The 72,089-nt window shown below is 36.1% G+C and overlaps 1 protein-coding gene across 1 annotated transcript; it reads right to left on the bottom strand.

Annotated features, from left to right (window-relative positions):
• Window positions 1-16,917: 16,917 nt before the first annotated feature.
• l(2)37Cd (general transcription factor IIIC subunit l(2)37Cd) lies at window positions 16,918-65,349 on the bottom strand. Its single transcript, XM_090370494.1, has 8 exons — window positions 65,171-65,349; window positions 53,340-53,562; window positions 49,519-49,782; window positions 45,838-45,974; window positions 27,290-27,497; window positions 24,281-24,450; window positions 18,752-18,977; window positions 16,918-17,138 (listed from the first exon to the last, which is right to left on the bottom strand). Exons 1-8 carry the CDS (start codon window positions 65,291-65,293, stop codon window positions 17,026-17,028), a joined length of 1,464 nt encoding a protein of 487 aa, XP_090226620.1. The 5' UTR covers window positions 65,294-65,349; the 3' UTR covers window positions 16,918-17,025.
• Window positions 65,350-72,089: the final 6,740 nt, after the last annotated feature.

Here is a 72,089-nt window from a genome sequence, read left to right as displayed (position 1 = left end):
TTAATTTCACTAAGCAAATGGTGGCTTTCTTAAAGAATCTTTATGGTCTCCATCTTCTGAACAAAATACAAAACGAATAGCCAACGTTTATTTCCCTGTCTCACTACAGAGAATGATTTACACCATAAATGACTGATAAACCCAATCTTTTCAAGGTAATTAGGGGAAAGTTATCTTGGATGGAAAGCTACGAGTATGGCATGAGACAACATTCCATTTATGCCACAGTTTTTTGCTGACTTGATGAAATCGCCAATGTTCAGTCTGAAAACAGACTCTTGTCGTGTAAACACAGCTGGTTACCAGAAGAAAGGACAGAATATAACAAATCGAAAACATACGGTTGAGACATAAATAAATTACTATGGAGCCACGTTTTATGTTTTCTCTGTCTCTTCCGGGTTGTCCTGAAATAGTGAGGGAAATCTCCAAGTAATGAATCTGTCTGAAAGGAGGGAGAAGAAAAGATTCATAGGAGGAGAAAGTTGACCTGAAATTGAGGGATGTAGTCGAGGTTTTTTGTCAATAATAAAATTAAATAAATTTTAATAATTACCATCTTTATTATAATCACAATACAAATAATACGTTTATTTGAAAGGCGGTTTAATCTTAAATATCATCTCATTACTATTTAAATAAATATTTTGTTTATAGACTGTTTTTTTAAGTTTATCTGATACTTGATATATGTTAAAAATTACATTTTAACTGTTTTGTTTTAAAAAATATTATTAAAGTAAATAAAGGTGTTTTTAACAGTCCTATTTTAAATTTCATACACATTTGCTACCAAAGTATTAAGACATTAACGAATAAGTAAATTTTATGTGGGGGTGCAAATGAAGATTCTCATGAGTAGCACAATGGGTAAGATCGCCGTCCTCCCTATACCGAATGGAAGATACCCGAGTTAGAATCCCATCGATGACGGGAGGAATTTTTGTCTTTTTCACAACGTGGCTGAGGCAGTCGGGCGAGGGTAGAATGGTTTCTTCTCCCGAAAACTCCAGTTTTTCGTGCAGCAAACAGAAATCGACCTCAGAGCACATGCAATTTACAGCCAATATATACACAGAGCAACATGGCCTTAGTCGCCTATGTTCCTAAAACCCAATAACAACCAACCGATAAATGTGATGAAGTAGAAAAAAGCCTGGGTTCGATTTCTACAAAAACAAGTCGAATTTTTATGAGTTCTTTAACATCGCTGCTGTCAACTCAAAAAACGTTTTGTAAATCATTGCCCTCACAAATAAATAACAGTAATGGTTTTGGCCTGTTTTTCATAAAATGGAGTTAGAGCGTTGTTATTTTGCAGAAGAAGCCATACTCTGACATCCTCGACAACTATTTTTCCAATACTGAGAAATTTATAGTGCAGGACCTTAGGTGTTCAGTCTATACGACAACGCTCCCTGCTGAAAATCTGAGTGCTGATAAACTAGCTCGATTCGACCTAAGTATACTGTAATCTTGTTTCACTCCTGTGAGGCTACAGATAGTTCTCTGTTTGAACTAAAACGTATTCTTGTGGCTCTCAATTCTTCTTTAACAAGCATCCTAAAAGTGTCTAGTTAAATTCAGATCTGGGCTGGAAATGGCAAATTGGATACGTCATCAACCTCCAGGCACTGTTATATCGATTCTGCTTTTCGAATGAAGCATGTCGTAATTATATAAATAGACCATCCTCGAAGAATTTCCACAGTGAAAGTAAGGCAGAATTGAACAGAATGTTACAACAGACATTTAGGATTTGATTAATGATAAATATTAGTTGGACTATTGATAATATTCGAACTCAGGTCTTTTCCATACGCCGTGGGAGGACTGTGATTATAATCGCGTGCTACATTACAGTGACTTTTTTAACTACTTTTTTGAATATGTCATTAGAATATATTATTAATGACCAAATGTATAGACAAGAAATAGCTTTTCTTTCTTTTTATACGGATTTCAATTTTTTGCGCTCTCTTTATTTTGTAACTTGCAGGTAATGAATTCAGCACACAAAGCATGCGCATATGCATAATGCTGCATACACATGATCTGTCAACAAGAAATTGTATTTTTATCTTCAGTAGGTCTGCGTTCCATCGACTTTACTTCCGTTGATCTTAAACACTCTTCCGAATAAATCAAAAATAAGTCACAAAAAAGAAAATGAAGGTTTCCCAACGGAACATACACACCCGCCTAGAAGTTGGGAATCACGTTCTATTTTTCTTAATTTTCCAAGTTGTTATTAAAGTCGAACCAACTTTTTTACCAATTTTTATTAAAATATTTTCTATTATATATAAATGTCAAAATACTGAAATAATATTTAAGAAATTTCTAGAATATTCGATAATATTTCAGAAAGACGTGAAAGACTCCTGAATGTGGTTGAACTTGTAGGTGATTCTAGAATATTTCGGAAAGCGAGAGTATTTTTTCAATATTATAGAAGATTGTGGATGATTCTAAATTATTTTTCAATAACATAAATTGAGGAGTAAGAGCTGTAACTTATAAAATCGAACACCTGTCATTCAGAAAGTGTTTGGTGCAAGTTTTCTGTGTTTCGTGATAAACATGGCAAGAAATTAGGAACTAATTGTTGAAAAAAGAAGTGTTCTGTATAAAGAAAGTTATTCCATGAGAAATACTGGCAAAAAACGAGATGTTTCATTTAAAGGAGTACCAATTACCATTCGACGATTCAAGGAGACTGGCAGTTTTAAAGGACAAACCACGATTAAAACGACTGCGAGTAACAAAAGAAGTACAATATAAGACCATAACACTGATTTCTAAACACAATCGACGACTTACTGCACCTGAAATCAAAGCTGAATTCAATAGGAACAGAGAAACTCTCATGTCTACATCCTCTACAAAACTTCGTCTTAAACATGCAGGACTTCATGGTCGTGTAGCAGTCCGAAAACCCTTATTAAAACTGTAAAATTGAAAGAAACGGTTTGTTGGGCTTAGACCCATCAATATTGAAAAATTGAAGAGTGGAAGAATGCATTTTGGACGGAGGAATACAAATTTGAATTTCTTTTGTAGAGTTCATGTGAGACAAACTCTACAAAAGAAATTCAAACGTAAAGTTTAGGTGAGACAATTAACTGAATAAAAAATGGTGCCATATTGTTCAGTGCCAACAGTCAACCACAGTGATTCCATCATGATCTGAGGTTGCCTCTGTTATTCTGGAGTGGATGACATCGTCAGAATTGAAAGAGTTTTAAGAAAGGAAAGCTGTTCTTGAACATAATGCATTTTATTGAATTATGTGCAATAAAAGCTGTGCAGGGACGTCCTAACAACTAAACAACAGGAGGGAGTATTGCAAATTATGGTATGGCCACCCCAATCACCTAACTTAAACTCAATCCGTTAAATTTGCCCAAATTCCCAAAATTTTGAGAAACCTTGCAAAAACCCAGAAAATTGCTTAGAATAATGAATTGTTAAGACACTATTCTAAAATTAATCGCCAGAATGCTATGTCTGTGTAAGACAGTGATAAAATCTAGTGGAGGATATTTTGATGAAAAATCAATATAGTTGTTAATATTAATTATTTTAATATTTTTTGATGTAAATAATTTTTCAATTCTTAATAAAACTCTAAAAAAATCTTTTTAGCGTGTTGTTTTTCATAATAACAGTTAAGAAAACTTACATTTTCATAACTAATTTCAAAAAAAAAAAAAAAAAAAGACAGAACTGTTGTCATACGCTGATTCCAAATTTTCAAACATCTAGAGCAACTTCAGCAGAATCTCATAAATCTGGCATCTTCAGAGGTACAGTACGTACCAGATTTCTGAAAAAATTACAATTTCTTTGAAGGTTATGCACATAAATAGTCAGGGGTAATTGGTTATTGTTATTAGATAATGCAATGGCTCTGATCCTTATAATCTCAATAGAACAATGGTCGCTAGGATTAAGCCAAAATATTAACCTGTACTGCCGGATTGGTCCAGTTGTTGAAAGGTTTTAGGCGCATCAGCCTAAAACCTTTCAACATTATAATTAGACAAATCAAAGACTATGTATAGTATGTCTCCAAGGCTATTATAAAAAATAAACGGTAATTACCATGAAACAAATTTGTGCATTTATAAATTTGGTAATTACCAGACTGGTATAAAGCGATTTCACATGTGAAGCCTGTTTAAGTTAAAGGAAAGTATAAGATGGTATTGGAATTCTCCATACACATATAATCTGGGATACAAGATTACTAATTAATTATAATTAATTACTAACCAGATTACCAATTAAATAATTATTTAATTGGTATCACAAGAAATTAATTGAATAATTCATTTCTTGTGTACCTTAAAATATTAATTATTTTTAGGTACACAAGAGTCTCCTCTCAAGCACCAGTCTGGACATCCGATTGATCCCTAAGGGCCTAGCCAGAGAAATTGTGTGCTGGAACAGAGGAAGTTGGAGTTTCATAAAATTTAGCAAAGCCAGAACTTAGAAGCAATAAGGGTTTAATAGCTTAAGGAAACTTTTACGTTTAGATTTTTAATGTAATTTTTAAAAACAACTCGCCCAATTAGATAAATAATAACTGCTAACACTAACTCGTTGGATCCAAAAATGCTGATGATCGTTTCAGTAGCGCTCTTTCAGTCATACGTTTATTTTTAGCAGTTTTCATTCAAAAAACCTGAAACGTGTCATGATTGCTGGCTTTGGTAACAGTTAAAGAGATGAATGAGGTGTATGGTAATGATAGGACGACCATATTCCGGTGTGATCGAACTTTTCGATGTGAAGTGGTTTCTCCAATACTGTTAATATTGTGCAGGCAGTGATCACTGCCACAAGTGCCGAGGTTCTGCCACATCCCCCTTATTTATCGGACTTAGACCCGCGTGATTCTTCCTATTTCCGCGTCTGAAGAAAGCTCTGAAAGGCAAGCGTTGACAACGATGCTCGCAGAGCCACAACGCAAGCACTTCGCAATCTTTCGAAAAGTGGCTTACAAGAAGCATTTAATGCGTGGGTAGGACGGTGGGGAATGTGTGTCAAGTTCAAGGGAGAGTATTTCGAGAAGGAGAAATCCACAGAAGATTAAGATAAGATCTTGCACCAGTCTGCGAATTAAATGATCACTCCTCGTATTTGGTAAAGTTTAAACTGAATTTTTTTTAAATACAAAGAGAAAGTTATTTTAAGAAAAAAAAAATACATCGAAAATAGCGCAGAACGGTGACTGAAAAGTAATGGATCCTTACTGTGTTGAGCATGAATGGTTTATTATCTTAAAATAATCAATACCAGTGAATATAGGAAGAAACTTATGCAACGTACCAAGAATCAGGTGATGGTAATCTTGATAAATAGCGTATTGATCAATGAAATTATTATTCTCTGAAATAGTTGACCACACTAAAAATTGATAAATTACAGGAAATGATGAATGGTTCATGCCCCTTACCAGATAATAACGGGCAGTGTGCTCATAACTATGTCACAGCTATGGGAGACAAAATAGATTTCAGTTCGTTACGCAAGTTCATGTAAAAGAGTAAAGCACCCGTACCTTATCACGTCAAAAACAAGGGTGTGACACGAAAATCAATTTTCTCTATTGATAATCAAAGGAATGTCTTCTTTGCCCTTGGTTGGAAGCATAAAGGGCACAGACACTTTAGCTACTGACAGAGCATGAAATATACGATTTCAATATCACAAGAAACAGTTTAGATAATTGATTTAAATTTAGCTTCATTGAAAGACAGTTCGGATATCTTTGTGGCGAGAGAATTTTCAGTTGCGATAATTGATTTCAATTTAGTTTCATGGAAAGACCGTTCGGATATCTAAGGAAAACCAGGAATTTTCAGTTTCTTCACTGACAAAAAGTTGTTGCGTTCTAATAGTGTTTTTTTTTTTTTTTTTGTTTGTTATAAATCATGGCAAAGGAACTAAGAGTAACTGAGAGTAAAGTGAAGGAGAAATTGTTGAAATTAAACATAAGAAAAGCACATGGGGTGAATGGATCTATCCAGTTATATTAAAGGAGGCGGCAAAGGAAGTAAGCAAACCCTTAGCAATAATTATGAGAGCTTCTTTGGACTCAGGGGAAGTCCCCACGGACTGGAGATGTGCAAATGTGTTCCGATTCACAAAGGGGGATCGAAGGGTGACACGGGTAATTATAGACCTGTTAGTTGAACTTCTGCTCTGGGTAAAATAATGGAGTCACTGGTTAAAGATGCATTGCAGGATCATCTAGACAAGACTGCAGCAATAATTCACACACAGCATGGGTTTATTAAGGGAAAATCTTGTCTGACAAATTTGATAGGATATTATGATGTGGTTACAAAAGAACTGGATGCAAAAAATAATTCTGATATCATATATTTGGATTTCAGGAAAGCTTTTGACACTGTTGCGCTTGGAAAACTATTGTACAAATTGGAGCAGAATGGTATTAAGGGTAAGTTGCTACAATGGATAAAAGAATGGTTGAGTGGGAGAAAACAGAGGGTAGTAATCAATGGACGCTGCTCTTCGTGGAGCAATGTTATTAGTGTGGAGTCCCACAGAGTTCGGGGTTGGGTCCTCTGTTGTTTTGTATATTTATCAATGATATTGATGGAGGTATATCAGGCTTAGTGTAGAAGTTTGCAGATGATACAAAGGTTGGCAGGGTTGTTAATGACAGTAATGGCAGTGTGCTACTACAAAAGGATCTTGAAAATTTGGGCAGATGGGCTGAGAAGTGGCAACTGAAGTTTAACATTGACAAATGCAAAGTACTGCATATGGGTAGAAGTAACCCCAGAGAAACGTACCAACTGTGTGGTACTACATTTAAGGTGGTAGAAAATGAAAAAGAGCTCGGAGTGATGTGCAGTCAGATATGAAGTTTTATGAGCAATGCAGACTGGCTGCCAGAGCAGGTCATGGGTATTGTCAACGATATATAGGAATTTTGCTAGCAGAGACAAGGAGGTGATTCTCCCTTTGTATAAGGCAGTGGTCAGGCCACACCTTGAGTACTGCGTACAGGTCTGGAGGTATCATTTTAGCAAGGATATAGTTTCTCGAACGAGTACAGAGAAGGGCAACAAGATTCGTGAGAGGAACAAAGGGGTGCTCTTACCAAGAGAGGCTTAAATCTGCAAGTTGCAGCATCTGGAGACTAGACACAGCGAGGTGATCTCATTGAAGTGTATAAGTCTTTGAATGGGTTGAGCACGGTGAATTCTCATGGGATTCTTCCGCTTGCTCAGATTACGAACCTGAGGGGCATAAATTCAAATTGAGGAAAGACAGTTGTAGAATAGATGTGCGGAAATTTGCCTTTAGCCAGCGGGTGGTTAATTTCTGGAACGAACTTGCATCTGTCGTTGTGGAAGTTGATATCTTAAATAAATTCAAGGAGGAACTGGACAAACTTTCGGTGGGAATGGTTGCGTGAATTTTTTTTTTTTCGGCTGATGCTACATAAGCTTATACCCTTGCTTTCTTGCTTTACTATTACTAACCATGAAAGGCCACCTGAAATGTAACGTACTGCGTTCATTAACTAACTTCTTTCATTTGCGAATAAATCAAATGTAAGGTAGTTGTGACAAATGACGCCTAATTACAGTTTGACAGTTGTGGAATTTTATTTGTCCAGCCGAGAAACTTGCAGTAACGTTTAGATATCGTCCAACAGTAAGAATCTAAATTTGCAATAGTTAAGTTGTGGTTTACAGTTTTCTCGAAGTAGTCGGATGGCATTTTAGGATTAAATGCCCATATAATGCCCACGGTGCCTTTGCCATAAAAGTGCTAGGTCTTTAAATTTTTTTTTATTTTTAATTTCTAATCAATTTCAGTTCGGATTTGAAATTGATTAGAAATTAAAATTTTGCGGTCGCACTTTAGAGCAGTGGTTCCCAACCGGTGTGCCCCGGCGCATTCATATGCCGAGACCCTTTTCAAGTATCCCGCGAGATTAGGAAAAATTCCATTGAGTTCGATTGCAATTACTACTTCGGTGTGCCGTTAATATTCCTCTTTTAACTTAAAATGTGACTTGAGTGAAAAAGATTGGGAACCGCTGCTTTAGAGTCTTAAGAGCAACTGCTATGCTGTCGTCTTCATTACCATACCATAATTTAATGGTTGCCATTGAATTTCCGAGTCATTCGGTTGATTGGCTGTTTCTCTTTTTCGCTTATTTATTTCCATGTAAAGAAAACAAAACTCGCTTTATTCGTATTTGAATAATGTGAGAAAATACACCAAAGAACTCTGTACAATATCTTTTCGACTAACAAATATAAATTTTCATAAAATGTATATTTGACTCTTTTAGACAGATTTGATGAGCTGTTCTAATATATTTTTTTTAAACTAGCACCAATTGTGGTCTGATTTTAATGAAAGTCAGATTAAAATTTCAATAAAAATCGTGTGATTATTTCTTTGTCTGCCCGCATCCAATAACTCGATTCTCAGTAAATGGATTTTCATATTTTATATTTGGCTCTTTCAGAACTTGTCGAGTCTTCCCAAATTTCATTAAAACAAGACCAAATTCGGCAATGATTTCTCATTTTTAGATTACATTGGCTATCCATGTACTGTATATTGCAGCTGAAGCACTGTAAATTGTTTTTGTTGCGTGCGCTGATTGGTGAAATGAATGTGCAATATGGCACATGAAAAGTGTTGCTTTTTGATCGTTATATATATATATATGTGTGTATAATGAATTATTACTATTTACTAAAGCACCCGAAGTTAAATGCACTGCATGCATTAACTAACTTGCTAAACTCATAACTTATAGAATATGTATCGATTACTTATAGATTACTTACCTTTTACCAAATATGAACAAAAATCATACTTGGCTGAAACGTTCTGATATGTGCATAAAATAAACTGACTCTTGCACTGAAACAGCAGAAGCTTACAGCATATGTGCTAATAACTATGTAATATTAAATCATCAGTTGCCAAAGTAGGCGATACTGCCTTTGTTGGGAGTTGGGATTACATAGGGGTTATAAGAGGCAAGGGGGCTGGAGGAAGTGGGCTCCTTCGAGCGCGTTGATCGCTAATTTATGATTTCCCAGCCTAGGGCGAATCGCCTTCCTCGTTTCTACTTAAAATTTTACTGTTCTTATCAAGTTCGAAGCCATTTCCTTTGGTCACTTTGTCTGATTTACAATTCGGAGGGGTTAAAAGATAGCCAATTATTGGTCATAACTATTGATTTTCTTAGGAATTAATAACCGTACATCTGTGGTAGCGAGGGATTGTGCATGTTTGGTAAGTAGTTATATACACTGAGTGATCATTGAATTATGACCACCCCTATGAAAACTGAATACGACCGGTTGACCACGGGAGGTGTGTGAGTGCGGAGTTAGTCGATCTACGTAGCATAGATAAGGTGTCAGTGGTTCAGTAGGTATTCAAATTTCGAGCGTGATGGGTAAAAGGAAGGATTTATCGGACTTTGATAAAGGACAGTGTGGGTGCTCGACGAGCTGATGCTTCGATTTCCCAAACAGCGGAACTGGTGGGGTGTTCGAGAGCCGCCGTAGTTAAAGTGTACCAAGACTGACGTCAAAATGGTCAAACAACGACCCGACGGCAAAACTGCTTTCGCGCAAAGGTGAGCGAAAGGTTGATGTTAGATGTGGGCGCCGGGTCCGACAATACGTACAAGGCGAACAGACGCAGCACAGTTGAAGAGTTGATTACCCAATACAACATGGGCCAACCCGGAACAATATCTGGCATGACCATGCGTCGCACGTATGGGCTATACCAGCAGATGACCCCTACGGCATCCTCTCCTAACCAAGGTTAATCGGCATAAAAGACTCGCCTGGTGCAAAGAGCATGCAAGTTGGACGTTAGAAGACTGGAAGGCGGTGTGCTGGTCGGATGAGTCACGTTATTTACTCTACACTGTGGATGATCATGTACAGACTTAGCGTCAACAACAGGAGGCTCTTGATCCATCATGCATGGTATTAGTATTAACAATGGCCACATGGTGCAAGGAAGCCTATGGATTATGCTGCACAAGCCAAAAATAAAAAAAAATAAATAAAATAACAATAATAATAAAACAACAAAAAATAAAATGAAATAAAATAATAATAAGAAGAAAAAAATTTAAAAATTAATAATACTAATTAATAATTAAGAGAAAAGGAAATGGACAACCTAAAGGTTTCACTCCTCCCGTAGGTAATTTATCCAGCTGACCTTCGAATTTCCTCCAATTGTCAGCCTCTACAACACATGTAGATAAATTATTCCAGTAACTCGCTGGCTCAAATAAAACTTCCTGCAATCCAGTCTAGTGTATAATCATGCTACCTATACTCTGCCAGATAGTGACTGGAGGGAGTCCGAGTACTGTGTATGCAGGGGGCATTCTTGAGGCCATGTTATGTCAAGGATCTGGGCATATTCTTACCATGTGTACGCCATATCGAAAAATTTCATTACTTCATACAGCATGTCCCACCCACTCTTTTTCTTACTATTGAATACACCGCAAATTATCAAATCTCAATTCTAATCTCAACGATGTCCATTTCTACTTGCAGTCTACCAAACCCCATGTACTTTTTCTGACAGAATCTCAGTTGTCGGTTGATTCAACTACTGCTCATCTCAGTTGCCCAAATTATCGCTGTATGATTCCTTTCGCCTTGAAGATGGTACTTGTGCATATGTCTATTCCGATATTCCGTCGGAGACTTGGTAATTTTGAATCTCCTCTTTTCGATCTTCTCTGGCTTAAAATCTCTTTACCTCATTGTGCCAAATTCATCTGTTGTCTGTACCGTTCTCCCAACTGCACCCATCACTTGGTGTTCTTGGACTTCCTCTCTTTGCAACTTGACTTTCTCCAGTCCAACTTTCCTAACATAGAGGTAATTTTCGTCGGTGATTTTAATGTTCACAACTCCAGTTGGCTTCCGTTTGCTAGTCATACAGACCCAGCTGGTCAGATGCTGAGGTTTTTGCAATTACTAATGACCTTGCACGGATTGTTCATTTACCTACAAGAATACCAGACAATCCTAACCATACAGCCAACACGCTTGATCTTTTTCTCACAAACAATAATTCTAAGTACACGGTTGAAGTGAGAGGTCTTTTAGGCACCTCAAATTACAACTTGGTGATTGTCTCTTCTCCAATGGATCCTTTATCTCATGGCTATTCCCAATCTCATATTGTTTAGCATTACAAGAACGCAAAATGGGATGACCTGTGAGATTTCTTTTCCTTGGTCGGATTACTGTTTCGAAACTTATGTCAATGTTTGCTCAGAACGTGTCAGTGAAATTATTCTTGCAGGAATGGAATCCTTTATCCCACACTCCACTTTAAAATCTCGTCCTTTATCTAAACCTTGGTTTTCCAATAAATGTGCTAAGGCTGTTCAAGAGAAGAACGTTGCATATCGTAATTGGCTTGTTTCTAATTCTTCAGTGTCATTTTCTGCCTACACCAAAGCTCACAACAATTGTAAAGCAGTTATTAATCAGTCCAAACTAGAGTTTGAACAGGCTAAGAGTAGAAAACTTGCTTCTTGCCCTAATGGTGCCGAGCATTCTGGTCTCTTGCCAAAGCTATTGGCCGCAACTTTTGTCCATCTCTGCTCCCACCTCTGTCCAAACCAGATGGTCTGTTGTCACTTCAGCCAAGGATAAAGCTGACCTGCTAGCATCCCATCTTTCTTCAAACTCATGTATTAGTGATCTTGGTAAAACACCTCCCACCTTTCCCAACACGCTCCATTCAATGCCTCCTGTGGTCTTCCGTCAAAAGGATGTCTGAAGGATTTTGACGAATCTTGGTGCTAAGAAAGCTTCAGGTCCCGATGGTATTTCTCCACTTGTTCTCAAAACCTGTGCTCCTGAACTTACACCTGTTCTTTACCCCCTTTTTTTCACTTTCCTATTCCAAAGGTGTTTTTCCTTCTGCTTGGAAATTTGCTCATATCCAGCCAGTTCCTAAAAAGGGTGACAAATCCCTCCCATCCGATTATCGTCCAATTGCGATTACTTTTACTCTTTCTAAACTAATGGAGAAATCATTTAACCGGCAAATCTTAAACTACCTAGAAACCTTCCGTCTAATCAACAATCACCAGTATGGATTGGATTCTGTCAGTGTCGATCTACTGGTGATATTCTGGCTTATGTTACCCATTTATGGACAAATTCAATGGAAAAGTTTGGTGAAACGCAAGCAGTTGCTCTTGACATCTCAAAGGCTTTTGATCATGTTTGGCATAAAGGTCTTCTAAACAAGTTTCCATCTTATGGTTTGCCAACTGTTTTTTGTAATTGATTATCCAGTTTTCTCTCTGATTGCTCACTGAGGGTGATGGTAGATTGCTCTGTCTTCTAACTTCTCCACTAATGCTGGTGTCCCCCAAGGTTCAGTTCTTTCCCCCACTCTTTTCCTCTTGTATATTAATAACCTTCTTCCATTGACTGGAAATCCTATCCATAGTTTTGCCAATGATAGCACATTGCATTCCACTTTCCATTTTGAGAAACCTTGTCCTGCTAAATCAGCCTCAACTTCTCGAATATCTGCTACCAATTCCTTAAATGCCGATCTCCAGGTAATTCTTCAGTGGGGCAAAGACAACTTGGTTGATTTCCATCCTTCAAAAACTCAGTCTTGTCTTATATCTCGCAAAAAGGATTCTTCTGCTGAGAGTGATGGGGATTACCATCACCCTCATCTCTTTTGGGGATTACCGACTCCTAATCTCTCTTGGCACAAGCACATTACAAATATTGCTTCCTCTGCATCTAAAAAAAACTTGGTTTACTCTTCTGCTCTCATCGTTACTTTTATTCCAAACAGCTGTTCACTCTGTACAAATCGCAAATCTGCCCTACCATGGAATATTGTTCCAATATCTGGGGTGATGCCCCCAAAACCTCTCTCAGGCTTCTTGATTCCATTCAGAAGAGGGCAGTTAGGTTAATTAATGATTCATCTCTAACAGAGTCTCTCCACTCACTGCCTCATAGACATACTGTTTCTGCTGCATGCCTCTTCTACCTGGTCTTGGCGCATTATAGCCTTAGTAGCTAATGCGCCAATAAAATCAAAACCAAACCAAACCTCTTCTACAGATATTTCCATGGGCACTGTTCTTTTGAATTGGCTTCTTTAATTCCCGCTCTCTCTTTCAAAACAGTCCGAGCACATGCCGCCACCAGCCAACATCCATTTACTGTCCAACTTCAAACTCGCAGAACCAACTTTTCATTTTCCAAACCGTTTTCTGGAACAACCTTCCTTCATACGTATTTCCTGAAAATTAGTCTACAAAAGTTCAAATCCGATGTCAACAAATATCTTCTTTCTTCTTCTCAACCTCCAACCCAAGTACGGCACTAAGTACTATAGGTTCTAATACCTCTCGTGTTTGGGGTTTACATAAAAAAAAAAAAAAAAAATCTTCCCTGTTTTGATCTTGAGGTGCTTCTTTAGGAGTATTCACAGATGTAGTTGGGAATTCGTTCCATCTTCATCTTGATGCTTTGGGGAATATTTTTTTATCATCAATTGTTGCTTCATCCATGATGAAACTAAATTCAGACCCAATTCTTGAAGGAACTCAAACCTATTTTGCGTGTTATATCTTTTGACTTTGCTTCACCTATTGGACCGGGAAGAATATTGTGGATATTTCTAGGTGGAGTTATATTTGACAGGAAATTCACTAAACCATTTTGTATTTGGATTCTTTCCCTTATCAAGGAGACCTTTTTTGCAAGGAATCAAAATATGCTGATCACAAATATCATAATCTGGAACTAATGTTTTTCACTCTGCTTCCTTGGCCTAATGTTTCTAGTTTTCTTGCCTTTTGGTGCAAACACAGTTGGAGCAGAATCTTTCTGACGAACTTACTTCTTCAGGAACATACTCATCACTGCTCATGGGATTTTTTTCAGGATCAGGAATGTTGCTACTCTCCACTGTAGGAATGTCGTAATTTTCTCCATCGACATCACATCCTTGCAAATCATTCTCTACTTTGTCGACCTTGCACAAATCTTCAGTTTCTGAACCTTCAGAGTCAAATGCAATTTTTTCCAAACTTCTTTTGAAGTCAGTCACTAACTCTGAGAACTCCTCTTCACTTATTACCTGACCTTCATAAATATAAATTGTCAACGTAGTGCAATTAGAAGAAAGATGCAACATAAAAATCAGAACACTATGTGTAAAAATCTAAAGACGTAATAGATATACTAACACTAATACTATCATGGGTGAATTTTAGGGGATATAACTGAGTAATTAAGGGATATAACTTTGTGATGATTGGACAATTTTAGTATTAAATTAAGTGTTTCATTTGAAAAAGATGCAGAGAGAAACCCAGTAAAATTTTTGAATGAGATATTATGAAATGCTTTTTAATTTGTAAAATGTGTAAAATTGTGTTAATTATAGATGTTCTGTTGATCATTACTGGTGTCTCGTAATTGCTCATAAGCTATTGATATATACATTTTGTCCCAAAAAAATAATAGTAAATGACAGAACCCAAAGATCTTGGACTTTCTGACTGTACAAAGCAGTCAGGTAGCTTGTGGGCTGTGATAAGAGGATTATAAAAAATTATAACTAATAATAAACAAAGATAGAATAAAATAAAATAAAATTAAACTTAAAGAATTGCGACGAAAGAAACCACATCTCCCACAATTCTTCATAATTAGTTTACTATCTTATAGTAAAAAGGTAAAGGTAAACTGCAACTATTATCAATCCATTGAAGGATGAAAACCTCTTAACAACATGTGGAAGGAAATGGAATGGAATGTAAGCTGCTACACTAGTCCAGTGTGTGTTGGCAGATCAACTGTATTTAGCAGTCAGTGGCTTGAACCCTGATCTACTCAAAGAGCGTGTGTTACTGCACTCCCGTTCCTGACTATATCGTGTTAAATATGTTTTCCATACTAAATTTTTTTTTCATTCTCAAAGATTATTTTTATGTATGGGTACTTAATAATTTTACATTATTACACAACATTGCTTATAAAAATGTAATACTGGAAATATTTTATAATAAAAATTCAGAACGATTTCAGAGAATACAGGCTTAGTGGTTCGTGATAAAAATATTATGTTGAAAGGGATTTGAGAGTGAAAAAAAGGTTGGGAACTGCTGCATTAGAGCAATGTTACTCAGTTGCTTATATTCATCTTTTATTTTTGATGAAGCAGGAGTTAAATTTTATTTTATGATCCAGTTTACTTTTAAAGGTTTACTGAGTTTGCAGTTAAGACCATTAAAATAGGTAATTATTATTAGATAATAAGGTTATATCTTGTATTGTATATAAGAATCACCCTATATATATAGGGTGATTCAGGAGGAATAGTAAATATTTTGGGAGGTTATAGTATCGATTATTCTAAGTAAAAAAGTTTATATAAACATATGTCCAATTCTCAATGGATACAGAGATAGGTGTTTGAAACTGGTGCACACAGCTCCCTGAATCAGATGCGACCAAGAAGCAGTTATAACCTGACGCTGTTTGGTGCGAGAAGTATTGTTAAGAATACTGCGCATCTTCACGCATGCTGAATATGCCGATATAGTGTTTGTCTATGTTTTTTGTGATGGAAGTGCTACTGCTGCTTGTAGAGAATACTGTCAACGGTTTCCTAAACGCAGAATATTGGATTCAAGAGCGTTTACTAGTGTGAGTGTTATGGGGGTTTAGTGGCGCATAAACTGCTGGGGCTATAGTGTGCCTGTTTACACCAAACTGTATGAGACTGATACAGTTCCTAGCACTCATATTTCTTATGAATGTGCAAATGAACAAAATGTAGATAAAATAGAACACATTCTTCAGTGAGTAGAACGTAGTCCTACTATTAGCACATGAAGAATTTCTACACATATTGGTGTTCCACAGACAAGGACATGGTAGACATTATGAGCATGGCTTGTATTCTTTTCACATATAGCGGGTGCAACACCTTTAACCAGGAGATGACGCCCAGTGATTGGAATTTTGTCAGCGGGTAAATGCTAATTGCCAATTAATTCCATTAATACTGTTCAGCGATGAAGCTGCTTTCACCCATGACAGTATCAACAACACCTGTAACTCTCATAGGTAGTCAGAAGAAAATCCACATGCCACTGTAAACACAAATTTTCAACATTGCTTCTCTGTAAACGTGTGGTGCAGTATCATTGACAATCAGTTGATTAGGCCTGTCAGTAAACAGCAAAAACATTAGAAATGTTAACAAGATTCATCCCTCCACTTAGTTCTATGGAGTGGCGCCATTCTAAATGCCATTTCATATCGAGTGATATTGGGTTTATGTACAGCCACTGAATCCAACACTACATAACTCCCTACAGATGTACATTCTACAGACATGTGCAAGGAGTGAACTATTCTCTTTATGGTTAAATGAATACAATTTATGAGTTAGTGAGGCCATATAGATGACTTTTTTTTCCCTTCTCCTTGGTGTCACCTATGGCCTGTCATCTTTGAATTGCATATGCCATAGTGCAGTTCAGGATGTTGAGATGCTGCAATTCTGTTTAGCTAACCTCATACCCTTCAGTAACATTCCCTTGAAAGGATGGGAGCTTCAGATGCCTTGTCACAACAATTAATTTCAATATATATTAACATAAAATAAAAGCCTCCATTGCTATCTTTATCATGGTCATATGGTTCAATTTATAATTTACCCAATCTGGTCAGCTTAGTCCCATACTGATAGCTCATCAGTGTTTTGTAGGATTTGGAAGTCCAAATTTATTCAGGCTTAGTAGTGGTATCAATCATGGATATACATAAATAGGAGGATTAACTCAACTAACAAAAAATGTATTTTATTGATGAACAGCAAGTAACAAAGAAATAATTTCTGAAAAAAAATTTTTCTACACAGCATTTAATTATGAAAGAAGGCTCACAGCACATTTCATTCCATTTCTTCATAATCCAAGTCATCCATTTCTTGATTTTGAAAGTTTTCAAATTCTTCATACTGTCTATCCTGACTGCTCCCTGGCTGGGATTCAGATTCCATGTTTCCTAATCAAATAAAAAATTAATGCAATTCTGCATTTTTAGTGGTGTGTGTATATATATATATATATATATATATATATTGCATATGATATATCAATAAAAAGCAGAGGTTTCCTGGCAAATAAAATCTATAAAGGAAAATTAATTTCATAATGGCAGCTGTGATATTGCAGAAAATTCTCTTGGACAAATCTCTTTATATAGAGATATTTGTCCCTTCCTTTAGTTTGCAAGAAGACCTATGCTTTAATGAGTCAACAGTTCTAGTAATAATCTATATTTGATCAGGTGTCTACTAAATGAAACTTTAAAAGATACAATATGGTTTTCAGAAAAAGTCCAATGCACAAATCCTTCTTGGATTATATTTAAATTTATTGCTACCAAAAATTATAAGAAAACAGAATGCCAATTAAAAAAAAATAAAAACAAATGAAGATAAGCATAACAAATACCCTTACCAAGAAGAAATTACTAGAAAGCAGAGCTATAGTAATATTTTTTTGAAAATGTTTGTGATGATTTTGGCTGCAAAGTTTATTACTTTGTGGGTTGCATTTCATAAGTAATTTAGCATTCTTTTTTATTGTTTTTTTTTGCCTATTACATCTCACAATCAATTTATTCTACAACTTTGGAGGGTTGGGGGGAGAATAATGAACAATTACATGTTCAATATAGTCAAGGCACATACAACCTTCGCCACCAATGGAAATGATGAATACTTCGCCAAGAATATATGTTTTCTGTTGATAATGAAGACGCATTATGCATGTAATTGGTTTCTTAAAAATTATCATCATGCACATTAAGACAATGTGTTTCATTTATTTAAGACACTAGCCATCTTAAAAGTAATCACAATGAATATTATGACTAAATTTGCTTTAGGTTTTTTCTAATGCTTCGGCCTTTCTTTGCCCGATACTGATCTGCAAGTTATTTTAATTCAAGTTTCTTGATTTCTTCAAAAGCCATTTATTTTTCTTTTATAATTTGCATCTTCTTCAATAGATTTATCTTTTCTCCTGAGCTTCACATCTCCTTGCTCATGAATTCCACATGAAAGGATCATTATTTTGAAATGTTCAAAGAATGACCCCTAGCCATAGAAACAGAATGCAAGTTATTCATTATCTAATCAGGCTATTTCATTGTAAGTTTTTAACCATGCTGTTTACTGATTTTGATGAAACGTATCAGTTCCTGAGATGCATTTTTCTTTGAGATGTCCATTAGAAAGTGATCCAACTGGCCATTTTATTCAAAGAAATTTTTTTTAAATGCTCAGTCCAAGTAGTCTCTTTTCAGTGCTTCCTCCAATGCTTGTGCTTACCTGCATGGCAGGTCAGTTTTCCTAGTTATGTGTATAAATAAATATGTCCTGCTGCACTACTTGCATTTCATTTTTGTAATGGGATGGGGGTAACAAGACATCTGGAATACCTTGTATTTTGAATACTTTCCATCTCTTGAAACAATGTGAAAGCCACCTGTATATAATTTAGATCAGTGCACCCTATATTAACAAAATACTATTACAGAGGGAACAACTTAAGTTTTTTTATTAAAAAAGGCAATAAAACCTTAACAGTGGTTATTAATATGCTACTCACCTCTTTGTTTTTTATTAACTGTGTCATTGAAAGCAGAAACCATGATTTCTCTACAGTGGCCTAAAGTTTCAGGTGTACACCAGCCGTGCTTCTCGTGACAAGTTTTCTCTTTACCATCATTTTTGTGAACAAGTTTCTGGACTTTATCAATATGAATATCACACAACTGATAGAATATTTGACTGTGAACTGGCATGCAACCAGGTTCAAATATATATGTCCACCTCTGAAAGTAGATTTAAAAATTAACAATTCATCAAATTCCAAAAAAAGTACCACTACAGAATTTGTCATTATAAATATTAATAAATACCTCTTTTGTATCAATGCAGCAACAGTTACCACATAATGAAAATATGTTCCTGTGTTGAGAATGGAAAAATAGCAGTAAGACCCCGCCTACATGTAGAAAGACATACATAGTAATATCAGTGACTAAGGCCATACTGCTCTGTGTATAATGTCTATAAACTGCATGTGTTCTGTGGTCAATTTTCTGTTTGCTGGACGAAAAACTTGAGTTTCAGGAAGAAAAACCATGCTACCATAGTCTGAGACTGACTAATTCAGCCACATTGTGAAAAGGGGGCATAAAAATGCCTCACGTCATAAATAGGACTCAAACTCAGGTCAAATAAATAACAAAAACAAGAAACTGTTTTGAATCAATAATCAAGGCAAAAACATAATTTCAAATAATTAAACATAAGATAAACAGTATATGATTTCTGTAGCAGATATCTCAGCTAGGTCATGTCAATTAGCAAGAAACATTGTTTATGTTATGTTGAAATTGAAACCAACAATTAGTGTACCTTAGTTATTTTTGAGAGAGCCTTGTCAGGTCCTGCATTAGCCCTGCCAGGTTAATAATCAAGTGTGGTTATGCCCACTCTACCAGGATAGAGGTCACTGAGAGTACATCCTTAAGAATTTATCAAAGCCTGGCCCTACAAAACAAAATTCTACACATTAAGCAGTAGTTACCGGCAGAATGAATTCACAAAACCATACTGAGGACACTCCTGAAGTTTCACAAGGGAAAACATCAAAGACAGTCAACCAATTGGCACATTAACATTCTTTACATTTCTGAGTTACCCAAATCAGCTGAGCAACTCATAAAACACAATGACAAAGAGGGCCAATATACTGACTGCACTGTAGCTGCAATGCTGTCTATATTGGGAAGTCTTACCAGAAGGTCAACAATAGAATCCATGTTGTTATGCTGAGCATTCTAAGACTGTTCAATATAATAATTATTTTATCTACAGATCCATATTATCATATAAAATTTTTAAAGAATAATTCTTTAACAGGTATTTTTCATCTACTGTATCAATAGAATGCTGGTATTGAACTGCAATCGAAAATACTTCAATGTATTGAAGAACAGAATATTTTCAGAATTAAAAATTTCAAGAAGCATAACCTACAGTAACAAAAGGAAGGCACCAACTACAGCTTATTTTTTTATAAGAAAATCATCAGTTTCAAAACATCATATCTGCCCAGGAATGGCCTCCAGATATCCACACTCCAAACCAGGAAGCTGCATACAATTATAACTAAAAAAGCAGATCTCAAATATTACCTATTCCACAACCAATACCCAGGAGTCATTACAGCCAAGGCAAATTTCAGTTATTGGTCATCTGCTCATGTTATTCAGGTATAACACTATTCTGAGTGTGAGATTAAATATATTTATAATTCTAGGTACCTAATTTATATTATTAGCATACTAATTGCAACAGTGGTCAGGAGCGGGAGTGCAGTAGCACACGCTCTTTGAGTAGACGGGGGTTCAAGCCCCTGACTGCTGAATACGGTCGATCTGCCAACCCACACTAGACCAGCGTGGCAGATCATGGTCCGTTTATCTCAGCATGAATTGTTGAGGAGGCTTCCATCCTGCAGTGGGTTGATAATGGCTGTACTTTACTTTAAGGAGTTGCAATTATTTATCAAAAGATAACTGCAATCACTCTATAACATTTAATTTCACTATCAGAAAATAATAGGAACTTTTAAATTAATTTTAATTAACTGCAAGTAAGCAAAATCATTTACTATTAATAATTTATTACTAATTAGCTATAAATTGTTAAAAGTAATTTTTTGTACGTGACAATGCAATTTTTAACCAAAATGGGTAAAGTAATGCTATTTTACATAGTACTGAATCAGTATAAATTCTAGAATGACACACTTGTATTAAATTGTATGTTTCAGTACAGAAACCCTTATGGGAGGATGACCACAAAGTTCCGAATTATTAATATTAGTAGTGGCAAGTCATATGTAGGATAATCCTTGTAATGATATTAATTATAACTTCGAACTTGGGCTATTATTCTAACTTACTCCGTAGGCCTAATAATAATAAACAGTGACTTCTCAAATTGTCAAAATGTTTAGGTGTTTCTAATGAGGTACATTCAAGTTAACTACAATAGTTTCAATAAAACAACTTAATCTTTCACATGGTGTATTAGTGTCGCTTACTTAAGTAATTTCCATAAAATATTTTTCGTTAATTTCTCAAAAACTAAGATGGCAAAAATATTTGATGGGAAATAAAAATGGCAAATAAATATGGTATTTGCAATACACATTCAAACATATAAACGTTACATAAAAAAGAAACATGCAATGATATTTGTCTTGAAGGGATTTTAAAATTAAAAGGAACCGAAAAAGGAGGGATGAAAAAATTAAACTACACTTCTTTCAACTAAAGATCCTTTCCTTTAAAGATCATACTCATGGGGTCATGTCAATAATATATAGGAATTTTGCTAGCAGATATAGGGAGGTGTTTATCCCCTTGTATAAGCCAATGGTCAGACCACACCTTGAGTACTGCAGAGAGGTCTGGAGGCCTCATTTTAGGAGGAGGGCAATGAGATTAGTGAGTAGGACAAAGGGTTGCTGTTACGAAGAAAGGCTTGAGTTCTGCAAAATGCAGTCTGGAGATGAGGGACCTGCAAGATGATCTGATTAAGGTGTATAAGGCCTTGAATGGTTTGAGCAAGCTGAACGCTGATGGGATTCTTCCTCTTGCTCTGATTCCACACCTGAGGGGGCATAAATTCAAATTGAGGAAAGACAGTTGTAAAATAGATATGTGCAGAAATTTGCCTTTAGCCAGAGGGTTTTGTTCCAGATTGCTGGAACAAACTTCCATCTGTTGCTGTGAAAGTTGACAGCTTAAATAAATTCAAGGCTGAACTAGGCAAACTTTTGGAGTGAATGGATGGGTGAAACAGGGAATTTTTTTTTTTTTTTTTTTTTGGCCGATGCTATATAAGCTTGCTTTCTTGCATCATATGCCTCTACTAATGCTAACTGAATCATATTATAAGAAACCTTACAAGATCATGTGAGAATCTGTCCTATACAAAACAATGAGGGAGAAAGTACCGGTTATACATAAACACTTCAACAGGAACATAGAGAGGACGTTGATGGCCCCTCAACTGTCTAATGGAAAGGCATGTTAAAGCAGGCTATTACTACTCAGAGTCTACACTCTACTTCCTGTGCTCTTCTCACCACTTGAACTGGATGGTATCTTATAACTCCGCTAGATCAGTGTCATGCAACCTTTTCCCCTTTTTTGGACTCCTTGTTATCTGTACTTCACTGGTGGATCAAAATAAAAGAAAATTTTCTTGAATTTGATAAATACAGTTGGTCGTCGACTTACGACCGACTTCGGTTCTGACTGACAGGTCGTAAGTCGATCTGGTCGTATGTCGGCCATATATTTATTAACAGTATTTTTTAACCTTTCTAATATTTTTATCATCTTTATAATTTATTTTTATAATCTTTTAAATTTTTATCATCTTTTATTTTTCATTTTAAATACAGTAATGCTTTTATCTTTTACTTCGTTTCTACGCCTAGGCTATCTCTCTCTAGGAGGTTAAATTCAAACGTTCTGTACATTTTAATTGGTTTATTATTCATACTGTTTATAAAAATACAAAACTACGATCTATAATTACATATACAGTATTGTACATAATTTGAAAAATAATACTGTACACATAAAAATACAATCTAAAATTAATGTAAAAATTAATACAAATGAAATTTACAAAAATCAAATTTTTAATCTTCGCTTGCACTGTGTGAAGGCTCATGGGTGTATTTTTTTGTATTAAATCTTCCATCCATATAAACAACAATTTCTCCATTTCATGGATGGGTCCCTGTCGTTGTTTGGTTAAAATTGTAGACTTAATAGGTGCAGAACCTTTCACAGCTTCCCGAATTCTTTCTTTGTCCTTAAGTATCGTCGATACGGTGGAATGTGATAACTTCAAGTCACGGGCTATCGTATTCACTTTCTTTCCACCTTCATACTGCTGGATAACTTTCATTTTACACTCTAAATCAATAGTTTTCCTTAACTTCTTAGCTGGCGTATATGTAGATGAAGGCATTTTCCTTTTACTAAACATTTTATGGGTACAGTATTTCGATAGAATTTGAATTGATGCTTGAAAGCGACTGAGTGTATGTGACAGAGGAGTCTAAGAAATTTTATTGCTCGCAATTTAACGCCAGCAATTAATCGCTAGCAGTTTACCGCCGCGTCAGTTTATCGCATAAACAATTTATTGCCTACAAATATCGCCAGGCAGTACTGTACATATAAAATTTATTTTTAACTTAAGTAGCATAGCATGTTTTAGGAGAGTGGGGGTAGGGCGTGTCGATTAGGGAGGTACTTATATGTAATTAATTATCCCAACGTGACTGATTCTGAAGGTTGCATAAACATTTATTTTGAATTTTTGCAGTGTACTATGACATACATAATGTTATAATTAGTTTAGTTTAAAATTAATCAATTGTTATATTGTTTAAATAATGGATTTTTTACTATTTTTGTGATACATGTAACTATGATTTATTATTAATTTATTATTTATTTATTTATTTATTTTTTTTATTGTGGTCGTAAGTGCGGCCGGTCGTAAGTCGCATAGGTCGTAAGTCGACGACCAAGTGTATAGCAATTTTCAAACAAAAATAAAATAAACAAAAACAGAATTAAAAAAGTATCCTGTCTGTGGGTATTCAGTATACTGAATACATAATTGCTCATACCTCAACTGCCAGAAATACTAAACAAGGCTCTCTAGCAACCTACCTCTCTTAACTAGGTAGCAGGTAAGCTTATACTTTTATAATAGTCTACCATTTTGTGGACTCCCATGGGCTTGTCTTTAAACCCCACAGGGTCCATGAACTGCAGTTTGCATGCCTCTGCCCCTACATAATGGTTTACTCAGAATTAGAGCTTATTTTGGCTGGATAATGCATCCTTCATTATCACAGATGGAACTCTCACAATAAAAGATGGAAAGGTTTATCTTTAGTTGAATGAGGTATAATGCACAGAATTTTTTTCAAATATATAAACAAATTTAACTACAATTAAATTCAGTTCTACATGATTAATTGGTTTGCTAAACAAATGCAACATTGATCTTTTAAAGTGTTTACCAGTTTATTCTCATCTTTGATATTCTTCTCACTAACTGGAATTTCAGGCTGGGCAAGACCTTCTCTCTGAATAACTGAAATGCGTGGTTGATGCTGGCTAATTTTGGTTGGCAGAGAATACAACTGTTGTGTACGTTTGGAAAAGTGAAGTCTTTTGTCTCGAACAATACCTTTGAAAGAAAGAAATAAGGAAAAATTACCTTTTATATATTAATTGTTATTTTGAAAGTTAAAATAAGATTAAAAATATACTACACTATGAACTATCTCATGTTCAGTTGGAATTCTGAGAGATGAAAAAAAAAAAAAAAAAAAAATGGTAAATAATTCATTTGAATGTTACCTTAGGTGCAATATTGTATGAACATGATAAAAGGTGCTTTATTAAACTAACTTCATAATATTACTAATGTTACTTTTAATTATAAAAAAAAATTAAAATTAATAATAATACTATTATTATTACTTAATTCAGTAATATAACTAGTTAGTATACCCCTAGTTTGTGCAGTTTATGCAATTTTCTCTACTGAGAATTACAAGCTTAACTTCTAAAATTTTTCTTGGCATATGTATGAATAGTCAGAACTAACATCATTCTGTATTAATTAGGAAAAAAAAACTCTAAATTTCTGTCATCCATGTTTTTCTTGTTCTAAGTGGCTGATAACTGTAAAAATCAAGTCCACCCTACAATGGCATACTGTTCACAAAAATCTCCAATTTTTTACCAGTTAATAGGATTTTCAATATATAAAGTTTAACTGTAATAAAATTGGGAATATTATGTTATGCCAAAATATATAATTAAGCAAACACCTTGCATAATACTGAGTACATTTCTTTAGAATGCCATTAAACAGTGTCTATAGTGACAACTACTGGCACATCAAATATGAACTACAAAAACAAAACTGCAACAAGAACTAGTCTCAGGAAAATCAGGTTTTAGGGTTAGCTAATTGTATAAACAAGCACTCAGATCAGTTATGATCATACATATAAAGATTAAAGAGCATATTGATGCAGGGATTTACCCTGAGCCTATTTTTTAACTTTGGGATTCCCTGGTCAGATCTTCTACCCACTCACACTTGAGGAGCAGTACACCATACAAAATGCAATTATAACCAGTCATTTTTTCTGAACACAATCATACTAAAAGTTAACTCAAAATGGCTAGAAGAGAGAGAGAGAGAGAGAGAGAGACTAGGTTGGTAAACACATCTTCACCAATGTGACATTTCATATCATCAACGAACGCCTCATTCTCCATACAATATTAGAAAAAGACTGACCTATAAATAATTTATATACAAGTAGAACTTATATAAATACATCAACAGGAACATAGAGGGCAACAATCTCCCCTCCTTGATGGGTAAGCATGTTAAAGCTGACTATCACTAGGTTGTTGTTATTTTTAGCACAAGTGCTGCTCAGGCCATATTGCACCTATCCATGATTCAGTGATGTGGAAATTACCCATGATGACTGTTATGGGAACAGTCAGGACTATCACTAAGTGCCCAGATCCGCATCCTTCCTCAAGCTGCTTTCTCTCCCTACCACTCCAACTGAACAGTATCTTTTGATTGCCCAAAATCTTATTTCATCTACAAAGCACCCCCCTTTTGGAATTCAACAAAAGCAGTATCAACAAGCCCAATAACATCTAATGTGTTCCAGCAACCCAGACTCCCAGCAACTCTACAAATGCTAGGTGAGGATTACCTCACTTAGCATTAGCGAGGACTAAAACTATCCTCACACCCGATGGCTGAAGAACCCCAGCTACTGACCACTGGCTAACACTTCCCACATCACAAAACCAAGTATTGGCCATTAGGCATAAATTCATAATTATATGTAAAAATGCTATATTAACTTTAAAAAATATTGTAACACAAAAGGGAATCAGAGAGCTCTGATTAATCTCTCTATACATGAAAAAAGTTTTCCTCCTAGTGATATTTATTCTAGCCAATGGAAGAAGAGGGTGAGGCAATTACATCCCTTATTCGAGCCATAACTGCCTCCATAATGTTCACCAACCTTCTGCACAGGGTTCACTGTCTAATACATGACCACACCCGGCATCATTTGAGGTTCCATTGTAATGATGGCTGATGAAGGGCCCTGATATAGTTTGTATATTTGAAAAATAGTTTAGTATTTTGTAAATATTTTAAATATTTGTATAGTTTGTAAATATTTCAGTCCTGCTTTTTTGGATGCAATAATATTGCTCATGCATTACATAAGTCATTTCCTGATTAGATATCGATCAGTGCGTTTCGACAGGTGTGTCTGGAATCCGTGATGTTTGACTTGCTAATTATGTGTACTTTTTTTTTTTTTTTTTGTTAGTTGTTGGCGCATTGGCTTCTGTGGCCATAATGCACCCATGCACCTCCCAAAGTTTTTGCATTTACTCTGATCCAAGCCTGAGGCGGGATTCGAACCCGCGACCTTTGTGTTGTCAGGCAGGCACTTTACCCACCCAGCTAGCCTGGTCGGCATTATTATATGTACTAACATAGTAGCCTTTTCACCATCAAAACTTCAACTTAATGTAATAAAAATAAACATCACCTGCATCAGGATCAGGAACAATTTCTGTGAAGTAAACAACTACACCATAAATAATTCCTAGAAATTAATCTGTATAATCCTTTACCCAAAACCAAAATTAAGAGGGTCATATCCAGGCTTATTCCTTCTTGGCATCTTAAAAAATAAAGCAACGAAAGTGGAAGTGTCTTAAATGGACTTGCTATAGACATAAAAAAAATGCACTACATTTCAGATATAAAGTTGGGCAGCCCTGAAAAAAAGAGCATTAAAAGTGGGTGTTATAAAGTGAGTTTATTGGGTGTGTGTATGTGTGTGTGTGTGTGTATATTTACACACAATGTTTATGAAAATTGGTTATTTATAATTTTATTCTAAATGGTCAAAAATCATTTATCTTTTAAACATGGTAAAAGTAGCAAAAATGTTACTTACTGTGCCGCACCCTGAAGTCCAACGTCTGATACTGCTTGGCAGATGGATCCTTACGTGGATCGTATCCAAATCGAACCCACATGTTACGCCAGGGGCCTGTTATAAAGAAGTAAGCCACTGTGGGAAGAATATACTTTGTGCGAGCTCTGTCACATTCCATGGTTGCACACAAAGCTGATGCTGACCATATGGGTCTGTCTTCAAAACACTATTGTTTAAAAAAAAATAAATAACTATAAAACATATCACCTGTATTACCACTAAATGAAATACAGCTAACAATTCATTCTCTGTATCAAGAGTTGGCTCAGTAACAATGTTGATTTGATGTTCATCACTCTTAAAAACCACAGAATTTACATCTGATCATATACACTGGTATTCAAAGAAAGTGCATCACCCCTTAAAATTGTAATTGTTGTCCGAATAACATAAGTATATGGCAATATTTCTTACAGATTGCATCAGATAAGATTGACCCACGTAGGTGATGATTTAATATTGCATCAGCTGTTACTTTCAGCTATATAAGCAGGTTCTGCAAGAGTTGCAGTCATTCCTTGCTTGTCCTTGCTAGGATGGCGAGTTACGTGTAGTTGATGTCACGAAGAAAGAGTGCTACTGTTGTTTTGCACGAGGAAGGATGTTCTTCACGTCATATTGCTTATAGAGTGTCTTGTAATCAGTCGACAGTGAGTAGATTTCTTTCCAAACTTAAGAATACTGGTTCTGCTCATAGGAAAAAAGGAACCGGAGGCAAATGAGTCTCTACGCCAAAACAGGACTGCGTTTTGAAGCGCTTATGCCTTAAAAACCATAAAACTTCTTCGTCTGAGCTGAAAAGAGAATGGGAAGAACATACAGGAGTGGTAGCAAGTGCAGTAACAGTCAGAAGATGCCTCTTCAAAAATGGACTTGTAGCCCATCATCCTAAGAAGAAACCCCTCCTTACACAAAAAAATGAAAAAGGCCCGATTAATTTGGCATAAGGAGCGTGTCAAATGGACCCCCTAAGCAGTAGAAGTCAGTTATTTCCTCTGATGAGAAGTTGAACCTGCATGGCTCTGATGGGAGACAAATGATTTGCCGCAGACGTGGTGAAGGATACCATCCAGACTGTATGGTGTCTACAGTGAAATATGATATGAGGGTGCATTTCATATCACAGAGTAGGTCACCTGCAGTTTATAAAAGATTCCGTAAATGCCAATGGATACCTGGCTATATTGGAAGGCAAATTGCTATCAACCATTAGAGACCATTTCAACCTGCCAAGTAACTGCATCTTTCAGGACAACTCTGTTCCTTGTCATCGGGCAAAAAATATAAGTAGGCACTTCTGCAGTTACAATAGCTTCATTTCTACATTAGAAGTTCGACAGTAATGTGTTTACCAGGTGAAAAAATGGTTGGAAGAAAGGTCCATTACAGAACTTTTAACTGGCCTGGAAACAGCCCAGACCTGAATTCTATAGAGAACTGTTGGCATCGTGTGGAATCTGCAGTTGCTAGAAAGAAACCAAAGACCCTTCATGAACTTCAGGAAGCCATAATTCGTGTTTGGAACCACAAACTATCAGTTGATTATCTTCAGAAATTGATCTTGTCAATGCCTCAACAGTGTGCTGCTGTCATCAGGACCAGAGGCGGTTCAACTAAATATTAGTTTGCACCTGGTGAACTTTTCATTTTGTTTTCCATTTAAAATGATATACTGAAGCAAACTGAGGGCTTCTAATAACATTTCAGTCATAATTGTTGTGTTTACCAAATCTATTGTATAAAGGTTGCAAATGCTCATTTTGGAAAATTTTGAGAGTACCTGTCAAATATTACTTATCTTTGCCTTAACTATTAATATCTTTTGTTTATATTTCTATTTGTAATGCTAGTCATTAATGTAACATACAATCAGAAAAAGGGGTTAGAAATGAGAAATTCCTAGATAATGCACTTTCTTTGAACACTAGTGTAGAAGTAATCAATGTCAGCAAGTACCAAATTACATGTTTTTGACTCTGCCATTGCCTACTTAGCCATACCAATTATTTCATTTGTTGATATCTAATCTCCTTGTTCCCAAAAAATAGATATGTCATGATTCCAGGTCATTTAAATCTTCCCCACTTGACCGATCTGATTTCTCATACAAATTAGTAGATGAATACATTCCTGGTTACCTCAACTGGCATTTTAAAAATCTATAAATTACTGACCTGTCAAGTTATCTATCATCTCCTCTCAATCTGACCATTTACCTTTTGCTTTCCTAGTTAATCTTACAATTAAAAGTGAGTTAAGACCTTCCAACTAGCAATATCAGTGGGGAGAGGAGATATCCATGGGAGATACTCATCTCCTGATATTGATACCTTTTTCTTTCACATTCCCTAGACTGGTTGATATGCTGGCTGCACTCAATTTTGTTTCTACGAAGGCCAAGGAATGTTAACTAAAAGGCATCAACAATCTGTTGGGATGACAGTCATTCTATTCTCTAAAAACAGGTTGAATGCAAATTCCATAAAAATATCAATCCTAGGCATCTTTTGCAATGCTCATAAATGACCACGATGTGAGAATATCAAATTTCATTATCACAAATGCCCAAAAAGGAAGAATTTTCACTAATGACTCCCAATGCATTCAACTGCTTGAACTCTTCCTCTCAGGCTGATCACATTACATATTTCTCATCAGTAAACAACAATATCTGATCCCTTCCTTTCACATAGATTCCCTTAGACCACCCCTTATACCTCTTAGTTCAACTAAAAGACTTCACACATAACGTCAACAATCACTCCGTTTATGACACTTTTACTGCTAACCAAGTTTCTAGTGCCCAAGCTGCCAGTTACGATGCCTTAAACACATTAATTTGGTTAATCAAATTATTATCAAGTTATATTCACCCAGATTGGCTAATTTTCATCTCATCCATTAGCATCCCATTCTATCCAACTCATTTCACTGTCGTTCTCTCCTATCCAACTTATCCTATCCCTACTATAGTTAAAATTAACAAAACACCTCGTCTCAAAACACTTACCCCTTCAAATAATGGAATCAGTTCACCTTTATTTGCTACCACATCAGTGTTCAATCAACTTTCATGTGCCTAAATACCTGATTTACCAGGTCTGTGAATCAAACAGGAATGTACAAAGAAATGACAAAAAAAAAAAAAAAAAAAAAAAACCCAAACAAGCTATAAAGAGTGGAGAGGTATCTAACAAATAATGGCATACTTAATACTAGAACCAAACTCAGCATTTCTTGACATCTGTGAAGGTCTAAATTAGACTTCTGCAACATCACCTTTGTATATAGGAAGGGCTTGTAAAAATAGGTGTGTATAAGACCAGATTTACATAAGGGCACACTGACATGTGTCCCCGGTCTCTAGATTTTAGGGACCACATCATTTAGGAAAATTTTAAATAAAAATAAATGTGTAAAACTGAATCACCTTTGAGACAGGTGAAGCTAAAGTAATGTGTGGTTGAAGTGAGCACATGAGCAGAGCTATAAAGGGTGTCTACTGTGATGTCACATGACTGGTTATATGCTATGATATTATATGTTTACCTAAGAATTAATTTTACACAATATCTAGGCATAACAAAATTTCCACAACTTTAATGGCTCTTAAGGCATTATTTACCAGAAGTTAGTACATAATTCATATTAGCCTAATTTTTATAACATTTATATATTATTACTTATAAAATATATTTATTTTTCATTCCAGTCATCATTGTGTGCAATCTATCATGGGAAATGAGAAATAAAGCAGGGCAAGTGTAGTGCCTTTACTACACCTGGGAAGACCTGTTGGGCAGTGTACAATGTCACTATCAACATCTCAGGGATACAGTGCACCTTCTGATGTATTTAGCTGTTGAGATGAATGAGGCTGACTGATATCTGTCAATGGTAATAGTATCTGTGGGCCAAAAAAAAAAAATCTCAGGATCACTTCTTTAAAAATGGATAATGTCTAAATATACTAATGGAGGGGGGGGGGGGAGGCAGTTGCTTGTTTTTTTTTTTTTTTTTGTATTCACTCTCTCCCCCCCCTCCCCTGGATTGGTTGCTATTCATGAAGAGAATCAGCACTCCTTTAAGACTGCTGTATTCAGAATCTGTTTAAAAATGTATAGGCAGTATTGTCACTTTCCCCTGTTCATAATTGGGTGGCCTGATGTCCACCAAAAGCGTGCATGTCAGTTGGTTTTTCTGTTCCATGGAACCCTATGACTAAAACGTTCCTGTGTAGCAGTGTCACTCAAAGTGTGGTATGAGGATCAGTGCCTGTCCGTGAACTGTTTGTTAGCGGTCCATGACGAATTGGAAATTTGTTGCAGATGTTACCAGCTGGTGATGATTCATCTGCCAGTCTGTGGCGATTTGTATTTTACAAAAGTATCAGTCCGTGACAGATCGGAAATTTAAGATAAACACCCAGGTCTGTTGTGTGGGAGTTTATGTAATACTTTTTGTATAATAAAAGTCATTTAAACAAAAAGATTCAATTAGAGTTATTCAAATTTAATTATTTTTTTAATTTTGAACAGCACATTATGTCCTCCTCTATTCATAACACTGATCCACATGTTAATGGATTAAGAAATATTCAAGATTTAAAACTGTCTAGAGCAGCAGTTTTCAAAGTGTGCTCTCCACAGCTATGTAGTTCTGCAAATTTCTGCTCCTTTTTTATCACTGATTTTTTAATTTAATTTTTCCTTGTGTATCACTGTTTTTAAAAGATATCATTCTGCAGAAGATTCTGATTTGCAAAAGTGGTTCTGTTGAAGGTGCAGACCTTCAAAATAGTTTGAGAACAAAAAAAAAAAAAAAAAAACTTGAAGCCCGGCTCTAGAGATATTTACAATCAGCCAATGAATCAAAACAGAAAATTTCCACCAGAGAAAGGACAACTAACTAAAGACATCATAGCTCTAATTGACCTTTCAGCAAGCTAAACATACTTTACCTTCTAAGATCAACTCTACTTCCGAAAGAGAGTGCTGAGTAGAGGAAATTACCTTCTCCCTTTCAGAAGTGCTCATGTCCAATTTTGAATCTCCACCCACACTCTAAACTCTGGTTATGATTTGTTGAAAATATCAAAATAAATTGGTCCCATGGCAAAGAGAAATTAACTGAGCAGCACGCTGTCTTTGATTTAGTCTACTCGGAAATAATCCTTCATACCACAAAACTAGTTACTTTATGCCATTATGGAATCTGGCGATTAAAAAACCTAAATAAATTTTCTGTTTACATTCTGGAATGACCTCCTAAGGTCAGAGAATACAAGGACAGATAACATTTAGTAGTCAATGTGACTTGAATGACGGTCACTCACATGCACATACTACTGTGCCCTCACACATGAACACTCAGCCATGCAAGGGTACATGCCTCTAAAGCAGTGTTTCTCAACTATTAGCCTCCAATAATAGTTTTGGTGTTCCATGGGATTTTTATTACCATATGCACTCCATACTCCCAGTCTAAATTCTAGCATGACAGTTATGTATCAGTGTGTCAATTCCTGGATACTATTTCAATTTAATGCATTCAATGAAGTGACTGAGTCATGTGTCAACCAGGAAGAAAAAAAAAAAAAAAAGAAAAGAAAAAGATGGCATATAATTAAAATCCCTTTTTCCCCTAGTTGATAAGGAATGGCTTTCATGTAATTATTACTCCAATTTATGATATATGGTAGTAGAACCAATTTAACCCCTTTTATAAAAAAACAATCCTTTATTACTGTTTTTAAATGTCGGGGTTTCATAAAAGATTAGACCTGTAAAAAGTTTCCATAAAATTAAACAAAAAAAAAAGAAACAGAAACTCTAAGAAAAGCCAAAGTCAGCCAATGAATCAAAACAAGACATCTGTAATACACAAAAGACAACTCAACAAAAATGACATCATGACTCTAGGTAACCTTTCAGCAAGCCAAAGATACTTTGAATTCTAAGATAGCTTTACTTCCAAAAGAGAGGGATGAATATAGACAATTATCTTTTCCCTTCAGAAATGATCATATTGAATAATAAATTTGTAGCTGCCTCAAAATCCACAATGTTCTGGAACCATGAACCATTGGATATAAATGAGACTACAGAAGTGTGCAGCCTTCAAGTTTTTTAGTACATTATACAGTGATTCCAGTTACAGTGCTCCAATTAATAATTTATTCTTTAAAACAATACTAACAAAGATTGACATATTGCCTGGTTTTGTTTGCAAAGCTAATGATAAAATGAGTACATAAAATTCATCTACAACTGATAAAGAAAAAGAATCTTTTGTTTATCATTTGTTCTTGTTTATTGGGATTCTAGAATACATACTGTTGCAGCAGATCGACTAAATGCATTTTATTTCATTCTAAAGGCATCACCCTCTATAGAGGTGACCAGTCACCTAATGAAATCTTTTAAAATATCTATTGTGGTTTCTGGAGGGGGGAAAGACTGGAGGCATAGTGCAGAACCTTCCCTGTGTTAATTGTTGTTGTAGTAGGGTTTTAGGAGAATCAGCGACAAAGGCCATATTGCTCTTTGCATATTGTCTGTAAACTGCTGTGTTCTGAGATGAATTTTCTTTTGCTGGTTGAAAAACCTGGGTTTCCAGGAGAAAAAAACTATGCTATCATGCAACTGAGCAACTGAGACAAACTAACTTGGCCATATTTTAAAAATTGCCTATAAAAATTCTTCACATCATTGAAGGGACCTGAACTTAATGTCCAAACTTGGACATTAAGCATGATATTAATGATGGTATATCAGACTTAATGTCCAAGTTTGCAGATGATACGAAGGTCAGCAGGGTTGTTAATGACACTAATGACAGTACAATACTGCAACAGGATCTAGAAAAGTTGAGCAGATGGGCTGAGAGGTGGCAACTGAAGGTTAACACTGACAAATGAAAAGTACATATGGGAAGCAGTAACCCCAGAGTAACATATCAACTGTATGGTACTACACTGACAGTGGTAGAGAATGAAAAGCACCTAGGGGTAATTGTGCAGGCAGATATGAAGTTTTCTGAGCAGTGCAGATGGTCTGCAAGAGTAGCTCATGGTGTCTTGTCAATGATATACAGGAATTTTTCTAGCAGGGATAAGAAGGTGATTATCACATTGTATAAGGCAATGGTCAGGCCACACTTCGAGTACTGTATACAGGTCTGGAGGACTCATTTTAAGAAGGCTATAGAGCCGCTGGAACGAGTACAGAGAAGGGCAACAAGGTTAGTGAATGGAACAAAAGGTTGCTCTTACGAAGAAAGGCTTAAGTTTTGCAAATTACAGTGTCTGGAGACTAGGCACCTGCGAGGTGATCTGACTGAGGTGTATAAAGCCTTGAATGGTTTGAGCATGCTCAATGCTGATGGGATTCTTCCTTTTGCTCAGAATAAGCTCTTGAGAGAGCATAAATTCAAAGTGAGGAAAGAGTTGTAGGATAGACATGTGGAAGTTTGCCTTTAGCCAGCGGATGGTTGATTGCTGGAACAAACTTCCATCTGTCATTGTAGAAGTTGATAGCTTAAACAGATTCAAGACAGAACTAGACAAACATTCGGAGTGAGTGGATGGGTAAAATGAGAAGGGTTTTTTTTTTTTTTTTTTTTTTTGCTTGCTTTCTTGCATCATATGCCTTTACTAATGCTTCCACCCAGTGTGGGGGGGGGATGGTGAGCCTAACTGTGCTATCAATGAGGGTCTGTGTCTATTGGTTTTATGTTATCTTGTAAAAATCCTTTCTCCTTTACAGAATTTTTTCCATCCCGTGACAAGTACTGCTACCAAGCGCATGGGGTGGTTGGTCATGTCTGGTTACTATTAGTATTATTGTTACTGTTGGTTGAGAAACTCTTACTATCCTACAGGTTTTCAGGATTGTGGGTTTCTGAATTTCCATGTAAGTATCCTCTGGGAGGCCTACTGTTGCTAGGTTCTTATGTAGGCTCTTTGGCACAGTTCCAGTGGTAAACATGATGATGGGGATGGTCATTACTTGTTCTGTATACCACATATCTTTGACATCCTGATCTTTTTCTCATGTCTTCTGGAGATTGCGGGTGTTGGGCACCACTGTGTCGATTAGGTAGGCAGCCATTTCCTTCTCGTTGATGAAGGTTATCTCTGGTCTGTTGTGCGGGATCCCCTTGTCTATTATTATGGTGCTGTCCCAATATAGTCTGTGAGTGGAGGTCTGTAGTATGGCCTGAGGCTCGTACCTGGAATATGGTAAACTTTCTTTAATCAGGTGGTAGTTTTGCACTAGCTTCTGATCTATTATCCTAGCCACCTGGTCATGTCTGTAAGTGTGATCGATATGGGCGATCACCCAACATTCTGCAGTGATGTGCTGGATTATTTCTGGGAACAGGTGCCATTGTTAACATGTGTCATCTGGGTCCTTAGAAATGTATTTCCTGCAGTTCCTAGTGTTGGTTGCCTGGTCTTGGATGGCAAGCACAAATCTTCCAGGCTCAGGGTAGGGCCTTCCATTCAAGAGAAAAGCTTTGGAAGCCATCTTATCTATATAGTCTTGATAGAAGTCATTGTAGTGTCTGCCATGGAGTGTCTTCTTCACCCATCTTTCTGTCTTTGTTTCTTCTGTCTCTGTCAGTATGGTTACCTCATTGAGGTTGAATGTTGTGTGCCATTTATCTCTATTTTCCTATGGCTTGGTAGATTGGTGCTGTATTTTCCTGGAAGTAATTGCACTGGTTCTTAATTGCGTTCTTCTCATTTAATGAGAATAGTCAGTCTATTGACGGCCAACTTCGGAGGGTGCTTGTCATCATTATCCTGTTCGATCTCATAATCTCCTCCAGTTCAGTGTTCGTCCAATCTATGATCACCCCAAAGGAATACATTAGCACTGAGACTGTGTAAGTGTTTATGGCTGTGATCATGTTCATGCCATTCGGCTTTAATTTTAATAGGCTTCTCAGTCTCTGATGGTATTTCTCAGTCAAGCAGGCCTTGATATCCTTGCAGTCTAACTGGTGGGCCTGCATCATCCCCCAGATATTTGTATGTATCTCCCTCTGTCATGACTTTAATCTCTTCACCAGTCTCCAGCTGGTAGTTTCGTCTGACTGGATGTCCTTGATGCAATCCATGGATCTTGCATTTGTCTAGGCCAAACTTGCATCCTGATGTCAGTGCTGAATTCTTCAGTGATACAGAGTAGCTGTTGGAGTTTATTCTCAGTTGTGGCATAGTTTGATGTCATCCATGTATATCAGTGGTGAAAGAGGGTTTACAAATTATTCCTCCCTTAACTTTTAGGCTATACCCATACTTGCTGTTATTGAGCATGGTGGAGTGCTAGACAAAACCACAGTGGGCTCGGGGCATCTCACTAAAAGATTCCTCTTCTGATGGGTATCGGTCTGATCATGATGTTCTCGACCTTGATGGTGGGCTTCCATTTCACCATGGGTACTTCTAGAAAGTGTCAGGGTTTGGTTGACTTTGTAGATCTTGTCTCTATAGGTCAACCCTGCAAGACTCAAAGATGTAACTACCCTCGGGGGTAAAGGGAAGAGTTTTTGTTTTTGCAAAAGCAACTACAGTGGTCTTGGACAGTTTTTAAATTCTATACAGTGGGACCAGCTGACGATGTTACCAACAGCAAATTCTAAATGGGAAGTATTCAAGGAATTAATCTTGGAAGCTACTAGGCTTTTCATAACAACTAAAAAATATTTTCATATTAGGCCTGAATGGATATCATACGAACTAATGAGACTCATGGCAGAGAAGAAAAATGCATGGGATGCATATAAATTATCAGGTGACACAGAAGCAGAAGACTATGGTAGATATAAGCTAGTTCGTAATCAAGTTTCAAAGGAGATTAGGCAGGCAAAGGCAGATTATAAGAAATCTTTGGAAAAGGATGCAAAGAAAAACAACAAAGATTTCTTTACTTATGTACACTCTAGAAGAAAGGGGATGAATCAAATTGGTCCAGTTGATATTGATTGTTTCACTGTTGATGATCCTGCTGAGGTAGCTGACAAAGTAAATGAGTACTTTGCATCTACATTCACACATGAGGATTCTGTAGGGAAGTGGAGGAAAAAAGCTTATTAAACTCCAGCAAGGAGTTAAATGATTTTTTAATAACTGAGAGCAAAGTGGAGGAGAAACTGTTGAAGTTAAGCATAAGAAAGGCAACTAGGATGGATGGAATCTATCCAGTTATATTGAAGGAGGCAGCAAGAGAAGTGAGCAGGCCCTTAGACATAATTATGAGAGCTTCTATGGAATCAGGGGAGGTACCCATGAACTGACGATGTGCAAATGTCTCCAATTCACAAAGGGTGACATGAATAATTACAGACCTTAGTTTAACTTCTGTTCCAGGGAAAATAATGGAGTCACTCGTTAAAGAAGCACTGCAGGATCATCTAAACAAGACTGCAGTTATAGGTCAGACACGGCATGAGTTTGTTAAGGTAAAGTCCTGTCTGACTGATTTGATTGGATACTACGATGTGGTCAAAAAGAACTGGATGCAAAAAATAATTTTTATATCATATACTTGGATCCAATTTTAGGAAAGCTTTTGATACCATTGCACATGGAAGATTACTGTACAGATTGGAGCAGTATGGCATTAAGAGCAAGTTGCTGCTATGGATAAAGGGATGGTTGAGTGGGAGAAGACAGAGTGGAAATCAGTGAACACTGCTCTTTGTGGACTAATTATTAGTGGAGTCCCTCATGGTTTGGTATTGGGCCCATTGTTGTTTTCTGTATTTATCAATGATATTGATAAAAGTATATCAGGGTTAATGTCCAAGTTTTCAGATGATACGCAGGTTGACAAGGTTGTTAATGACAATAATGACAGTACACTACTGGAACAGGATGCAGAAAAGTTGAGGAAATGGGCTGAGAGGTGGTAACTGAAGTTTAACATTGACAAATGTAAAGTACCACATATGGGTAGCAGTAATCCCAGAGTAATGTACCAACTGTGTGGTACTACCCTCGGGTAGTGGAGAATAAAAATACCTGGGGGTAATTTTGCAGTCAGATATGAAGTTTTCTGAGCAGTGCTGACAGGCTGCAAGAGTCACTCATGGTGTCTTGTCAAATATACTGGAATTTTGCTAGCAGGGATAATGGGGTGATTATCCTCTTGTATAAGGCAATGGTCAGACCACACCTTGAGAACTGCATACACGTCTGAAGGACTCATTTTAGGAAGGATGTAGAGCTGCTGAAACAAGTACAGAGAAGGGCAAAGATTGGTGACTGGAACAAAGGATTGCTGTTACCGAGAAAGGCTTAAGTTTTGCAAATTACAGTGTCTGGAGACTAGACACCTGCGAGGTGATCTCGTTGAGGTGTATAAGATCATGGTGAATTGTGCAAGAAAGCTAAATGCTGATGGGATTCTTTGTCTTGTTCAGATTACTCACCTGAGGGAACATAAATTCAAATTGGGGAAACACAGTTGTAGAATAGATGTGCAGAAATTTTCCTTTAGCGAGCAGGTGGTTGAATGTTGGAACAAACTTCCAATCATTATAGTGGAGGTTGACAACTTAAATAAGTGCAAGCAGAACTAGACAAGCATTTGGAGGATGGTTGGGTGAAATAGGAAGGGTTTTTTTTTGCTGATGCTATATAAGTTTGCTTTCTTGCATCATATGCCTCTACTAATGCTACAGCCCCTCTGCAGCTCAGCCATGTTTTGGCTCTCCAAATGGTTTGATATCTTCTATGCAGTTGGTCAGTATCTTGTACATAGTTGGGAGATAGGTGACTGATCTGTACTTTGCCAGGTTTGTGGTGTCTTTATCCTTAGCTTTCACCTTCATGATTCCCTGAGTCAGAGACTCTGGGATTGTGTTCAGATGCCTTATTATCTGGGTGAACCACTCTGCTATGTGCTTGTGTGTGCAGCTGAAGTTCATGTACCAGTAGTTATGGATGTTATCTATTCCTGTTTGCTGGTTCTGGGACTTCCTACTTGACTGTTATACTTCTTCGTCTGGAATCTCCCATTCCGTCATCTCTTGTACTTTCTTGGTTTTCTTCCTTCCTAGATCTATCCAGGGGACACAGCCCTTATGGCTAACTCACCGGTCCACAAGTTTCAATATCTGTTGCAGAACTGCTTGAGTACCTTCTAATTGGGAAGTCCGTTGCCTTACTTCTCCTCTTGTCCAATTTTCCTGTTGAAGGCTCTGGTTTTCATCAAATATCCTGTTATCTGTTTTCCTCTGGGCATTCTCCCTATAATGGCAAAGTCTCTAGGTGAGTGCCAGGAGTTTCCGCTTGTAGTTGTCAAGGTATTCATCAGTCCTATGATTATAGGCCTTGTGTTTACCGTGGATGTTGTCTTTCTCAAGGATGGCCTTCATTTTTCTGATAGCTTCTTACTTCTGTTACCCTGGTGGTACTAAATTAGTTGGCCTTTCTTCACTCTTATCTTTTCCATCTTCTGCAGAAGCCTTCTTTCCCAAACTGGCTCCTTATCTTTGCATTTTGTGTTATGTTGTTCTCTGGTTTCCTTTCCATTCATCCTAGTGACAGCTACAGCAGCATAGTAAATGGCTGTGCAGATAGTGTCTAGTGTCTAGTTACTTTGTTGTTGTTGAGATAATCCTGTATAATAATTGTGTACTGAGGTGGTCTTTGACTTGCTAACAGTGTCTCTGTGGGTCTTTGTGGGATCCATGCCTTCGAAATATGCTAACAAAATCTTCCACTCTTCTTCTATTCTGGATATTGCAATCTTGTCTGTTTCCACTTTTGCTGCACTGGGTTATAGTTCTTGTTGCTGCTCCTGCAGTTCTCATTCCATTATGGCCGTATTCATTACTGGTTAACAGTTGGTCACTCACACTCTGCTTGATTTTTTCCAGGATTGCAAGAGCTATCAGGCTCTTCTTGACGATGGTCCATCTCTGCTATTCGCTGTTTGGTGACCTGAACAGTCGGGAATCATTACAATCACTTGTGTGTGGTTTTGTTCTGTACATTGTCATGCATGTCTCTAGCTTCATTACTTCGTAGTATGCTCGCAAGATAAATGTATTCATTTCGATGGTCCACTTCATGCGCTGGCTTATTCTTTCCTCCTGGGTGATCACTAGCGCAGTTGCACAGGAAGCACTTAAAGTAAGTTGGTCTGTATGGACTGGTCCTTCAGTTGTTGTTGTTGTTGTTATTATTATTATTGCTCTTTATATTATTTCTCCCTGATTGGGGGTTCCAATTCGTGATGAGTATTGCTACCAAGTACACAGGGTGGTTGCTGTGTCTGATGTTACTGTTGCTCGAGGAACTCTATGAATATCCTAGAGGTGTTCAGGATTGCAACTTTCTGGAGTTCCTTGTAGGTGTTCGCTGGAAGACTATTGCTGCTAGGCTGTTATGTAGAGCCTTTGGCACCATACCAGTAGTTGACACGATGATCGGGATGGTCGTTACTTGTTGCATATAACACATCTCTTTGATCTCCTGTCTTATTATTATTATTGTTGTTATTATTATTATTATTAGTAGTAGTAGTAGTGGCATATGATGCAAGAAAGCGCACTTATAAAGCATCAGCAAAAAAAAAAAAAAAAAAAAATCCAAATCATCTGCCCATCCCCTCCAATAATTTGTCTACTTCTTCCTTGAAATTATTCAAACTGCCCACTTCCACAACAACAGATAAAAGTTTGTTCCAACAATCAACCATCTACTCGCTGAAGGCAAGCCACCACACATCTATCTGGCAACAATCCTTCCTCAATTTCAATATATACCCCTTCTTCATGTGTATAGTCTTTGCACGAGGAAGAATGGCAACAGCACTGAGCTTATTCAATCCATTCAAAGCCTTAAACACCTCAATCAGATCACCTTGCAAGTGGCTAGTCTCCAGATGCTAAAATTTGCAGAACTGAAGCCTGTCTTGGTAAGAAAACCCTTTCATTCCCTTCAATCTTACTGCCCTTTTCTGCACTTGTTCCAGCAGCTCTACTTCCTTCCTAAAATGAGGCCTCCAGGCCCGTATGCAGGACTCAATGTGCAGCCTAACCATTGCCTTATACAACAAGATAATCACTTCCTTATCCCTGCTAACAATTCCTGCATAAAATAGACAAAACCCTATGACATATATCCTAGTGGTCTGTCTGCAATGCTCTGAGAACTTCATAACTGACTGCACAAGTACCCATACGTCTTTTTCATTTTCCACTACCCTGAGCATAGTAACACACAGTTGATAAGTAAATCTGGGATGACTGCTATCCATATGCAGCACTTTGCATTTGTCAAACTTCAACTACCATTTCTCAGCCCATCCTGTGCAATTTTTTTTTTTTAGATCTTGTTGTAGAAGCTTACTCTGATTACTGTCATTAACCTTTGCCAACCTTTGTATCATCTACAAACTTCAATATCAAGCCTGATATACTTTCATAAAATTCTTTTTTTTTATCCAGTTCTTTTTTATTGTATCATAATATCAAATCAGATTGGTCAGACAAGACTATCACATAAAAAACCCATGCTGTAACTGCAGTATAAGTGCATTCCTGTCTAGATGGTCCTGCATTACTTTTTTAACCAGACTCCATTATTTTCCCAGGAAAAGAAGTTAACAGATCTATACTTACTCATGTAACCCTTTGATCTCCCTTTGTGAATTGGAGATACTTTTGCACATCCCCAGTCCACAGAGACCTTTCCTTACTACAATGATGCTGTCATAATTATGGCTAAGGTTTTGCTTAACTCCTTTGCTGCTCACCCTAAATTAACTGGATAGATTCTATCCACCCAAGGTGCCTCTTTTATGCTTAGTCTCAACAATTTCTCTTTCACTTCCATCTCACAATTATCACAAAATCATTTAACACCCTGTTAGATTTTAATGAACTTCTGGAATTCCCCTCCCTAAAGAACTTCTCATGCAAGAATGTAGATGAAAAATTCAGTTTGTCAGCAACCAGAGAAGGATCATCCACAGTTAAACCATCAATATCAATAGACCAATGTGATTAAACCTCTTCCTTTTACTGTTAATATAAGTAAAGAATTCTTTGCTGCTTTTCTTGGCATTCTTTGCAAGAGACTTCTGACAATCTGCTTTAGCTTGCCTACCTCTTTTGTCACTTGATTACAGATTATTAATCAAATGACAAAGACAAATACCTCAATTAACTCTATCACCTGATAATTTATATGCATCCCTTGCTTTTTTCTTCTCTGCTACCAGTCTCATCAGTTCATCTGACATCCATTTAGGTCTAAGCTTGGAATGGTATTTCTTGGTTGGTATGAAAAGCCTAGTAACTTCTATTACTTCCCTGAATGCTTCCCATTTAGAATTTGCTGTTGGTAACAGCATCAGACAGTTCCACTGTACACAATTTAAAAACTGCCTGAGACCCTTACAAAAGCAAAAGACCCTCCCTTTACCCTTCACAGTAATGTCATTAAGTAAATCTTACATCAGTACACTGTGATCACTGCCACTCAGAGGAGTTTTATTTGCAGGTTCATAATGCATGAAGCTGCTGATAATCAGATCAAGAGCATTGCTTTCTCTTGGTGCTTCTCTAACACACTGCTGTAGAAAACAGTCATTCAATAAATCCACAAAAGTCTTGATAATGGGTGAGTAAGAAACCCACAAGTTCCACTCAATATCTGGAAAGTAAAAATACCCCATTTAAGGCATTCTGATTTACTGGCCTGCTCTATTTCTCTGTATAGGTGTTTGTTATACTCATCAAAGTCTTTAGGCCTATAATACACTCCTATCATCATTTTTGTTTTCCCAGTGCTTATGTCACACCAAACTGTCCACCCATGTCAACTCTATGCATTGCCTTTTATTTAATACAATTAACTTAGACAATACTCTCTTCCCACTGTGCCTGTCCTTTCTGTACACACTGTAGTCCCCATATTCAATTTCTGCATCCCTTATGCCTGAATGACAATGTGTCTCTGATATCCCCACAATGTCTGTATTTGATTCACTTGAAGCTGTGGCAAAATGATTTGAAAATTAATTTCATACATTCCTATCTGAATCACTTTGGGAAAATACTTATTAGCAGCAAAACATAAGGAGAAAGATTTCACCAGGGCAGTAAGGTAATGGCAAAGAGATAACAAATTAATAATCTAATAAGGACAGATGCAAGGACATATAACTAGTAAAAGCAAGAAAAGTTTTACTAAATTAGTTAAAGGAAAATACATTTTCCAATTAAATTTCAAAAGGTAACCACACAGACTCCACATATGCAGTCAAACTTGGTTATAACGAGCACAGAAATAATGAGATCACGGTTGTAAAGAGCAAAAAACCATAATGATTTTAATTTACGTGTATTCCCATACAATCGCTCGCTGTTATAACGAGCATACTACACAGATATACTGAACAAATTTTGTTAACAATGCAAACATTCTTAATTGCTCGGGTAGTCGAAAAAACACAATTCGTGGAACAGACAAAAATGAAAAGGGCAACTTATCTTTTATGACCACCTGCATCGCATTGGATTAGCGGCTGGTTTTTGATCTTGTCCTTTTGGGGACGGGGCTATACAATAGTGCATTGCTGCTTGTCGCATTACCCTATTTACAGATTGTCTTGTATTCACTGAACCATAAACTGATTTTGGGATTTCTAAGAATTTTGGAAACAGAACTTCTAAGAAATTTTTATGCATTTCGGGACTTCTAAAAATGTTTTTTGCATTTTGGGACTTTAAGAACTTTGTAGGTAGCTCACTTTATCATTTTAAAGTAAAATCAGTTAGAAACAAACCCTTCCTTTGGAAACCAGTCTAATAACAAAAGAAAGTGCCTCTCGATTCGCAAAAAAGTCGAAATTATTCGTGAGTTAGAACGTGGTGCAAAAAATGTTGAAGTGTGTAAAAAGTTTCTTTGTGCTCTTCAAGTGTATCGACAGTGTGGAAGAATAAAGATGTTTACATATTGGCACTGGAAAAGAACATTACCAAAAAAAACAAAAAAAAAAATTTAAAACGTGCAAGGTTACAAACATTGATGAAGCATTGCTTCAATGGTTCACCCCACAGAGAAGTGCTGGATTTTCAATAGATAGTCCGATCTTGAAGGCTCAAGCGGAAAAATGCAATGATTAATTTTGGGTGCAATGATTTTGTGCATAACAACAGTTGGCTAGATCGATTTAAAAACTGGCATAACATCGTTTATACAAAATTAGTGGAGAATCTCGATCTGCACATCCAATAATGGCAAATGAATGGATTGACCATGTTTGGGCAGAAATCAGGAAAGATTTCAATGACAAAATCTGCAAAACAAACATCAATTTTAAGATTAATAAATAAAGACTAATTGAAATAGTGTTTATTATTAAATAGTATTGTTTTTAATTACAGAGAAATAAATTGTGTTTAGTATTAAGCATATGGTTTTAAAATTACAGCCAAATAAACTGTGTTTAATATTAAGTGTATTGTAGTTTATACAAGCATATTAATACAAATAACATGTAGGTATATACTTATATTATTTTTCTCTCTAATATTTCTTTTGTTTTTTGAATCTATCTTTTTATCAAGTTGTTGAGAATTTAAAAAAATAGGAGGTAGATTTAACTCATCACTGATATAAAGTGTTCATTGTTTAACGGCCCCAGGAGTTTCCCCATCTCCGCAATCACTGGTATAATGAGTAATGGTTATATAACAAGGAAATTTTGTTGGTCCCTTAATGCTCATTATAACCAAGTTTGACTGTATTTGCAAATTAAATGATTTAATGACTGTTATCCAGGAGATAGAAAAAAGAATTTTCTACAATAAAAGAATATTCGATTAAACAAATAAAATTTGATCTGCATCATTACAGTATCAATTCACATCAACACTTCAGATCCATTTTGGGAATCCATCTCAATACTGTAAAATTGACTGGACTCTTCAGACACAGGTTGAAAAACTATTTACAAAAAAGCAGTTTTTACAACTTGTTTCAGAAAAGTTCACTGCCCTCTAGAACACAACAACTAGTCTTGAGAATGAATCCTAAAGTGGATCCAAAATATTGACATCAGTTGCAATTTTCTATTTAGTTAACTGAACATGCCATAATTGTAGGAAATCCTCTTTTCCACCCCTGGATAGCAAACAATAAACCGATTAATTTGAAAAAAATATATATAAAGTCTATGTTGTTACCTTTTGAAAAGTAATTATTAATTTCCACAAAATACTCTTCAAAGAACAAATGCATTTTTCATTTCTTGATTAGACTATAAAATGTAACATAATGAAATAAAAACAATGATCCCCCCCCCTCCAGACTTACCAAATCAGATTCAATATTATTACTATTGAATCTTCCTTCTCTGGAAGGAACTTCAGCACATTAGAAAGACAATAGCTTTCTCAAAGTTAAAAAAACAAGACAATAAAAAAACTTAATTATGTTATTTTCTAATGTCAAAAGTGAAATTCATGTAATCTACCTTTTTAAGCTTATTCAAAATCTTAGGATCATAAGGACGATAATGTAATTGTTTTACTGATTCTTCAGCTGGTTTCACTGGTATTTCTGTATCTGTAAAATTAACAAATACTGGAAATCCTCCTCTTCTTTGTCGAGCTATAACAGAGTAGGTAACATTACTATTTGGAGAAAATACAAAGAATTTCCTAAAAAAAAAAAATAATAATAATAATAATACATTAAATGATAGCTAATCAGCTAATGCACTAATAAATTTCAAATGGTACTGATTGATAAATATAAATGACTGGCATGACTTGAAGTTACAGTTGATGTTTGAGCACATAATGACAAAATTAAGATTTTGTGCACCAAAATGGTTTATACATAACTATGGTCAGAAAATTAAGCAGATTTAATATGATTTGTAATACATATTTTTTTTTTACTGTATACTGATAAGTCTGTGCTTGCCAAGTCATTTGGTAATTGTAATGTGGTCGGTCCAATCTATTTGACTGACAATTTTGTTCTCTATGTTTTTTTTTTTTTATTTACTTATTTAGTACATTCAACCAGGTGCACTGGGTATACAGGTGGTATAGGCCTTATAATAGTATTTCTTGTTTTTTTTTTTATTATCAAATAAAGGACTTGATTTGATTTTGGTTTTTATGGTGCAAAAAAAATAAATAAAGGACAGATTATTATTATTAACAAATAATTAACAGTTATTATGTTACTCTTTGTATAGGTTAATGTCAAAGAAAACCGAGTAATTGTACAGTAATACCCCGAAGTTACGCGATAGGTGGGTCCGACAAAAATCGTTTAAGTCGAATTCGCGTAAGTCAGGGTACAACTTTGCATATAAATACATATAAATTTTGTTTAATTGGGACCAAGGACTAACAAAAACACTAGTTTAGAAGAAAAATATTTAATAAAATTGCAGTTATTTATACATATTAATACAAAATATGTATTAAAAAAATAAATGAGTTACGTAAAAAAGTTATTTCGATGTCGATGGCATTATAAAATCTAACAAATTCGTCTGATGACACAGCGCCTTCTTTTTTTCACGCAGAATTTCTTCGTAGTAAACTAATAATTTTTTTATTCCTTGCTTTGTAGCTATAATGCGTTCTTCGTTGGAGTCTGTGTTCTAAAATTTTTAAGCCCTTTTCAATTGAGCTGAGACCTTCTGTCAAACTTGGAATTGTCATGTGCTTCTCTGGTGGAACTGGGTCTGAAGTGTCGGATACTTCAGTGACGTTTTGCTCACGCATCTCTATGAGCTCATTCATTGTCAACTCCTGACTATGTGAATCCAACAGCTTGTTGACATCATCACCACTGACTTTCAAATCTAATTGCCTGGCAAGATTAACAACTTCTTCTATCACATGAGCGACATGATCAGTTTCTGGCATTGTTTTCGTCTCGTTTTTGAAAAAAAATGGACAAAGTTTCTTCCAGACACCATTCAATGTTTTTTTGTGAATTTCATCCCAAGATTCTACAATGATTCTTATGGCATCTAAAACATTGAATTGTTTCCAAAAGTCTTTAACAGATATCTCACTATTTTGTCTCATAGCTTCATTCAGACGTGCAAACGAACGCCTCGTGTAGTAAGCCTTGAATGTTTTGATGACTCCCTGGTCCATCGGTTGAAGCAAGCTGGTTGTGTTTGGAGGCAAAAACACAACTTTCACATGTGGGCCGAAATTAATTAGGGTGGAAGGAGGGTGACCGGGTGCATTGTCAATAAGAAGCATCACTTTAAATGGAATCTGTTTAGACTTGCAATAACCTTCGACTTCGGGTATTAAGTGGTGACCAAACCAGTCCTCAAAAACGGAAGCTGTCACCCAAGCTTTATGATTTGACTTCCAAATCACTGGTAAGCTAATTTTAGATATACACCAAACGAAAAAATCAAGAACCGCGTAACTCCGAGTTTGCAAAAGTCGGGATATTACTGTATAGGTTAATGTCAAAGAAAACTGAGTAATTGTATAGGTTAGCACAAGAAAACAGAGTAACTAATTTCATCTGGGCCATAAGGAATAGCAGATAATTTGCTTACCACGTTGTGTTATAAAAAAAGATACTCACGCTCTAGTAGGCATGCTGGCTTGACTGTATGCAGCAAAAAATTTAATGTAAATATTAAAAAATATATATGTATTAGAATCATGTCAGTGCAAATTTTAATGTCTACAGTATGGTCCTCAATTTTGATCTGCATCATTAATTCTTTTTTGAATGGAGAACTATAGCCATAAAAAAATTAATCTCTCCATGTTGGTACCCACTTATGTATTATTTTCCTCACTGAATTTTGGTTTTGGTTTTAATTTATCTCATTGTGTATTGAAAGTAAGGTAGCTGGGAAATAATACTTTTCTGATATCAAGAATGCTATTACTGAAGATATTATTTGTTCATATTATCCAACATTATATTTATACATATTGTCTGCTATAAGGTTTAACATTCCAGGAATAAAAATTTTGAATCCAAACATAGCCTTGGCTTTGATTGAGTGGTCTTCACTTTCATCTATTGCAGCATTTCCCAAAGTTGTGGTCTAATGTAACTTACAAAAGTGGTCCATGAAGCTCAACAATAAAACAAAAAAACTTTCTTCATGGTAAGTAACAATCCTATTAAGAGTGATGGGAAACACAAGTATGCCTATAACTAACTACTCGATTATACTACCTATGTAAAGTGTGAGTACATATGATTGTATTTAAAAAATAGTTATTAACATACTTAGATGTATAGTTTAATATTTTGTGGTCTATGGCCCCAACCTCAAATATAAAAGTGGTTCATATCTGAAAAAAACATTGGGAAATACTGATCTACTATATAAAAGGAAAGATCACTCAATAATAATTCCTGGATCACTACTTTATTATAGTAATCCACTATCCAGGAGGGAGAAATCAAAATTTGGATCAAAACACAGCTCCCCAATCACTTCCTACAGATGGACAAGGAGACTAAGCAAGGCTAGGTTCACCTGGCTTAACTCAAGTTGTCCAACCCACAGGTCACAAGCACTCATTCTTTCACATTAAGCAGCTTGATGTGTCACCTTTTCATAATTGATATTTTCCATTATTACTTGTTATCTCTATAATAGAAATAATATCAAGAATTTTCCCCATACCAATCTTTTCTCATCATGAGATTTCTAAAGAAAAACTATTTTCTAACTTTCCTGATACTTGAAACTAATTCAGCACTAATAATAAACATGAATGCATGTGTGTGTGTGAGCATAATGACACAGATGATTAAGGAATTATACAAGTATAGATATATTAAAATTAGAAGAGATCTGTTACTTGACTATTCCAGTTAACAAAATGTTTTGTGATCCTTCACACAAATCAATCCACACCAATTTCAATAAATAGAAAAGGAATTAACAATTCTTACAAAGAAAGTTCTTTACTTAAATTTCAATACTTATTCAATATTTATCACAACCTTTTGAAAATACTGAGGAGCTGTGAAAAGTTATCCTTTAATGAGATGCTGCAGAAATCAGTCCATGCAAACAGTATCTTAATCTATGTTTGAGAGTTAAGAAAAATATTTTTATTTAGATATAAGCCTAAATGAATACTAAACCATTGGGAAATTTTAATGCAATCTATAGAAAATAATTGCTTACTTCTGGCAATGAGGTGGGAAGGAAGAAAATTCTTTTTATCAAAATCAAAACTCTTATTTGGTACCCGATGCTGTGCTTCTCGACGATAATGATAAGCAGAAGGTGCCTCTATTCGAGAAAATAAAGGCGGCAACAGAAAAATGGGAGCTTCTTTCTTGAGCCATGAATTAAGATTTATTCCACTTGGAACAATGTCCTGCACAATAGATTTATAAGTGTTATCACCAGTATGTTTCATTGGAAGGATCTGAAAATCCATTAAACCTGTGAAAGAGAAAAACAAATGATTTTTTTAGTTTTTATTTCACCTATTATAAAAGGAATTTTGTATATAGTAAGAAATCTATGAGGGCTGGTTAATAAAGAATGGTCATAATTTTTTTATGAACAACCATACTGCTTGCTATTTCTCTTAGTTTAACTTCTGTTCAGGGGAAAATAATGGAGTCACTCGTTAAAGAAGCACTAAAGGATCATCTAAACAAGACTGCAGTTATAGGTCAGACACGGCATGGGTTTGTTAAGGGAAAGTGCTAAATTTGAGCCCTAACCATGCTGCATCACATTGCAACCGTGCAGTTGACTCATGCACACGGTGTGACCTTCGCAGTCAGTTGAGTTTGTGTCTGTTTAGTTTCACCTATATAATAATGGATGTAATACGCAAGGAACAGTATGCTGCTCTCAAATTTTGTTTCGGTCTCAAGAAAACATCAGCTAAAGCATATTAAATGTTAAGAGACTTATAGTGAATCTGAGCTTCCATATAGCACAGCTCACAGGTGTTTTAGACCAGTGCTTCTCAAACTATCTGTGGTGAAGGAAAAGTTTCTTTTATTAATCCGTCATGGACCGATACTTTTGTAAAATACAAACTGTCATGGACCAGTTAATGGACAAATTGTTGCAGACCAGTAACAAACAGTTCGGGGACCAGCAATGGTCTGTGCACCACACTTTGAGTAGCACTGGTTTAGACTGTTTAAATAAAGACATTACAAAAGTTGGCAGTCCTGGCGTTCCAACCACTGCTGCCACCACAGAAACTATAAACACTGCTTCTGTAATCATGAGAGAATACTGTCATAACAGTAAGGTAACTGGGCAAAGATGTTGAGAATATCAGTAGGGAGCACACAGTATTCTCCATGACCATTTGACCACAAGTGTTTGTGCACGTTGGGTTCCAAGGCTACTCACACCTGAGCAAGAGCAAGTTTACACTGAGGTTTGTCAGGAGCTGCAATGAATGGTTACTGAAGATAGTGAGGTCCTCCACAAGGTGATAACAGTGGATGAGATATGGCTTCATCACTTCGACCCAGAGAATAAGCAACAAAGCTCTGTTTGGGAGTCTACGTCATTGCCAACACCAAAAAATGCAAAAGTTGTGGATTCTGCAGGAAAGGTTATGGTTACCAGCATATTGTGCCACGTAATATGGCTTATGGGACCTTACTACAGAACAGTACTGAACACTTTGCAGGATCACGTTCTTTGCAAATGACCACACCTGCACTCAGGCGGATGGATGTTACAACATGACAATGCAAGAACTCACACTGCTCATACCATCATCAAGTAATAAATAAATAAATAAATTTTCTGTTTATACTCCAGGACGACCAAACGGTCAGAGGAGTTTACAAGATACACAGAATACAAGAAACAGCACCGTATTCAGCAGTCACGGGCTTGAACCCCAGTCACTCAAGGCACGTGTACTTATGCACCCTCGTGCCTGATCACTAGGCTACGGCAGCATGTAAATAGTTAGACAGCATTGTCATATGTGTTTCTCATCCGCCTGACCTTGCACTGTGTGGTACTTTATTGCCAATGTTAAAGAAGGAGCTGCAAGTAAAGCGTTTCCAGTCATCAGAAAAAGTTGTAAAGATATCAGAGGCAATTTTCAAAAGCTTGTCAAAAAACGGCTTCCACAGTGTTTTTGAAGAATAGCAGAGATGTTGGAGTAACTGCATTTCATCAAATGTGGACTACTTCGAAAAGACCATCGAAATATGATTAATTAATAAAGGTATGTTGTAAAAAAAAATAAATAAAAATTATGATCATTCTTTATTGTACAGCACTTGTAATATCTACATATTTGTCTCAATGTATTTTCCTACTGGAAAATAACTCCAGCAGGCTTCAGTTTTTTAGCTGCATAGACCCAGGTGGTCATGTCGCGAGGCTTTTGTGATTATTAACAACCTTATACAACTTGTTCAATTCAAGTCTAATGTCAACAAGTATTTTCTGACTTCTCAGCTGCATTTCTCAGCTGCAAATGGAGTAACTGCATTTCATCAAATGTGGACTACTTCGAAAAGACCATCGAAATATGATTAATTAATAAAGGTATGTTGTAAAAAAAAATAAATAAAAATTATGATCATTCTTTATTGTACAGCACTTGTAATATCTACATATTTGTCTCAATGTATTTTCCTACTGGAAAATAACTCCAGCAGGCTTCAGTTTTTTAGCTGCATAGACCCAGGTGGTCATGTCGCGAGGCTTTTGTGATTATTAACAACCTTATACAACTTGTTCAATTCAAGTCTAATGTCAACAAGTATTTTCTGACTTCTCAGCCTTCAACCCATGGACATCATTAAGCAGCATGGGTTCTAATACTTTTCACTTTCGGGGCTTTCATACACAAAAAAAAAATTGGACATTTCAGTATTAAAATGTTCTAGTTTATACTTTGGCATGAGTACCAGGTCTGAAGAGTTTAGAATAAATCATGAATGCAATTGTTAATCATATTTAGCAGTCAGAGGCTTGAACCACAATCTATTCAAAGAGCCTGTGCTACTGCACTTTCACTCCTGACTACTACACTACATAATCTTAACATTTATTTCCAAGGAAACTTTTTATTTTATAAATTTGTAAGGTTCTATCATTACTTTATTTGATATATAATTTAAAATTTAATTATTAAATGTAATTCAATGTCCACTCTAGTCAAAAAGAAATTATTGATTTTCTTTGTAGAGAAGTACATAAATTCATTCATTGTTTTAGGAATCATAATATCACAAAACTTGAAAACCCCTGGTGTGCATGATGTGCAGTTTGATTGAGAGCTGCCAGTCCTGATTAGGAGCAACTAAGGAGAAATATACATTACAGAAATTTAATTATCAAGAAACCATCCAATAAAATCTTAATTCGGAGTATTAATGGAAAACAGGGGGGTTTGTCAACACGTTTCTCTCAGTACTCTCATGCATAAATTCCACACAACTGTGTTGTGTCTGTGTGGCCTATAATTTTCCAATTTTGTGCTTCTCTCTTGTCTGACTCCTTTTATGTAACTTGCCTTCATGGGAATCAGTACGACATGACTTTACATCAAGTAATGCAGGGCAGTCCCAATGCTGCTAGCGAACAAGATTTCTTACCAAGAAAGGCTTCATTGTAGCAAATTGCAGTGTCTGGACTCTAGGCACCTGCAAGGATATCTCACTGAGGTGTTTAAGGCTTTGAATGGATCGAGTAAAATAAATGCGAACGACATCCTTCCTCTTGCTCGGACAATGCACAAGAGAAGGGATAAATTTAAATTCATGCAGAATAGATGTGCAGAAATTTGTTTCCAGCCAGTATGCAGTTGACAGTTTGACAAACATTTGGTGTTGTGGGAATTTTTTTTTTTTTTCCCCCAGGCTGATACAGTATAAACTTGCTTTATTGCATCACTTGTTATTTCTACTAAGATGTAATCAGAGCACAAAATAAAACTGAAAATTCCATTCAAAAATAATTTTAAATATAATAATTAAAATATTATCTATAACACTAACCTTTGAATTTGTATGTTGTTCCAACAATCCCCACAATTTCTGCCCTATATTCAAACTGACCCTCTAGTGTACTGTTATCATCACTCTCAGGAAGTTTCTTACGTCTACGTATAACTTTCATTAAGAAATTTGTTGTATTGAAACGATCTGCATGTGCGCACTTACAGAAAACATCTTGTGGACGAAATCTTAGTTCCATGCGATATGCAGATTTGTAATAGACCTGAAAGAATTCAAACATAAGCTTTGAAATACCACAACATATAAAAAAAAAAATGATAGGTAATAATTCTACGAGATTGGAATTTAAAGGGAAAAAAAACAATACTATATTCTGGTATACAAAACAAAATATACACAATAAAACGAAGGAAGAAAATATTGGTAATTGAGCTCAGTTGATGGGCATGTTATTAGTATTAAATCATATAGTGCAGATGATACAAAGGTTGCCAGGGTTGTTAATGACAGTAAAGACAGTATGCTACTGCAACGGGATCTAGAAAAGTTAGGCAGATGGGCTGAGAAGTGACAACATTGACAAATGCAAAGTAATGCATATGTCTATCAGTAACCCAAGAGAAATGTATCAATTGTGTGGTTCTACACTCGGGAAGGTGGAGATGAAAAAGACCTGGGGGTAATTGTGCAGTCATATATGAAGCTCTCTGAGCAGTGCAGACAGGCTGTCAGGACAGCTAATGGAGTTTTGTCAATGATATACAGGAATTCTGCTAGCAGGGATAAGGAAGTAATTATCCCGTTGTATAAGATGATGGTGAAGCCACACCTTGAGTACTGCACACAGGTCTCGAGGCCTCATTTTAGGAAGGATGTAGTTCTGCAAATTGCAGTATCTGGAGACTAGGCACATGCAAATACGTAGTAGCAGTAGTAATACATGATGTGATGCAATAAAGCAAGCATATGAGCTTATGTAGCATCAGCCAAAAAAAAAAAAAGAAAAAAACAATTTCACACAGCCATTCCCTCTAAAAATTTGTCCAGTTCCTCTTTGAATTTATATAATCTATCAACTTCCACAACAGATGGAAGTCTGTTCCAGCAGTTAACCACCTACTGGCTATAGGCAAATTTCTGCACATCTATTTTACAATTGTCTTTCCTCAATTTGAATTTATGCCATGTCAGGTTCGTAATCTGAGCAAGCGGAAGAATTCCATCAGAATTCAGCATGCTCAACCTATTCAAGACCTGATACACCTCAGTCAGATCATCTCACAGGTGCCTAGTCTCCAGCCACTGCAATTTCCAGAACTAAGCCTTTTTTGGTAAGAGGACCCCTTCATTCCCCTCACCAATCTTGTTGCCCTTCTCCGTAGACTCAAGCAACTCTACTTAAACACCACAATCAGGTGATTTGATTGAGGTGTTTAAGGCTTTTAATGGTTCGAGCAAGCTCAATGCTGATTGGATTCTTCCTTTTGCTCAGATTACACACTTAAAGGGACAAATTCAAACTGAGGAAAGGCGGTTGCAAATTAGATGTGTGGAAATTTGCCTTTAGCCAGCAAGTGGTAGTGGAACAGACTTCCATCTGTCACCATGGAAGTTGACAGCTGAAATGATTTCAAGGGAGAATTAGAACTATGGGAAATGTGTTTTTTGTTCCCCTTTATTTTTTTTTTTTTTTCGGCTGATGCTGTATAAGCTTGCTTTGTTGTATCATATGCCAATACTAATGCTAACAATTTAACCTGCTTGCAAACATTTTCCTCATATACTAACATTATTAGAATCTATACTGTCACATATTTCAGCTGTGAACACTGTTGCTAACATCTATCAAAACATTTATTGCAAACATCTATGCTAACATTTATTGCAAAATATTGTTCCGAAAAACAATTACATGAAAGCAAAGAGGGTTTTTTATCGAATGCACACTGGACAAAAATCGAAGTAATCTGAACTTAGGCATTCTACGATGAAGCTGACTTATTAGAACTTTAGCATCTGTTGTGAAACTGAATGCAATAAAGAAATACTTTCGAATCCGCGATGAAACTAACTTACTAGAACTTCAGCATCTGTGATGAAAGTTACAGTTGTGGACCTTTGACAATCTCCTGGCCTTCCTCCCACCAAAAGAGTATTTTTATTTCTTTCTCTCTGTCTCTTTCCCTTAGGGTTGGACTAGAAAGGGTGAACTCCCTCCCCTAAGGAGTTTTTTTCCCTCAAGTGAATGAAAGGAAGTGGAAATTTCAAGAAAATAAACCCAGTTTTCCTTCATTTGGCAAACAGCAGCTCTGTCAGCACAAGAGAAGTGAAATTACATTTGCAGTTCAGAATGGAATTCAAGCAAGCAAACATATGACACTTTATAGTGAATTTTTCAGGCATGTGTGTGATAGTGAAAATTCAATTTTTCCCTCAAATTTTTTGATGATATCAAATGCATATAAAACAACCCGTTACTCGTAACATATATATATTTGGTGTGCAAACGAACTTCGAAACCAAATGCATGCAAAGTTCCTTCACAACATTTGGTTGCGAAGAATTTAAGTGAACGCCTGCATACGTCGCTCCATTACGTTATTAGAGCAGTCAACAACATTAGAAGCAATTCATTGAGTGACAGATTGTTTAGCCAACTTTGTAGTGAAAATGATGAAGATTTCAATCGTTTGCTGCTTCACACAGAAGTTCGTTGGCTTTCAAAAGGTATTTGTCTGAATCGATTTTACAATTTGTTTGATTAAGTACTAGAGTTCCTAGAAAACAGAGACGATGGATTGCGGGCCAACCTGATTACATCCAAAAATGACATCACTTATTTAACAGACCTCTATAAAATATTTAATGAAGTCAATCTACAATTACAAGGTGATGAATGGAATTTAATTAAAACAAAAAACGTTATTGCCGCTTTTGTGGGGAAACTTCTTCTGTTCAAGTGGAATCTAGGCCGAGGGGAATAGCCACTTTTCAAATTTATCAGCAGTCTCTCTCAAAAAGGAAGATTTACTTACATACTGCCAACACTTGGAGGTTCTCCATGCTGATTTTAATGAGCGATTCAAGGATATTCTAAACGTGAATATACCAAATTGGGTTCTAGATCCTTTCTCACATGTAAACACAGCAGGATCATCAAATTTAGAAGAGGAACTCGTAGAACTCACAACAAATGAAGAACTAAAAATAAAATTCAAAAGTGTATACCAAGAGTTCTGGCTTCAGAAATCAATACCGACACTGTACCCTGGATTATGGGAAATAGTGCAGAAATTTTTAATTGCATTTCCATCTTCTTATTTGGCTGAGCGTGGATTTAGTGCTGTAGAGAATTTACTATCTAAGAAAAGGAACCGATTGCATATAACTGAGCATAGCGATTTATGACTGTTTTTATTGAAAGTTCAACCCGATATTAACAAACTTTTAAAAATGCATCAGGCTCATCCTTCATATTAATTTGTTATTTTTGCTTTGTATTTTTACTTTATAAGTTCGAAATAAACAATTTTGTAATATATTTGATGGTGTTTTAATTATTACAATAAGATTCTTACTAATGCATTTGCAATCTCTTAATATGTATTCCGAATTTTCATATTTTGCACATTATGCACAGTTTCATATGAAACTGTGCATAATGTTATTCGAGCATACACTTTACAATCTTTACATATGGGCTATGTTTCATCAAAATCGGTATAGCAATAACTGTGTTCAAGATGAAGCAAATATTGGCCACTACTTTTTCAATAATTTAACGGCATAAGCAGTAATGTATCATTAGTTGTTATTTACGTCGAAAATATCAAACAGCTTGAATGCGGAAAACTGTTATAATGGGGGGCGTTACAAAATTTATGTTTTGCAAAGTGGGTGGTGGCCCGAAAAAGTTTGGGAACCTATGTTCTAGAGTTTATATAAGTAAACTCTTTGCTGTTTTTCTTTGCATTCTTTGCCAAAGATATCTTGTAATCTGCCTTTGCCTGCCTAACCTCATTTGTGACTTTATTAAAGACCAGCTCATATCTGCCATAGGTTTCTGTGTCACCTGTTAATTTATATGTATCTTATGCATTTTTCTTCTCTTCCACATGTCTCATTAGTTCATCTGACATCCATTTAGGCCTAAACCTTCCAAGATTAATTCTTTGAATGCTTCCCATTTAGAATTTGCTGTTGGTAACATCATCAGTTTGTCCCAATGTATAGAATTTAAAAACAGTCTCGGACCACCGTAGTCACCTTTACAAAAGTAGAAACCCTTCCCTTTACTCCTGACGGTAGTTACCGTTAGGGGTAAGGGGAAGTTTATGAAAATAAACTTTCAACAATACATTTTAAAATATCATATTATAACTCTACAAGTTATAATATGATAAACTGAACAAAATTGATTATCAACAATCTCTCAATAACACTATTTGTTGTAGACCAAGGAGTTAATTGAGAACTGATTTATTCCCACTACAAAAAAAAAAAAAAAAAAGCAAGTACAGGTGCATGAATCTGAGAAAGTGGTATGAAAAAGCCTATCCTGGATGTGCCCAAACCTTGATAGCTGCTCATTCAAACTGAAGTACAAAACAGCTTGTTGTAACAAACATTGCCCACAGTTGGTTGGTTGTTTAAGGGTTTTATGGTGCATTAGTGTCTAAGGCTATAATACGCCAAGTCAAAAGGTATAAAATGTAAAAGTATAATATTATAACTGCTTAATATAATATTGTAAAAGAGTATACCATATAAAACAGTTAAAGCATGAAATGATAAAACATTCTAGATAAAATGATATAGATTAATAAGTTAAATATAGCTTAAAAACTTAAACTTAAACAAAAACTTAAATATAGCTGACATGTCATTGTCCGATAAAATCTGTCTCAGTGTATAAGTCTCAGACAGATGAGTAAAACAAATGACGATCATTAATAAAACAGGCACATTAGCTTAAAATATGATGGACTGTTAAACGGTGTCACAAATTCTACACATAGGATGATTGTCTGCCCTCAGCAGATAGCAATTCATCAATGTCCCATGCAGATTCGAGACAGAACAACTTCCTTGTTACAGTTCCTGCACAGACTAGACTGCCAGTGTTCAATTACAGGCTTTATCCGATATAACTTGTTTGCAACCTACCCATGCCATGAGTGTTGCCATTGGAATACCAGTTTCTTGCGTACTAATTGCCTGTAGTCTGTATAGGGGAATAACAGGCAAGAGTTAAAATTGTTCACTGATTTGGCTGCTCTGTCTGTGAAATCATTTCCTAAGGTACATTGCCCATATCTACCTTTCTTAGTATTCAGAAATTGAATAAGCATGATGCCCAAATGAATCTGACTACATATATGTACATGTACACAGACAAAGATACACACAATCACTGGGTCCCTCAGCAGCTGTTGAAACAAAAGTTTGCCAGTAATTTTTTAGGCAAACCAATTTTTTTAGATAAACTAATACAGCATAACAATATATCAACTGAGATCAGATTAGGTTAACAGTGATTATCCACAGCAACTTAGAATTACTGTTAGTTATGTGGTAGAGAGTGAAAAGGCCTACTCCAAAGGCTGTGCATGCACTAAATGGAGATAGTCATTTTTTTAAATATACACTACATCATATACACCATTGAAAACACCATATACACCATAAATTTTGTAGAATTTCAATAATAAAGATAAAGGTAAAGTGCAGCCATTATCAACCCACTGCAGGATGGAAGCCTCCTCAACAATTCATGCTGAGGGAAATGGACCATAATCTGCCATGCTGGTCCAGTGCGGGTTGGCAGATTGACTGTATTCAGTCAATTGATTGACTGAATATTGATTGACAGTATTCAGCAGTCAGGGGCTTGAACCCTGGTGGTCTACTCAAAGAGCGTGAGTTACTGCACTCCCACTCCTGACCACTCGGCTACGAAGTTCAATAATATTATAGGTAATTATCAGTTATCACTGTGTTGCATTACATTACAGAACTGCACTGTGTTACACTGAATTATCATAATGGACAACCAGTTTGAAATATCCAATGCAATAAATGAGTAAAGTGAGAGTAAATCTCTGGATTAGAAAACAATCAAACTTATGTATGGATGTGGTAGAAAGCATGTCAGGCAGAATTTAGGTGTCGCAGCAACATCAAGCAGATGTTTTAGTGTTTTACAGAGGCAATAATCCTAAGGATGTAATTTCTAAACTAAGAAGTGAATGCATCAGTTTCCCTCCCCCAACTACATACAGCTTGAATCAGGCTATATGTAGCACGGCATGATACAAGATCACAATTTTTCAGAGCAGTCCCGGTGGTCTCTTTCAATAAAGAGCAGCCTAAATGTTTCCAAAGTGAAGCAGTAATTAGCAGCCCACACAGAAGTCCTGTACCTAAAATGCTGCAACTTAATCTTTTCTGGATGAATTCAGTTTACATTTTGCAGGTGTTGATGATGGATGCTCCAAAGTTGTGGAGTCCATTCAGGAGTGACGTGCACAAAATGAATGAGGTTCTTCACATCACTTTATCTATATCATGCAAGCCAGTTGTTAAATTTTCAGAGATTATCCAAGCCCTTTTTTTTCATAAAATTAGTTCAATTAAACATAAGACTATTTTAATTGAGAATGACCCTCAGCTGAAGTTCTTCTAGAGAAAGTCCTCACAAAAAATTTGCAGCACATCATGGTGTACCTAACAAACTGATATAGAAAACAGCTGACTAGATAACCCAAGAAATGACTGGCACTATGAAAGATCCAGCCTTGAACTATGTACAGATAATTTGTGCCAAAAATAATACATTTGATTTGCTTGCTGTTTCGGGTTGCACAAATAACTGATCGCCACACCTAATCATTTTTGGTCTGCAGCACACTCCTATTTAGAGTTTTTTGTTCGACTCTTTATGTCACACCAGGCTGATTCAACATTATTATGATGTTCTCAATATAATGGATAAGATCTTAAATCTCTATTCTTTCTAATTAGAAGCATTACTGCTCCTCTCCTTCTATCATACCTGTCTTTCTGTATGCAGCAGAATTTCAATACTTATATTGAAATTGTGCATCCATGTTATCAGGATGGCTTCGTGTTTCCGACATCCCAATTACATTGATTTAACCAGCACTTCAAATGTATTAGCTATACTTCCAGCACATGTATACAAAAATGTGAATTACTATCTTTTTACACTCTTTCTATCTCTACCTCATTCAGTTAATCACAGTAGAGTTATGCCACATATCTATTGGGCCAATACAATTCATATCTTTCCTTCTAGTGTTAACACATGCAAAGAATTTCTTGGTACTTTTCTTTGCATTCTTGGCCAAAGACTTTTCATAATCTGCCTTATCTTACTTAGCCCCCTGAATAATTTGATTAGACTAGTTTACAGTTACTGTCAAGTCAGTATCCCCTGCCAATTTATAATTAGTCTTAACCTTGTACAATATCTTAGTCAGTATAACACACTTGGTAGCCACAATAATTACCTACAAATACTCCCCACTTAGCATTTACACTTTTTAAGAGTTGGACCTGTTGAAAACAGTTTAAGAAAACCTGTCTAAGCTCATTATCACCTCTGCAAAAACAAAATTCCTTAACCTTGACATTAATTACTGCCTTGAATAAATTCCACATCAATTCAATGAACTGAAGGTTCTGAATCACTGCAAATAACCAATCAAGAACATACTTTCTCATGATGTCTAGCATGTCAGTGTGCAAAAGAGTCATCCAGAAAATCAAGTATTGTTCTGGTATCAAGCAAGCTGCCAACCCATTAGTTCCAATCGATATCAGTGGTGAGCTACAGTAAGCTCGCATGGGCTCGCGAGAGCCCATTGTTATTTTTTTTGAAAATTTGTGAGCCCATTGTTGAGATGGTCATTTATTTTAAAAATGAAATCCTAAATGCAATTATTGAGTATCCAGAGACGAAACTAAGGTGGGGCGAGCGGGGCCCCATTCCCAGCATTTTCATGGCGCAATCAATCGGTTATGTATTTTAAAATTGCTTCATTTTTGATTTAATTAGTTGGGCCTCTGTTTAATGAACTTCTTTATAGCGAATTTTTTTTATTCCCCCTTGGTAATTACATTTAAAACAGTTTCCGTTGAACGAAGAAAATTTCCATGTAACGAACGGATTAGGAGAGAACTTTGTATGCATTGTTCTGACCTCTGGCCTTTCGGCAATTTAGATAATTAGAAAGTGTGAATTAAGGGTGAAAGGGATTACCGTTTCACAATGTTAGTGGTGTCCGTAAAACCTATGTAGTCGCATACCGAGAAGTCACGCTAGTCAATATGCTTTCCATAGCCAGTCAGAGGATTAAGAAGATTCTCGACATGGATTATAGCCTCTGGTCAACGTGTGTTGTGGTTCCCCTTTACTCCGACAAATGGGCATGTTTTTCGGAGAAGTGAGTGATCCACACTTTCCAGTAAATTTCTCCTGTTTATGTTTACATGGTCACAGTAGCTGAATATCCATGTGATTCCGACATTTTGCACAGTATTCAAAGAACTAGTCAGAATAGCAACGTAGAGGGGGGGGGGGAATTGGGACAACTAAGATATTATATAAACTTTACGAAGATGAAATGTTGGCAGATTTTGAAACTTTGTCGAGCCTTTCACTGAGTAGAAAATGTTCTAAAATATAATGGCATACAGGCAATAATTAAAAAAAAAAACTATATTACCAATCTCCAAAAAGCTAGTGTAAATTAGGGATGATTGCTAAAGAACTTGATGTGGAAACTATAAAGATTGGTCGTGTGTTCGGGCCACGATGAGCAGCTTTTAGCTTGTGGACGGCAATTGTGGGTTGGAGGAATCATCCCGCTTTGTGCAAACATTTTGAATCAGAAGTTAAATATTCTGGATTATTAAATTGACTTTTAAATTTGAAATTTCTTAACAATTTAGCAGTAATAATCGACATCCTGCAGGAGCTCTCTTACCTTTCAGAAGCTTTACAGAATCACAATGGTAAAAGCATATAAATTAATTATTCGAACTATCAGTGCTATTGCCAATTTGAAAAATTCTGAAGGAAATTATGAAGCTAAAATTGAGAGCATGTTGAAGTGGAAAGAATTTGAAGGAATCAAAATCGAAAGTAAAAAAAATTACCTTGTGATAAGTTATTAAATGCAGTGTTATCCTTAAAGGATAAGTTATTAATGCAACAGGGCAATTTTAAATTAAATAAAGAAAAAAACGATACCATTGAAAGAAATTTTAAACATATGCTACCCAAAATCGTGGAATGTGAAAGAACTTTTGTCTCTGTGGCAAGAGGGTGAAAACCAAATAAGAAATTTAAGTTTTCTGATAAAATATGAAATAAAAATTAATGATTTTAGAGATTTTGTCGAAGACAGTTTATCTTTAAAACTGAGTGAAATTACCTTTTCAATTACGAAAGCCAGAAAATATCTTTGAAACCATTGCGATTAGCAGTGCTGAAGCTGAGCGAGTTGTCAGCGTAATGAATAATGTTGAGTGAATGAATGAATAATATTGACAATTAAATACGTTGCAGATTATGACATCTAAATGTAAAACCACTGCTTCAATTTGATCCGGATCGTTACGTCAAATCATTCCTCTGTAATCATCTCTCAGCTATTGAGCAAAACAGAAGATAGACAACAAATATTAATAAAAGTAAATTCTATGTGGCAATTTTTAGAATAAATTTTTCTTGAATATTTGTGAAATAATTTTTTTTTCATGTAATCTGTGATTTTTGTGTACTTTTTCTAGTGTTTGTTTTTTTATGTAATATTTGTTTTTATATTATGGGAATGTTTTGTGATAGTTTTTATATTATTTGTGATATGGGAAATATTTCATGTTATTTTTTATTCGCAATATTAAAATTTTATCATGAAAAAAATGCATCCATCAGTGGCGTACCCGGAGGCAATTGCCTGCTACCATGTAGGCAGGCAATTGCCTCCGGGCCCTTTAGGGCCCAGGCGTCTTTGGCTGTCTCCTGTTTTTGCAATTTTCATTAATTAAGTAGAGGCCTGAACATGTTCTTTGCCTCCGGGCCCAAAAAAGGGTAGCTACACTACTGGTATCCATTATATTTCCCTAGTTGTTAAAAAAAAAAATGAATAAAAAAGTTGCACATGTGTCGAGCATGCGCAGTAGATGGTTTATGCGAAACATCCTTCGCGTTTCTTTTAGGTATTTTGATTTGTATATATCGATTACAAAATAAAAGAGCTTTTTTATTAATCATTCACAGATTTTTATAATTTCTGGAAGACAAGATACAATGGATTTATGATAACTAAAGTAAGAGATGTATACTTGCGAGTGCAACCTATCTAAATAGCTCTGTAAAATAGCACCGACTGATGTACCGATCTTGTAGTTGAAGCAACATACGCAGCTGTTAGGGGAACCTAACAATGCAATGTAACGAAAATGCGAGACGAAAAAAGAAATTGTTGACAAATATTTGTATTGTTGAAATCATACTTATTGCAGTAGTAACTTCAGGAAGCATGATTGCAATGTCATAGTATTCAGAAATTCTAAAAAGTTAGAACTCCAGACACTGTCGTATCCAGTTATCATCGTAAGGCAAAGCATGACGACCAGGTTTTTAAGTTTTTTTTTTTTTTTAGATAGACCTAGGAACGTTTTACACATTCACTTATATGCATGGTTAAGGAGGTAATAAGTCGCATCTATCCACCCCCTAAATCCACCCGACTCGAGATACCATACCGGTCAAGCACTCTAATCACACTACTAGTAGTTTTTTTTTTTTTTTTTGGTAGTTGTTGGCGCATAGGCTTCTGTGGCCATAATGCACCTCCCAAGGTTTTTGCAGTACTTTGATCAAAGCCTGAGGTGGGAATCGAACCCACGACCTTTGGGTTGCCAGGCAGGCACTTTACCCACCCGGCTAGCCCGGTCGGCATTACTACTAGTAGTGCGAGCGTGGGAAGCCGTGGATGACGTCATTTCCGTGACCAATCAAATTTACTCAGTAGAAAGTCGGAAAAACTGCGAGCCCATTGTTAAAATATTCACAGCTCACCACTGGTTCCAATCGATATCTTAAAAGTTAAAATTTTTAATGAAAAGTCATTCTAATTTGCTGGGCCACTCTATTTGTCTATATAGTAGGCACCTACTCTCATCTTTGCTTTTCCAGCAATAACTAAGCAAGAAAGATTACGACGAATGTTTATGTCACATTAGATTACATCAACGTTACACTGGCCTCTGCCTATGGTTGCACTATTTTAGAGTCTATATGTTTCTTAACTCCAGGGGCCCACATCTGGTGATAATGGGCTTTGCACACCCAGGGTCCTGAGCTGGATATCACCATTTTTCTCTTTCTTGGTGATTCCCTTCTATTTCGGACTCTTGTTTGTTTGTTCGTTCTCTCTCTCTCACTCACACACACGCGCACACACTCTCAGGGTAATTCAGAATTTTTTTTTGGATGGTGCAGCATAAACCTCAGGTTTCCTTGCGCCATGTGGCTAATGATGATGAAAAAGCATAGATATCCCTGCCCCCTTTATTAATCACATAATCGCCATATTCAAATTCAACAACTCAACTCCACTATCGGTGACATGTTTCCGTTATAGCTACATGCCTGGTATTTTTTCACTTACCTTGCAGCACAGAAGATTAAAATACTGGAATGGTCGGTCAAAATCAGTAATTTTGGTAATACTACTACTACTATTATTATTATTATTATTATTATTATTACTATAACGAGCTAATATGGCATTTGCATTCAATGAACTAAACATAAAAGTATAATGAAACTTTACCTCAGATATTTTTTTGATTCCGCCTAGAGTTTCTAGCATTCTATCATTATTCTTAACAACAGCTGGATAATCTATGCAAACCAATTTCTTTCGATTTATTGGTACTTCCATATCGATATACATACAATGTCAACAATAATCATAAACCTATCGCAAATATACTACAACTGTAACGCCATGTCATTTGCTGGATTACTTCAAGCGCCACCTCTTTTCGCGAACTTGCATTTTGGCATAGTTGGATTTTTTTTTTTTTTTTTTTCCTTTTTCACAGAGTCAAGGAAGTTATTTCTGTTCTCATATTTTAATAAAAATGCAAAAATAATTAAATTAATTATAAAAAAAAACTACCTTAATTCCGTAGATAAATTGAATTCCTGATGCTATGAGTATATTTAAACATAAATATTTAAACATAGCCCAAATTACTTCAGTTTTCTCATGGTTACGAAATTTATGTTAAAATTCAAATATATCCAAGTCTGCACCCATGATGACTTTTATATCCCTGTAAGTTGTCGACGAAATTATGTAAGTACTGTTTTCGAATTTAAATAATGCTCATCTGCAAACGGCTAAGCCTAATAGCGCCGTGGCACGTGGTACCGCCATGCCTAATGTAAGAGCGGACAAACTTGCTGCGTCATACACTGCCGGCTCGCAAACAGACAGATGATCTCCGAAGGCTCTCCTCCAGGCAAACGACGAAGTGTATTGCTCTATGGAAAACCTTAACCAAACTAAAAGAACTAGCATGTTGTATCCTGCCTCTCCTCTTACCCGGACTTTACAGTTTTGAAGTTTTGTGCGGTCACCTACCATGTAATTCTACCATTGTTCTCATTAGCTACATGATGTGCATCAGTAATGATAACAGCTCGAATTTATGTGTTAGTCTTTCATATCAATTATATGTACTTAATTTATACCTATCATTTTTACTGTAAGTCCCTATAAATGTTCCTATAGTTGTCCAGGGGCAAGCTGGTAATTGTCTGTGTATTTATATCAGAATGGGGCTACATCTCGGCATGACCGCGCTGACCCGTCACTTTGTCTAGGATGCCTCTAGACAGACTTGTAACCTCTGGCCTATTTTTTTTTTTTTTTTTAGTATTTGTTGCCTCGTTATCAGAGGCAGACTGGGTCAAAAATTCTTACCGGGAAAAACTTGTAGTTGAAACATACTAGTGTTTATATCCATATTGTTTATGGCCAAAATCACACCAACCTCCATCAGCTTCTGGCCTCCGGCCCACCCAGGTTTCCCTGGTAAGTTTTATAGCCAGTCCACCTTTGCTCGCTATATTGTATGGAATCCTGATCAATAGCTAATAAACGGAATTAATTAATTATAATAATTAATTGCAGAACAGCCATTCCTTCAAGTTGTCTGCCTAAAGTTCCAGTGACGGTTATTTCTAGCAAGATCGTGGATCATAATGAGAGTCCCCTTTCTCCTTTAATGGCCGCACAATTACCAAACCAAAATTCCTTATAGATGTTGAGTTCTGTGAAAGTTTGCATCATGTGGCACTACTAATACGAATAGAAATATCCAGCTTTGTAAACTACTGGAAATTAGTAGAACTAATTTCCAGTGGTTTATAAAGTGTGGGGAAGATGGCGTTATTAGTTTCCGAGAGGAAAAACCAAGCAACCCTCGTTGAGACCGAATAACCCAGCCACATTGCGAAAAAGGCCTATAAATATCCTCACGTCATCGACGGGTCTCGAACTAGGTCTTTCCAATCCAGTGTGGAGAAGACGGCAATTCTACAAACTGCGCTACTTACGAGGGACAACACGTACTGTTTTATAAGCTGCTGTGTGAGAGATTCTGCTTAGTAGGTGCAAATAGGACATCAGAAGGAATCGCAGTGCTAAAGTACTGCACACTGTTCTCTGTCTAACTGTATGAGAACACATGAGTGCTCTTAAGTCTCTTCCGGGAAGGCATTAATGCAGTGTGTAAATATAATATATCATACCCGTGCACGCAAGCTGGTCCACAGACCAATCCTTGACAAGGTTGACTAGATTCTTATTGTGCGGGACACAAGTGAGTTACATGGCAAAAAATATACGGCTTACTTATTACAATAATTGTAAGATGCAAGATGTTAGACATGCTTTGTTTTTCTAACATTTTTGGAAGTCATGAAATAAGAGATTATGCACCGAGAAAACCTAATACAGACAGAGAAGTTGTTGTTGTTGTTGAATTTTAGGAACATCGGTGACTAAGGCTGTGTTCCTCTGTGTGTATATTGTCTGTAAATTGTGTGTTTCGAGGTCGATTTTCTGGTTTTCGGGAGAAAAAACCTTGCTACCCTTGCCCGAAACCGACTAATTCAGCCATGTTTGAAAAAGACCCGTAAAAAATCCTCCCGTCATCTACGGGATTCGTACTCAGGTCTTTTCGAGCCGGTGTGGAGAGGACGGCGATCCTACCAACTGCTCTGCCCAGGAGGGAAACAAAGAGAGATGTATAGATTTTTAATTTTTATTTTTCAAATCTACATATCTGTTCAAAATTTATTTTTTGATCATTTACAAAATCATTTACACTCGCTGGAAACCAAGTAATTCGTCCTCATTTGCAGTGTAATTTTTCAACTTTGGCTGGGAAAGAGAGAGGTAAATACAGAGAGAGAGAAAGAGAGACAATGTTGTTCTCTGAACTTCTAGTATCTACTGCAAGGTAAGACGTAAGGTTTGCATTAAGTTCTAAATGAAACTAAGCTAGTGCAACATTGGTATATTGCTTCGGCAATTGCGTGTATTCTTCTGCCGGTTTGATGTCTGCTGGACGAAATGCCCGAGTTTCTGGGAGAAAAAGCCATGCATTAATAGAATAGAATCTTTAATTGCAGCATGATATACATACAATTAGTCCCGTCACGGCATGTTGGTGCCAGGGGTTTACAAAACATATTTACAAAAGAGATATATATGAGAAAAACATATAAGTTACATCAGATTATTGGAAGACAACAAAGCACAGTTTTACATTTTCATTTCGGCGAGGATTCCCTTCCTGTATTTTTTATTATTGACCACTTCTTGGAGGTCTCTGTCGATGGCTTGCAGTGAGGGAAGCATTTTCTTTGGCAGGAATCTGTCGGTTAGTACTAGCCGGTTACGGTTTGCTAGCAGCTGTGCTGAAGACCGGAGATAAGGGGGAGGAATGCGCCAAGAGCTGTGATCTCATAAGTTCGGCTCTGTAATTTTACCGGTGGCCATCTTGATGGTGAACAGCAGCCTTCTTTCTCCGATGTAGGATCGGAGCGCATGTTGTGAATAAATAAAATTCCCTTGCTTCATTGATCGAATTCGGGCTCGTGCTTCTTTCACCCCGTGCGGGGGAGTGGTGATTATGATCGCTGTGCTTTCTGTGAGGGCTACCCTCCGCAAACCTTTGAGAACGTTATACTGTGCTAAATGTACAATTGTCACTTACAATAGCTTTTCATCTTTAATCAATATTTGAAAGATTTTGGTGGACAACCTTTTCTTGATACCATTCTGTAACCTGTTCGTCTACGTTTCACATGTTCTGAACCAAACTAGCGTGTGGATACGTAACAAATCGCTACCTGTCCACAACCTGTAACTATTTTAGTTATGGATGTGTGCTTTTTCCAGGTTGCAAGGTCGCTCGATCTCTCTATCTCTTCACATTTACATGCACCGCAAGGTCATGATGGACGTATATGTACGTATTCCCAAACCTCGATCTGATGAAGTTGTTTGCAAGCTTAGAGCACAAGATTTCCCCTCACGGCGCAAGGGCAACATAGCCATAATGCACCCACTCCCGAGGACATTTCCTGTTTTTAAACAAACTCTTTTCTAAGTGGGTTACTTCCATCAACAAAAAGTGAATTATCCACACATTTACAGTACGATGTGGTGTAACTGAATAGATAATTCATTTTTTATTCTCATAATTATCACCCTTTTGATCCACTTACATGACGTACCGCCAGTAAAACTAGTTACCGCTGATTTTGCACGTATTTTTGCACGTTTCAAAATGCTGATTTTGCACGTAATTTGATAATAAATAACCTCATTTTTATTCTTCGTAATTTTTAAATTTTCTTTTAATCAATTTTTTTATTGTGTGGAGTTCAGTTCCAATGCGCAATTTGAATGAACCAAACATATAGACTACTTCTGGGCTGGTCAAATTAATTTCAGTGAGTGTTCGAAAGTGTAATGGGTTAACATAAGACAAACAAGGAAAATTTATCTATAAACATGGACTTATTTTGACCATCCTCTTAAGAATAAATCTTATTCTAAATACAAGAATAACATTCAAATGTGTTATTACACTTCTACGAAATAAATATAAAAAAAATCTGTTTATTTATTTATTATAATAATATTCTACGTTCAAAAGGAACAAAGGTGACGAATTCGTCAATTGCTTCTTCTACAGTGACTGCAGCAGTTAAATCTTAGCCCTGACGTAGCCCAGTGGTCAGGAGCGAGGGTGCATAGCACGCGTTCCTTGAGTGGACTGGGGTTCAAGCCCGTGACTACTAAATACGATAAATATTTGTATTGACGATTTATTGTAAACTCCACTGACTTGGTTGTCGTGCCGGAGTATAAACAGAAAAAATCCTGTCCCACGTATGAAAGCAATAAGTAGTTCAACCGTTTTTGCGTCATGATGCTTCTTAATTTTGACTTATTCAATATTATAAACTCATTTGTGAACCCATACGTTTCGCGATCACCAAGGAAACTTTCCGCGTACTCCGTGAATCACCAAAAAAATAAATGAAAAATAGATTAAGCGTAAAGTAGGGATATATCGCTCACTGGCTGCAATAGTGGCAAAACTCAAAATTTTTAATTTTTGAGTTAATACAACTGATGAGGTTGGGACAGTGGACTCTACATTTATGCAATAACAGTAAAGAGTGAGATCAATATTATCTCGCTATGTGACACAAGTGTCGTTATTCCATCTAAGTTTTTACTGCATCGAGAAACGTCAACAGTGGTATTTCTTCAACCTTGGGACTGAATGAAGTGTGGTCTCTGTGCAATAGTGATCCTTTTTTGAGTTGTGCTAGTATTGGAGTGTAATGCAATGCAAATTTCTTGTTGTAGTTAATACGCAAAACGAGGGTGACTGTGCAACTCATTATTATAGAAAATATTAAAATATTGCTAAAGTCTGGTCCTGTATTCGTCCCATCACAATACGTTACATTAGCTAGAACTGCCAGAAAGACAGCAAACAATTTCAAGGTGACAGAGACAAGTCATTGCAATTTTTACAACTTGAAAGATTTCGCCCGACGCACTTCTAGGAAATTTAATGAAAATACTGATGAAGTGAAATTCAATGACATTGCTAGCTTTAAAGCAGCATTTGAACTCTTTATTTTATAAAACCTCATACAAATAGGATGATTAAAAATCAGTTAATGTCAAAGCTAGTAAAAGAAGAAAACCTTTGGAGACATTTCTACATTTCGAAAAAGAAGCACAATGAGCTCCACTGTTTGTTGAACAATAACACAATTCCCAAATGTCATGCCGGCTTTTATAACAATCTAAAAGTTAATTTACGGAAGGAATAATTTTTTTTAAGAATGACTTCGATTCTTCCATTTTGCTTGTTTATACACCAATAATTACGTAATAACTTCTTAATCTTATTTATGTTTTACCACAATTATGTTCTCACAGATTAAAATGTAGTTCATACATGTTCCTGAGTTTATGAATATAAATTGAATATAAATAAAGCTCTTGTTTAATGTTTTTTTTTTTTATTTTGTTCTTCATCCTAATTACCTTCCATCTTTAGGAGACTCAAGTCACAAATTTTGAGTGTTTGTTGGTGCAATAGTAGCACAGCTCAAAAGGGTGGTTAACTTTTCGAGTATTCTAGTTACCCATAAGGGAATGTTGATCAAGCCAGCCTAATTTTGAGTACCAGTGGATATGATGATATGAATCACATAATTTCTTCAATTCTAAACAAACTAATTTTAAAAGCCAAATTTTCCAAATCGATTATCTCAGAATTACGATTTTTGAGTTAAGCCACTATTGCAGCCAGTGAGCAATAAATGTAAACGTTGTTTACTCTTTTAGCGAGGGGAGGGGTTTCAAACACTACCGATATATTGCATATGTTCTGAAGGCTACCGTCGCGCAGCATAGCGAACGGCTGTCTCAAATGAAATGAGCGCGGAAATTTAAATATCAGAATATGTTTTATACATAAAAAACATGAATAAAATAAAAACTATTTTATTATTTAAATATTTATTTTTTTAAATTGTTTAGTTTTAAAATTCAAAAATATGTTTTTTATGATTTAACAAAAATGTTTGACACATGACATTGCGAGGACCCTATATATTCATGTTCATTTTACATCATACACGTCATGCAGTCTCTAAATTGGGTGTATTCTGTAGTAAATTTGCTTATTTACTGAACGAATCGATATTCCTGGAGAAAAAACTATGCCACAATCTCCTGAGATCGAATAACTCCATCACAATTTCAAAAATATCCAAAAACTTCCTTGAAACATTGACGGTATTTAAACCCAGGCCTTTTCAACCCCGTATACGAGGAGTGGTGATATGCACTGTGTTCCGCGACAGCGCCGTTTTTGACAATGTAACGTTTAGTTAGACAATTTCAGGAGAGGGTTGCGTGGTCTTCCTTGAGTTTTTCGTCCAGTAAACAGGAAAATCGACCACAAAATACACGCAATCTACAGACATAATATAGTATATACCGCGCATTATAGTCGAAGAGTGTCAATATAGTCTACACGGTTGATTCCCATCGGTTGATTCAACCACTGCTCATCTCAGCTGTTCGAATTATTCGCTATATGATTCCTTTTGCTTCAAAGTGGTACTTGTGC

This window comes from Mastigoproctus giganteus, chromosome 3, assembly GCF_048544385.1.
Source record: "Mastigoproctus giganteus isolate SK-2022 chromosome 3, ASM4854438v1, whole genome shotgun sequence".
NCBI classification, from domain to species: Eukaryota; Metazoa; Arthropoda; class Arachnida; order Uropygi; family Thelyphonidae; genus Mastigoproctus; species Mastigoproctus giganteus.
The sequence above is the reverse complement of the archived record's forward strand: the minus strand, read 5'-3'. Positions and strand labels throughout refer to the sequence as shown.